This window comes from Emys orbicularis, chromosome 8 (assembly GCF_028017835.1).
Source record: "Emys orbicularis isolate rEmyOrb1 chromosome 8, rEmyOrb1.hap1, whole genome shotgun sequence".
Taxonomy (NCBI): domain Eukaryota; kingdom Metazoa; phylum Chordata; order Testudines; family Emydidae; genus Emys; species Emys orbicularis.
In genome coordinates this window covers 102,796,908-102,868,996 of record NC_088690.1, presented here as the reverse complement: position 1 = coordinate 102,868,996, position 72,089 = coordinate 102,796,908, and the positions used below count along the sequence as shown (strand labels likewise).

Genomic DNA, 72,089 nt, shown 5'->3' with positions numbered 1-72,089 from the left:
CTACTGTACTAAAAATGCACAGACCTCATTGGGTGCATCTACGCAGCGAGTGGCAGCCTGTGGCAACGAGTCTCAGAAGCCAGGTTGACAGACTCAGGCTTGTGCTATGGTACTAAAAATATCTATGTAGACATTTGGGCTCAGGCTGGAGTTTGGGCTCTGAAGCCTGGCCAGGAAAGCTCCACTGAACTGTTTTCAGAGCTCTAGTAATACTGCTCCTGATCATCCAGGAATTGTCAGTTGAGCTATCTAAGTGTAAATCAAAACCACAGCAAGTTTTTTTTTTTCTTTACACATCAATACTTTAAAAAATCAAATTGCCAAATCAGCATTGAAATATATGCCCAAATTCTGGCAGGCAGCAGCTCCAGGGGTATCCCCAGAACCATGAAGATTTGTCCTTTTAGGAGCCTGAAAAATCTATATAAGGGTCCATGCACAGATGTCATTGTTGAGTCAGGAGACACATGCTCTGATATGTGGATCATCTCCTGTCACATATAGGTGTCACTCCAGAACACCTTTCTGCGTCTTCTGTCAATGAAGGACCATGTAAAATCCTCTCTGTGGTTTTGAAAGGGGCCAAAATAGGGGCTGCCAATTTTCACACCTCTTTCCCACAGCTGGACGACACGTCTTAAAGTTGGGCACCTATGCAAAGGGTTTGCTTTTCTCTGGCACAAGAAATTTAATCAAACAATTATAAAATATTTAGGTTCAAAATCTTATGTAAAAGAGAGAAAATAATAAAAGAAATGTTTACATTTTTGCACTTTTTTTTCTGCAGTAGCGAAAGCGATCGATGAACGTGACGAATCTTATCCCTCACGCTGAAGCCAACTTGCAGTGTTTCATTCATTCTTTTAAATCCATCCACAAAGCACGACAATTCACAACCAGTCTGGTAAATGAAGAACATATTATAGAAAACCTAATGTAGGCTGGATTACATTTACTTTAAACTATAGTCATCACAAGAAAGGAGAAGCGCTAATTCATTAACATAGCAGAATGTCACAACTGAAATAATTAAGGTTGAATTATATTGCACACTGACTGAAGAACTTTGGCTAGTTTTTAAAACAGAAAAGCATCCTATCTTTAGTAAGAAACCAGTGCCATATTTCACTTAAGACTTGGATACCTGAAAATTTAAGATATATGCACTCAAACATAATCCAGGCTAAAATTAATGTTTAGCATATCTGTGGATATTTCAAAAATATGGAGGCCTGGTGTTGCAGCTTAACCCTCACATCAGGAGTCTCAATCTCTAATCACTTAGCCTCTCTCCCAAGATTTACAAAGGTATTTGGGCACCCCAACATTCAGATAGGCACCTGGTAGGATTTTTAAAAGCATCTAATAGGGTAGGCACTTAATTCCTATTGAAATTGCAGATAGGTGCCTGTCTACATCTTTAGGTACCTAAATACATTTGTAAATCTGACCCATAAAGAACTTTTAACTGATTATGCACCTGATCCAGCTCCACTAACATTAGAAGAGCTTTTTTGCCATTTATTTCAGTGGAGGCAAGATCGAGCCTTATATGTTTCATTGTTGCTCAGATATTAAGAAACTTCTTCACAAACTTTTAAAAACCAAGAGAAAGCAATTTAAAACATGCAAACTGAACACTTTACACAGTTGCAGTATTTAAAGCGAAATCTGGCATATTTACTTACCCAAGAAATGGGAAGACATAAACATGACTGAAAATGAAAAGAATAATCATTACAATTCAGTATTACCAGCCTAGTAAATATTTTGCATACACATTGCAATTGAATTTTGTAATCGAGTTCAAAGAGAGAGTTCAGCCACTTACATTAGTCAGACTACAGTCGCAGGTTTCAAAGTTTTCTGCCTAAAATGATAATGAGTGAAAGATCCACAATTACTATCATTTTATAATTTGCAAACATCTATTTTTACACAAAATACTAAATAATCACATCACTTACAAGTAGCTCATGTGTATTCCTAATAATCTCATCGACTCTGCAATACACTTGTGCTTGCACACAGAGCAGGCCACAACAGAAGACTATGTATGACAGCATTCTGGTGTTCAAGTGCAATGCAGTCTGATGGTTGACAGAAGAGCAGGCAGACACTCCTTTAAATTGAGTCTTGCACAAAATTCCCTTTCTAATGGGGAAAAACCCTACTACTAAACTGATACCAAGTGCCCACTATTTTTCCCTCTAAGTTTGGACTGCATTTGGAAGAATCAAATACGTAACTGAGTCACCTAGTGAAGTGGCTTTTCCTTCATGGTGGGGAAATTCGTGAAAGCTCCTCTGAAGTGATTAATGTTTATCATTGTTTTGTCAGACCACAGCAGGAAACAAAGGTTGAAAAAAATCCTCCACAAAAGCATTTTTTGTTCAGATGTGGATTTTGCCTCTCATGGTAGTTCAAGTCATGTACCATGAAAGCAAATACACAACAACATTCCCCAGTGCAAAGTGTCTGAGGAGACAGTCCAGAGGGACACAGACTGTGGCTTTCCCCCTCAGTCAAAGAACCTTTCTGTAAGAGGCAAAAAGGCTGCAGGATATTGTTGACAGCAACATGGCAGTAAAAATATCCTGTCTACAAGTCCTGTCTACAGGTTCCACAGATAGAGTTGCATCCACAGTGAACTACAGCTGCAAAGCTTGTGAGTGCCTCCTTCAGGCACTTGAATCTGACCTCAGTTTCATGGGTGCAGAACTTTGACATGACAGTCCCTTTCCCACTCTCTGCCTGAGCAGGTAGGAAAAGTTGGATACAAAAACGTGATCAAACAGGAATTAGTCTGCAAATCCAGAACAATAGCAGAAGTTATGAATCAGGCTGAATCTAACAGGACCACGGCTCTGGGGCATAAAGACCCTTTCTTCAAACTGCACTCATTGGCAGTTCCAGAGTTAGCCCTCATCCCTTTTCCTTCATAGGTTTATATAGGTTTTTGAAGTTTCCCCCCTTCTGTTATGCAACAAGATCTTGAATCCTCCGCTGGTCAGTCTGAGCGTACTCTGAGTGGAAATTTTCTGAAGATTGTCTTGAAAAGAAGTTATCAGCTTCCCATTTCACAGCGACACTTCTTGATTACAATGTAGACTGTCTCTTGAGGGAAGAGCTTTCAGCTTAGGAAGAGCAGTGGGTGTGCCTCTCTCTGTTTCTTTGGACAGTACTGCCCCACAGCAAAATTCAGCGGTGTTGGCCTGAAGTATAAATCCCTTGATAAAATTAGTTCATGTAACATTGGCAGGCTACTCAATGTCTCAGAGAGATAAAAAGGCTATTTCACAGGTTTTCAAGCAGTAAAGTTGTCTGGGGGCTTTATTCTGGGTAAGGTTCACAGCGGAATTGCTGTGGTGACAAACCCTGGCATGAACCTTCAGTAACAACCTGGGGATTCTCCCACTGCTTTTCTGTGTTAAGGGAAGGCCCATCCATCAGATTTTGCTCACTGGCAGCCAGATTTGGCCTTTTCCGAGGGGATACCCTAGGTGATAGGTTTCATGCTTTCTGATGGAGTATTTAGCAGGGTTTGCTAGTAGGTCTACCTCCGTTAGGGATTGCAATATGGTTGCTATCTTCTGTAGATGAGTATTCAAGTCAATGTGTTGATGTCCGTGTCATCAAGGTATGCAACATATATTGGTTATGAGGCTGAAGGATTTGATCCATCATCGGGGGAAATTTGCGTGCTTCATGAAAGCCAAATGGCATTGTCCAGAAGAGGAACTATTCATAGAGTGTGGAAAAAGCATGTTCCTCCCTGACTCCAGGGTAACAGGAGTCTGCCAATACCCTTCTGTGGGATCTAGCATAGTGACATAATGCGTCTTTCCCAAGCTACCTAAAAATTCATCTTCACAGGACAGAGGATATAAACTGAATGTGTACCCAGGACACAGAAGCAGGATGTTTCTGTGCATGGAATGGGATTATGTCCATGCCTGGATGGCACAAAGTGAGAACAAAAGAAAATAGCTGTTAAAAATGCAATATTTTACTCTAGGTCAATGGGACTGTAAATGGGTACCATCTCCAGTCCTGGCTGGTAAGCCCTCCTGGGGATTAAACAGCATGCACACTCAACCAGAGTACCCACCCCAAGTATCTTTATTATTATTTCTTGCCTTAGGCTCCAGAGACAACACAGTGTAGCAGCAGACGGAAAGGGCTTCCTTCCTGCATCTTGTCTCAGTCTCTTATACTGCTTTCTTTCTTCTCTGAGCTATCTAGTTGGTGACCTAATTACTACATTAGCTCATCAGACTCTCTACAGGTGCAAGTGATCTCCATTAACCTTCCAAAACCAATCTGTCTACCTAACTCCCTCCTACTCTAGCTACCCATTGTTGCCTCCTAAAAGGGGCTCTCTTTACAGCTGCTAACAGGACCCTCTCACATACCTCTCCCCTTCATGTGTTTTCTCTAGTTAGCTAGGGCCCGGCCTTTCCACTGGGGCTCAGTTTTTCCCTGCCCATGCTCTGTCTTCCTTGTAGGGGCAGCAAACTCTCACCACCTTAGTATGACTTTTCGTGGACCATCAGTGAGGGTCTTCCATTCTCCATCCACAGAATAAACACTGTTTAGGTGTTTTGGCCCACAGGTCATCACACAATGGACATCATGCAGTCTTTTGCCCTTGATCTATCCCATCCTTTTCAACGCTCACTAGGGCTCTTCCCCAACCAGCACCTCACAGTCTGATGATCTGATGTTCCCACATAGGTATTAGGGATCTCTCATGGATCTCTCACTCCTCTGGGCCTTCTAACTGGGGTATAGTGGGCTTGCCTTCCACTCTTTCTTCGTGTTGTCCTTGTACAAGGTGACCCTTGCGCTTTCACTCACGTCTCCTCCATGCCGGTATTCTCCACCTGGGCTCTGCTCTCTCAGCTTGTTAATATCTGCCTAGGTTGTACTCTCTACAGCTTTTCCTCTGCGCTGGCATTTCCTACTTGGGCCCCACTTTCTTGGCCTGTTAGTATCTATCTAGGATTTACTTGTATCTCAACTTGTGGGCTCTTATCTTTTTGACCCTAGCCCCTGCTTTTTCTGCCATCCATTGAGGTTCCTTCCACATGGCCTCCCTTCACCTACTTAAAGGGAATGGGTTCCAACCCTAAGACCATGGGATAAGGTAAAGTTTTCACAACTCCAACACTTTTTCACCTGAACCTCCCTATACCTCTCATGGGACTAAGTTCTTTTCTCCCCTTGTATGCACTCAATGCCTAGAGTTTCTCCTTCCCGTAACCACTGCTGTTCAACCAGCCTGCTCCACAGGAGCAAACAGGCAGATGCAGAGCATAAACTGTTCTAAGATCATGGCATCCATGACTGCTTCCACATCCTGCCTCCTTAACCTCAGCCACTGGTTGGCTCAATCAGTCAACTTCTGTGTAAAGGTTCTAGGCTGTACCCCATAAGTCCACCTGGTGGCCCTAAATATCTGTCTGTTCCTTCCAGCTGACAAGCCTGCATGGTCCAATATAGCAGCCTTTAACACATTGTAGTTCTTGGCGTTCTCCTTGCTTAACACCATGTAAGCAGCCTGGGCTTCTCCTGCCAGATAAGGGGCTAACCATATGGCCCATAACCCTTTATCCTAGACTGGGCCAGTAGCTGTTCTCTCAAAAGTCAGTAAGACTGCACTGGTGTCATCTCCAGGGCTCATTGTACAGAGCTGCAGCCCTACCTCAACCTTCTGTTCCCCACAGTAGGACTTATAAAATTTTGTAAGTGCTGCTGTACTGCGTCTCTGTCTTCACAAACTCTTGAAATGCTCGCTGGTGCTCTGCCTGGTGCCTGCCATCCCAGCTGTCTGCCGGAATGCCTGCAGCATCCTCTGCATCTCTTTCTGCTGCTAAGCTAGCCCCTGTATCAGCTCCTCCATCTTTTCTTGGGCTCAACCTGTCCTCATATAGGCCACCTCTCAAACCTTCCTGGCTCTAGCTGATAGGTGTATCACAGACAAGCTCCCACTTGCAAACAGGTTTCCCCTCCAGCCTGGAAACCCTGACTGGTAAGCCCTTCTGGTGACTAAACAGCACACACAGTCTACCAGGTACCTTCATCGAGTGTCTTTATTATTATTTCTTCCTTTAGGCTCCAGGTCTAATACAACATAGCTGCAGATGGAAGGGGCTCCTTCCTGCTGCCTGGCTCAGTCTTTTATACTGCTTGCTTTCTTCTCCGAGCTGTCCAGCTGGTGACCTAATCACCTCGTTAGTTCACCAGATACCTTACAGGTGCAAGTGACCCACACTAACCTTCCAAAACCAACTTGCTCCTACTGTGCCTGGTGTGTTCTCAATGGGTGCTGGCTCCCAAAAGGGGCTTTATTTATAGCTGCTAACAGTACCGTGTCACAGGGACCAAGGCTGAATCTCTCGTCGGTGCTGGGTGTATGGGCAAACTTTAGTCCAACCACATTTGGTAAACCATAAAGAAAGGACACATGCTGCACTTTTGTTGTGGATTCAAAAGTAAAACCAGAAAACATCAGTGAGAATGAATGGAAATGACCATCAGCATTGTCCTTCAAAGACACCCAGCAATAAAGGGTTCTGAAATGTTTTGGACAATAAGGGCCCAGTCCTGCTCACAGTGAGGTCAATGGCAAAACTCCCATTCAGTGGCCCTGGGTGCACAGCCTAGGTGAAACCGAAAAAGTTTGATGCTTTCTAAAAAGCTGTGTGGTGGGGAAAATGATCTATTTTGCCCCGTGCTTTTTGAGGAATATCTCCATTCATTTGCATAGAGACAATGTACTCATCGCTTCTGAAACTGCATCACACTGGAGGAATGCGTAGAGGATAAAAGAGACTTTCTCTTTTCATTTGTGTGTTCTCAAGAGAAATGTTATCTACCTAATCTGTAGCATTCAGTCACTCTGACAGCAGGAGGTGGGAGGCTCAGGGTTAATCAGCAGGAAAACCTTAGAAATACACTGTGCACTGAGAAAGATGGTTTCAAAAATGTTCAAAGAGTAATTACTTCAATTAGCTTTGATTCGTTGCATCCAACCCTCTTGTGTCAGGAGGGGCACTGTAATGAGACTAGAGGTGAGTAAAAAGAGGAAGATAGAAGAGGATTCTGGAAGGTCTCCCTCCAAAAGGACTTCAGACAATATTTATGGTTTGCATTTCCTTTGTCCTCCTGTGAGAACGGGAGCGAACCATGGAGGATGAGCATTGAGGGTGAGAGAGAAATTAAAATACACCTCACCTGCCAACTGAGCCACATGGATCCTCCCTTTAAACTGCACTGGTTGGGAGTGCCAGGGCTATCACTACATCTTTTGGCTCCTTCTCCCCTTCTATTACTCCATGAGATCCTTGTCATGTCTGATTTGCAGATAAATCTGGAGCAACTACCATAGGTGCTGGAACTAGGGATGCTGCCGCACCCCTTGGCTTGAAGTAGTAATAACAACCCAAATACATGGTTTCCGCCTTCAGCACCCCCACTCTAAAAATTGTTCCAGCACCACTGGCAACTAATTTACACCTGAATCAGGTTCCTTATATCCATTATCAGTCAAGTTGGCACAGACGAGATATTCTGCTTGTTGTTAAAGTAACTGAACAACAGTGTACTAAACATTTGAGGCAATGGCACTATTAACAACACATGTTATACCAGGGGTTCTCAAACTGGGGATTGGGACCCCTCAGGGGGTCACGAGGTTATTACATGGGGGGGTCGCGAGCTGTCAACCTCCACCCCAAGCCCCACTTGCCTCCAGCATTTATAATGGTGTTAAATATATACAAAAGTGTTTTTACTTTATAAGGGGGGGGGGGGTCACACTCAGAGGCTTGCTACGTGAAAGGGGTCACCAGTAAAAAAGTTTGAGAGCCACTGGGTTATATTTTATCTCTTGAGCCCAGGATTTTAACTTCAGTTCAGCCATTAACTGCCTGAAGTCAATGGGAGCCTTCCGATAGACTTCAGTGAGTCTTTGGATCAGGCCCTAATTATTAGGGTTTGTTTACGCTGTTCTGTAGTCGGCACCAATAGGAGTGTAAATTCTAATGTGTACCAGCATACCCACGAGGACCGTGCTGACACGAACTAAAAGTTCCCCAGTGCGCATTACCGTAGTCCCATTTCAAACAGTACTATGTTAACATGCATTAGGGAACTTTTAGTGCACACCAGCAGGGTCCACGTTGGCTACTTAGTGCACAATGCTCTGGTGAGCACAGGAATTTACACCCCTCTGGTGTAGACTAAGGCACCATCTAGACAAGCCCTTAATCTTTTTTATTCTTCTTCTTGTTATTACTAGTAGTATCGTAGTGCTTAGCCATGGACCAGGCCCCCACTGTGCTAGGGGCTGTACAAATACAGAACAAAAAGACGGTCTCTGCCCCAAAGAGCTTGCAATCAGTTATTAAATATCCGTACCCATTTTTATTAGAAAATCCTTACGCCTCTCTCATTAGAATAATGTTGTGAAAATCAGTTGAGTAAATGATTCACAGAATATATTCTTTTCAATGACCTTCTTGAACTTGGCCTGATTCTGACCTTGCTTACACTGTGTAATGGTAACTTCACTGTACAGGAGAATTGCATTGAAGTTTTATTGTACAAACATTGGGTTTGATTCTTATCCTTTTAAAACCAATGATTCAGATTTTTCTTTCACCCTTGTTAAATGAACTCCACATTTATATTGATGTGAAAAAAAGATCAGAATCAGGCCTAATGTGTTTAAAATAAAACTCCCATGTAATTCTTTTCTGCATTGTTCCATGTTCTTTCTCTCTCAAAGCAAAAGGCTAGACCTTTAAAGTCATGCTTGAAACATCTTCCTGTGATGTTTGAAAATCCTTAGCTTTCGTATTATATATATATTATATATAAATCAAATAGGGTAGAAGCCCTTTGCTTTGGATATCAAGTCTTCATCTATTTCGTTCCCTTGGCCTTTCAATATATTTTGGCATGTTTTATTTAAAGAGGTATTGGAAATTTGTGTATTTCAACACAGAAAAGGAAAGTGAATTCAAAGTTAATTCATCATTCAAGGTGCTGTGCTCATCCTGCCTTCTGTCTCTCACATGGCACCACCATTGTTTCCAGGATATCCGGAAATACAGACATAGCAGCAGCACTATATGTTACTTTTGTTTAGACCAGGGGTCGGCAACATTTGGCACGCGGCTTACCAGGGAAAGCACCCTGGCGGGCCGGGCCAGTTTTATTTACCTGCTGACGCGGCAGGTTCGGCCGATCGCGGCCCCCACTGGCTGTGGTTCGCCGTCCCGGGCCAATGGGGGTGGCGAGAAGCTGCGGCCAGCACATCGCTCGCCCACACCGCTTCTCGCCGCCCCCATTGGCCTGGGACGGCGAACCGCGGCCAGTGGGGGCCGCGATCGGCCGAACCTGCTGCGTCAGCAGGTAAATAAAACTGGCCCGGCCCGCCAGGGTGCTTACCCTGGCGAGCCGCGTGCCAAACGTTGCCGACCCCTGGTTTAGACAATGTCATGTCTGGCAAACGCCATCATTAGCTAGCAGAGTGCAATGACAGGCAGGTTACAGACCCAGGTTCAATTTAGAGAGTAAGACTGGGATTTTTCAAAAGAACCCAAGAGAGTTAGGCATGCAAATCCTATTGAAATTCAGTGGGGACTGGGCACCTAACTCCCTTAGACATCATTGAAAATTCCAGCCCAAAGGTCTTTGATGTTCTGGCTTTATGTATCAACCCTAAGCAATAGATTTTTATGACGATGCACAATAATATATGAATGTGTGCCACCATTAATATAGAGAATTGTATGCCTAACATATCATGGGAAGTGAGCTTTCCAGATCAGTCTTTTAGGCTTTGGCTTGTGGATAATCAGGATAAGCGTATGGACTTTTGAGTGCTTATCATTGAAGATCACCCATCACCAGGCTTCTAAGAATATTCTTATAATTCTTTCCCTATGCAGTAGAAAGATTCCCTACAGATGGAAAACACCAAAATGACATACTGTCTTGTTTTAAGTATCAAGAAAGTTTACGGTATACACTTATCAAGATGTTGCAGAGAGCATGCACTTTGCTAACCACAAATAGGACATGATAGTGTTGAATAGTTTACTTTTTCCGGAGATGAAGCTGCTTTGCCTTTGTGCGTACAGTTGCAGCAAGGTGGTGGCACATGAGTTGGCGTCAGCTAAATGAAAAAAGTTCAAAGAGCTATACAATGTTTTCTCCACCAAAATGTGACTCACACAGAACTAATGCTGAGATTGGCTGTGACTCAAAGTGACAAAAAGCAAGAGGAGCCCAAGTAAAACTTCCACTCTGCCTTTATTTCTAGACAATGAAGTGAGAGCTTACTATGAAGAACATCTCCAGCTCTAATCAGGCATGGTCACTGGAGAGATCCTTAGAATTGAAATAGTCTCTGTGGGTTTGGAGCCCCGGAAGCCAATTACTACTGATCATTAAATCTTTAGATATTATGAATAAATAAAGAAATAAATAGTACTTGAATCGGTCAGAAAAAAGAGGCGTGTTTTTATTCCAGGAGAAAATTTTGCCTTTTCATGGAAAAACTGACCTTCCCCACATTTCTAAGTTCCGACAAAACTCAAAAATTTTCAAGGAAAACATATTTTCTGTGAAGATTTTCATTGAGTCAAAACCCCAATTTTCTATCCATGAACATTTTTAACCAGTCCTACACAGCACAATTCCTCTTTTGTGGCTCCCTGGGCACAGGGGTCAAAACCACAGGGGTTGCCCTGCTAGGAGGCACAGAAAGGAGCAATGCCACTTCCACAGCATCATTCTCCCTTCCTCTGCTGAAGCCTCTTCTCTGGATGAGGGACCCCTGCATGGGGAGAAAGTGGGCTATGGGTGAGCGTGCATCATTCTGCACCAGTTCCACAGAGCATCCTCGTAAAAGTCAATACTCAGTATTAACATCTGTGCAGGACTTCTCTCTACAGCGAAGAACCCCCCAGAATGGTGTCATTCTGGGAGCGACAGCAGGGATGTATCCCTTAGGGAATCCATATATTTTGAGGGGTCCTTAAGCCTGTTCTTTTCACAAGTGGGAGGAGGGAGGAAGAGGGGGCAAATTCTGTTTTCCTTGAGAACAAACTGGTGAGGACACCATCGCATTTCCAGTTCCCTATGCAGGTCATTCCCAAAATACATTCAGATCTAAGTCATCCAGGTCTCACTTAACAGCACAGTAGAGGCCAGTGTAGTGACAGAGACCCTGAGGTCAAGCAACATTGCAGGTGATCCATTCTGCCCGTACAGCAGTCACAGGTCTGGTAACACTTGAGACATTGCAAAGTATGAAGCCCTCGGAGCAATTAGCCTCCTCTGCTGGGTATTTTGTTGCAAGAGTATCTCACTGCCAACCGACTCCAGAAGCAGAGGAAAGCAGGGGTCACCAAACCTCACATCTTTTAAGGTTTTCCATTTATCATTTTCACTGCCAGCATCTGCTGTCACAGGAAGGAGTCCCGTGGTGGTGGAACCTACTGTTCTCATGCCTGAACCTAGAGCCCAGATCACACTAGTGATTAAACAGGATTGTAGTGGGGGAGCTGCCCCACTCTGGCAGAACAGAGGTTAAAAACAGCCCTGGAGAGGGCTGTGGCTGGGATCAAAGGAGTGAGAGCAGCTGAGGGAGTGGCTGACTACAGGTGTGGCCAGCTAAATCAGGGCCCAGCTGGCCCTGATAAGAGGGCTGGGGGCCAGGAGCTGGAAAGTCTCTCTCCAGACTTGGAGGGAGAAGGACCTGGCTGCCTGAGAGAAAAGAGTACCTGAAGCAGAGCAGTTTTGGGGAAGGGCAAGAGGAGCTGGGGAGCTCCATCCTGGCAACCCCCCAGGCTGCAGGCCTTGTTAAAAGTCCAAGGCAGGTACTGGGGCTAAAGAGGTGTGGTCCGAGAATAGGCAGAGGCAGCTGGTCCAGCCTTCTTGCCAGTGATGAGTGGCCATTTCATACTGCAGTTTGCCCCAGTGAACGGGGGCTAGATGATGACTGGCAGTAGCCACTGAGGCAAGGTGGGGGTTCCTCTGGGAGGTGAGACCCAGAGTGGGGGTACTGTGGAAGGCAGAACCCTGAGGTAAAGGGCACCGGGGTCCGGGAGGGACACGGGGCCTGAGGCAGGCGAGACACCGCCCAGCAGAGAGCGCTCCGGAGCTGGAGTTGAGCTAATCCCAAGATGACCAGCAGGAGGTGCCTCGGCAGTGAGCGATCCATCTGTTACACGGATTAAACAGTTTTCATTTAGGAAGCTCACGTTCATCAGCCCCAGTTCTTACACTCAGCTTGGCCCCTGTCATTGGAAATCTCTTGGTCCTCTTCAGAACCAGGACGTTGTGGTCCAGCTAGTTGCCCAGACATGGCCTTTTTCTCTATAACTCAAGAGCCTATGTATGTTATCTCTAGGAACTTGATGATCTATACTGAAGCCTTAATACCCCACCCGTACTGCAGGGTTTTGTTTTATTTTTTGGCTTAAAGAGTAAATTACATATAAAAACCATTGAGTTCCTATTTAAAAAGACATTCCCATTCTGCAGGACATGTGGATCTTACTAAGTCTCTAAGTCTTTTGCTCCTTTAACTTCTGATTACAATTTTCTTTAAGACTTGGATCCAGCATCCACTGAACACAATGGTAAAATCCCCATTGTCTCAAAATGTACATATAACACATTTATTTAATTTGTATTCTGGGGAGATGGGGGGGGGGGCAGTGCATGCATATGTGTGTGCCTGTCCTGTATAATTTTAACAATTACGTTTTTTCCCCCCACTTCTTACTCTGGAGTTCATTATTTTTTCCTAGAATGCACTTTTATTTTTCCTTTATGGTTACAAAAAGTCATTTGACGTTCTTAGCTCAAATCAGTGGTATGTTAGAGATGATAACTCTCTAGCTAAGCAGAGTGCTGTTTACTATGAAACAAACCTGGATATTCAAAGAAATTGGGGAGATGACATTTCACTCAGAGTTGTAGAAAAAAAATTCATATCTTCATTTCTGACAGATTATAATCTGTGGTTTAAAAGCAAAACATAAAGATGTAATGGGAGAGAAGATCAAATATGAGACACATGGTAAATTAAATTCATCACAGGGAATATTGGTTTATGTGGTGGTCTTGAAGATGCTAGAGATAAGAATGTAAAGGGCCTCATACTATAGAATCCGTTGTTGAAACTATTTCATTTTGGTTACATAATTTGAAAACAATGGGCCAGCTTTTGGTCTTTACTGTGGTGTTTTTATACTGCTCTCTTGGAACAAAAGGGCCATCCAGCTGGCTTACGTGAACAGCTGGGGATTCTTTAGATGTGGAAGAAATCCCTGGCTGGTGCAGCGCCATCATAGCTATGATTTTAACAGGATCTATAAAAATCACTAGGAGCCAAATTCAAAGGTGTTGTGTAAGAAGGGAATAAGTAATGGGTAGGAGCCAAAGTGAGTTTCCATAAGTGAATTTCAGTAAGGAAATCTCAGAGTCTAAACTGACCTATGCAGTATGGCTCTAAGAAAATGTAAATTACACTACATTAGATTGTATCTAAACTCCCTTTGGATTTGGCCCGGTGCTTGCGCTGCCCCTACTGGACCTGCAGCAGCAGTTATCCCAGAAATACTGTCCTTAGGTCAGTCTGGAGTACTGCCTTAGTCATGTGGTGCACATGGTAACAGAGAGAGAGATGTAGGCGCAGTGGGCAAGACGTCCTATTGGCTGGCAAACAGGACAGTCCAGGACCCCAACAACTCACCAGGAATGGACTACTTTATGAGACTGTTTCAGAGGACTTTGGTTTAACAAAAGTTTAAGTCCATTCCTTGAAGTAAAAATCACTCTAAGTCCTGAGTGATGACTAGAGGTGAACTTTGGGGGCTAGTCTCCACTGCAGTCAATGGAAGTAGTACCAGTGACTTTGCTGGGAAAGGGATCAAGTCCATAGGTCCTAGATGTATCCAGCTACCGCATGGGAGTGCAAGGAGGGGCTGAGAGTTCATGAACCCCTCGCATGCTGTTGCATCCCTGCTCAACAGCTGGGCCCTGCTCCCCATGCGTACCAGCGAACTCCGTAAGGCACAATTTGTCCCAGCCCCCAGTAACTTTTTAAAAGACAGAGTCTTTAAATTAAATTTCCAGGTCATTAGGGAGCAATTTGGCCTTGCTCCTAGCATCTGTGGGAGATCAGGCCTTTAGTTCAAAAACACACTAAAACAAAGGATTGTTTTTCTCATTTTAAACGGGGGGGGGGGGGGGGGACAGCAGCCTATGAAATAAGCATCCTCAAGCCCCTGCACAAAGACTTCAAAAAGATCTTAGTGTGAATGCTGATCTGCAAGTAGAGTTATAACTACCCTATACTGTACCCACATCATACATTTCAGCCAGAAAAGCCTAAAATGGTCAGGAGAAGATAGAAAAACAAGTATCTGGGAGATGTTATCATCCAGAGAAATTTCCAATCGTAACATCAGACACCATAACTGGACTCAATTAAAAGGTGAGAACATTTCCATCATGCATTTTCTCTACTTCAGTCAACTACAACAACAATAGTAATATCTTAACCATTTAAAACAAAAAAATCAACTCACGACATGTTTTAAGCCCTTCATTCTTTATTACTTTGAAGACAGGTTTTAAACCTTTTCAGAGTCCGTCTCCATAGACTTGAATCCCAGCAGGTACCATTATGATTATCTAGTCTGATCTCCATAACCAAGCCGTAGAACTTCACTCCCTAATTTCGGCATCAAGCCCACCGCAGAACGGATGCTTTGGCTGAGACTCAAAGCCAGACCACCTGCATGGCCGACAAGAATTCTGTCACTGAGCCACCAATGCTGTAAAAAAGTCCGAGCAGCAAATCTGCATGAAAGTGTCATGAAACAACATTGCAGTGTTTTGCTTAGTTTATGGTTTTGTTAAACTCAAGCTAAACTCATCAAAAGATCTGTCCAGTGCCTGCAAATGATTCTGTCAAACTGGGACACGTTTTGTTTCCTGCAAGCCTGGTCAGCATTTTGAATGAAGCCAGGCAGAGTTCTGAGTGGTCTCAATTCTTGCAGCTATTTTGTAATAAGGTGCCTTTTCCCATTTCTTACGACAGGGTATGGCGCCATCATGTGGTCAGTGCTTTCACCTGTTTAATAATTTACTTTTTTCCCCACCTCTTCTCTTTTTTGTTTTATTATTTAACTTTCTCTCCCCCTCCTTCTTTGCCACTAAGGTGATATGCTACTATGTTATGGCCCATTCCTGCAGGCTTCTATTTAATGTGAGTTTGGCTGAGTAAGCACTGCAGGCCCTATCTCAGGCTGGCTTATATTGCTCCAAATGGAAAAACACCAATAAAAATAACTGTGAGAAACCCATGTTGCTCTGAGTGCTGTATATGCAAGGAGGACTGAAAAGAATAAAGCATAAGAACAAAGGATTTAAAATACACATTGATTAGCACTTTTACAAATGTTGTAATACAAGGAAATCCTATAGTGAGAGTCTGTTCCCAAATCCCTCCAGCTCTCCTCCCATAGGCCCCACTCCAGCAAAGCACATAAACATTTGCTTAATTTTGTCTTAAATGTTTTTGCTGGACTAAGTCCTTCCCCTACAATAGCCCCAACATTTTAAAAATGCTTAGCAATCTCAGTGGATCTGTGTCCTAGCCAAAAGTGCCTATTCCACTTGAGTCTGTTTTTTTTTTCTTAATTGAACAATATTATCCATACACTAAAAGGCCTAAAGCCTTAACATCCCATCCGCCCTGTAGGAGATTTCCCATCATGCACTGCTTTCCAGGAGCACGGTTGGCTCCAGGATGTACCTTTCATAAACATGTAGAACCCATTTCTGCTCACTTCCTCATGCGCTTATTCAGACATGTAGTTCCAATGTAGGGTTGCCAACTTTCAAATGGCACAAAACTGAACACCCCTGCCCCTCCCCCAAGGCCCTGCCCCTTCTCTGAGGCCCTACCCCTGCTCATTCCTTCCCCCCCTCTCTGTCGCTTGCTCTCTCCCACCCTCACTCACTTTCACCGGGCTGGGGCAGGGGGCTGGGGTGCAGGAGGGGGTGAGGGCTCCAGCAGGGAGTGCGGGCTCTGGGGTGGGGCCAGGAATGAGGGCTTTGGGATGCGGGAGGGGGCTCAGGGCTGGGGCAGGGGGTTGTGGTGTGTGTGGGAGCACGGGGTGCAGGAGGGGACTCCAGGCTGAGACAGGCGTGTGGGAGGGGTTTCAGGTCCCAGTGGCAGTTACTGCAGCTCCCAGGAAGTGGTTGCCACGTCCCTGCAGCCCCTAGGCACATGGGCGGCCAGAGAGGCTCCAAGCGCTGCCCTCACAGCCTGCAGGTGCCGCCCCCACAGCTCCCACTGGTTGTGGTTCCCTGCCAATGGGAGCTGCAGAGCCGGCACTGGGGCAGGGGCAGTGCACGGCGCCTCCCTGGCCGCCCATGCACCTAGGGGCCGCAGGGACCTGGTGGCCGCTTCCAGGAGCCGCACAGAGCTAGGGCAGGCAGGGAGCCTGCCTTAGCCCTGGGCCCCTGCTGTGCCACTGACCGGATTTTTAATAGCCCAGTTGGCAGTGCTGACCAGAGCCACCACAGTCCCTTTTCGACGGGGCATTCTGATTGAAAACCGGATGCCTGGCAACCCTATTCAAATGGGATTACTCACCTACTCAGCATGAAGAAGGGTGGCAGAATCAGGTCCTTAAGTGATATCATGCATTAAAAGAAACCCTAAGGCACAGTGAACAGATGTAATAACATTGCAGGTGTCAAGCAGTCTTGCTCTGCTTGTATTTCTTAGCCCACAAAATTAAGTTCTATAATGCACTGGACCTGAGGCATGTTCCTACGTCATTTCTAACACAGCTATTCACATTTTTACACAAAAAATAATCAATAGATACACACATCTACTCTACAGGATGAAATGGAATATCTAGATACATTCAGTACATTTTACAAATTGTTTCATGTGATGTAAATTCTCTATATAGCTAGGTGAATAATTGTTTGCTTTTGTTCTGTTTATTTTGATCTATATTTTCATCTTTCCATAAAAAAAAATGTCCCTAGAAATAGAGAGTTAAAGGCAGATCGTCTTCATTGCTCTCTGCAATACCATGTATCAGAGCTAATCACATGTTAATGTGTAAGCTGCGTGAAAGTGCAATTTTTGGTGCCCTCCTGCAGCTTCCAGCTTTGAGTTAATATTTAGGCCAGTGTTTCTCAAACAGGGGCTGGTCTTCTGTGTCCAATCCTGCAGCAGTACTGGGAGAACGTTGGGGATAGGAGCAGGCTGAAATGGCTGAAATGGCACTACAGGGATGGCCAGTTACTGAGCCTTGGAGGGTGAAATAAAGGAGACAATAGGGAAATCTTGCAGGGCAAACAAATGTGAAGGTTTTATTGGGATCCAGCAGTAAGAGTGGCCCCGGCCACATGGATCCGGGACTAGACTGATGGTGGAGACGTTCTTCCTCTGGTAGAGATGGGCATGCTCAGACATGGGGACAGCAGGCAGCACATTCTGCTGGCTCTTCCCCCTTTCCTCTGCTGGGGCTTGAGCCTGTGCTCATTGAAGCCAATAGTAAAGCTCCCATTGACTTAATGGTGCAGGATAATGGGTCTAGTTTCTAAGTCTTCTGTGCTCCTTTGCTCTGTGCTGGGAAGAGAAGGGGAGCATATTGGCCTATTCTTCTCTTTCCAAAATTTTAGCAAATAAAACCAAAGTCTGGCTGTTTAAGGCACAGATGCCATGAAGGGCAGAACAATTCAGATACACAGTTCATAGCAAATTTCCCCATGACTTTCCGTTTTAATTCATTCATGTTCCATTTTATACAGAATAGGCAAATAAATGACATATAATTTAGTTTGCATTGAAAAGGAAATAATATTCCCAACCGTCATCCCAATGGGCTCATGCAATATTGCGTCCTTGGATGAGAATGATGTGTTTAAAAGTCGGTAATGCGGAGAGAATGATGCTTTGAATGTAATCAGTGATGTAAGGACTTTTGCTCAGAGGGTGCAGCACTGGATGTATTTTGTTATTCATTTATGGAAAACTGACTACTCTGGTTAATCTCAGCAGTAGCAAATGCTAGGCCCGAGAGCAGGCAGCACATGAGCATCCTAGCCCAGATAGCCACCTCCCAGCCTGGCTGGTCCTCAAGTGGGGTGAGACTTTGGCCTTGCTTCTACTCCTCCTTAGGCCTTGTGGTAGAGGGACCCTGCAGGAAGTGGCATGGGCCGAGGGACGTGCTGGCCACCCTTCCTGCTGCCCCCATTGGCCTGGAGCAGCGAAGACGGCCAGTGGGAGCCGCGATTGGCCGAAGCTGCGGACGCGGCAGGTAAACAAACCGGCCCGGCCCACCAGGGGCTTTCCCTGAACAAGCGGCGGCCCTAGTTTGAGAACCACTGCACTAGACTGTCACTTAGGCCAAGGCTTTCAATGCTGGATGGCTAAAGTTAGGTACCTAAATCCATATTTAGGCATCTTGGGGTACGTCTAGACCGCAGTTGGGAGGGTCCTTCCCAGCATGGGTAGACAGGCCCTCGCTAGCTCTACTGAAGCTAGCATGCTAAAAATAGCAGTGTAGCCAGGATTAGCATGGGCAGAGGCTCACGGGGTCAGGGCAGGTTTGTACTCAGGCTATCCCAAGCTGCTGCTGTGTGACCCTAGGAATGTCACTTAGCCTCTCTGCACATCAATTCTTCATCTGTTAAATGGGGGAAATAGCCCTTCCCTACGTCACAGGGGTGTCGTGAGGATAAACACATACAAGACTGTGAAAGGCTCAGATACTACGGGGAGGGGGCCACGTAAGTACCTTAGATAGAGGGTTTTCAGAAGTTCTGGGCAACCACAACTTCCTCTGATTTCAGTGATGAGGTCTCTATTTTTAATAGCGTTGGCAGCTGTGAAATCAATAAAGATCTTTGTGAAGCTGACCTGGATGTTAAGGATTGGTCTCAGCTTGGTCTCCTCTTAGTGCTTTGCGTGAAAGTTCATATCCAAGAAACATGGCTGCACTCATCGGGAATCCTCGCACTGCGTTGACTGTGATGCCCCTAACAAAGACCTGTTCAGGAGGGGAAAAGATTACAGCAAAGGAACAGATCAGATATTTTCATGAAGGCAACACCGAGCTAAAACATAGTGGAAATGTGAACAACAAAACGTGGTACATTGTGAGCTGCTCATAGACATTTTGTGAGCTGGAGGAGTTATTACCTAGCTTCCGTGCTCATGCATCTGTGCATTTTCTATCTGAGCACCAGAGAGTCAAAATACAATAGCAAGTTGCTAGTTTGATGGGGCTGCATACATACTCTGCTGTTTTTATAGAATGCCCTCTAAGCAGATATATTAGCAGCAGTGAAAAGCAGGAGGTGGCTCTCAGAAGTTTCTTTTCCTGCAGTGGGTAAAAAGTGGGCTAACTAATACGTGTTTAAATCTTTGTGACCAGAAAACAGGAAATCTAAATCTTCTTCTTAATCTCCCTTCTCTTATCTGTCTCTCCCTTCCTCTCTTGCACGTGCATTGAAAACCATATTGAACGAGCTGAGAAAATGAAAGGCAAGATTGCAGAGCCTCTTGCCTTTGCAAATGAAGTGCTCAAACTTTATGGGCTAGTCTTCAGTTGCACCAGAGTTCTGCGTGAGACATCTGGGGCTTGAGGAGATGTTACAATCCGGGTTCAGTCTCTGCTGCAAACTGGAGAAGCCAAAGGTCTCTTCCAAGGATAGCTGCAGTGCTCCTCACCTCTCCTATTCTCAGGAGACATGAACACACCATCCATCGACACAGCAGGGCAGGAGCAGGTGGCATAGAACCAGCTACACAGGCCCTATAGGGCTCCAGGAACATAGAGTTTCCTAGCCTGGCCCTAAACGCAGTCACTTATGACGGGGCAGTTCCCAGTTTCTCCTTCATGGCAGCTTTAAGGCCCTGACCCAACAAAGTACTTTAGCACATGCTTAAAATTTAAGCACATGAATAGTCCCATTGACTTCTGTGGGGTCACTCGTGGGTGTAAGGTTAAGTTCATGCGTAGATGCTTTGCTGGATCAGGACCTATATCCCCTTGTCTTTGCTAAGTGTTCCATCTCAGTGCAAGTAGAATATTTTGCAGTTTTCTCTTCTGCTTTCACAAAACAGTTTCCAATCTAAGGAAAAAGGTACGATTGTTCTGTGTCTTATTGAGAATTAGTTCACATGACTCCAGAATAGACTTAACGGCAATATTTCATATAGGCCAACACTTCCAAATCTGATTTCCTAAAGTCAGGGGCCTAAGTCCATATTTAAGCATCTCTTTTATTTGGGTGACTAAATATGGATTTAGGTATTCAGGTTTGATACTTTTGGTCATCATATTTTGAATTGATGATGTGTTTCTGAGAGTGGAAAAGGCTGCATTTTTTGATTGCTTGAACAGTAAAGTGGAAAAGGAGTCATTGTATTAATAACATACGTCACTTCTATTGCTAACTTGTATCCTGTTTTAAAATTCTGCCGTCTCACATAGCACTATTGCGTAGTTCTCACTGTACTGAAAACCAATATCAACTTGTTTTTACGAACATTCCATTTAACTAGTTCCAAAATGTTTAGTGGAGTGTTTCAGTTAGCAAGCTACTAACAGAATCATATTATTAAATAAATTCATTGATTAAATTTAGATTACTGAATTTTGGAATAGGAGTGGAGACTAAAATCATAGAATATCAGGGTTGGAAGAGACCTCAGGAGGTCATCTAGTCCAACCCCCTGCTCAAAGCAGGATTTAGTTGGTGTTGATCATCCCAGCCAGGGCTTTGTCAAGCTGGGCCTTAAAAACCTTTAAGGATGGAACTTCCACACCTCCCTAGGTAATCCATTCCAGTGCTTCACCACCCTCCTAGTGAAATAGTTTTTCCTAATAGCCAACCTAGACCTTCCCCACTTCAATATGAGACCATTGCTCCTTGTTCTGTTATATGCCACAACTGAGAACAGACAAACTCCATCCTCTTTGGAGCCCTCCTTCAAGTAGTTGAAGGCTGCTATCAAATCTCCCCTCACTTTTCTCTTCTGCAGACTAAATAAGCCCAGTTCCCTCAGCCTCTCCTCATAAGTCATGTGCTCCAGCCCCCTAATCATTTTCATTGCCCTCCACTGGACTCTCTCCAATTTGTCCACATCCTTTCTGTAGTGGGGGGCCCAAAACTGGACGCAATACTCCAGATGTGGCCTCACCAGTGCCAAATAGAGGGAAATAATCACTTCCCTCGATCTGCTGGCAATGCTCCTATTATGCAGCCCAATATGCCGTTAGCCTCCTTGGCAACAAGGGCACGCTGTTGACTCATATCCAGCTTCTCGTCCACTATAATCTCCAGGTCCTTTTCTGCAGAACTGCCACTTAGCAGTTGGTCCCCAGCCTGTAACAGTGCATGGGATTCTTCCATCCTAAGTGCAGGACTCTGCACTTGTCCTTGTTGAACCAGATTTCTTTTAGCCCAATCCTCCAATTTGTCTAGGTCACTCTGGACCTTATCCCTACCCTCCAGCGTGTCTACCTCTTCCCCCAGCTTAGTGTCATCTGCAAACTTGCTGAGGGTGCAAACCATAACATCATCCAGATCATTAATGAAGATGTTGAACAAAACTGGCCTCAGAACAGACCACTAGGGCACTCCGCCTGATACTGGCTACAAAATAAATGCATTAAAAAAATCCTTCAGTCCTTACAAAGGGAAAAAGGATTTTTGCCTGATTGTAGTCCAGTACTAGGAAGTCTATAATTTAAAATAGCTATCTAGCATTTTCTTTGAAATTCAGAAATTTGCTAATCAAATAATAAGGTAGAACCCAGGAAATAGAACACAGCTTTACAAAGCTCAGAACCACTGATAGTCCTACAGTGCCACCAGGAGGCCAAGCAATGATACACCCAGAGAGCAGTATGTAGAGTAGGCACTGCAGGATGTACTGCCCAAGAGACCCAGAGTGACGGTACCCTGTGGCCCTCTGAGTGGCCAAGCGCCCTGTTTAACTTCAGGGGTTGCCCCAGGAAGTTGTCTGGGCAAGCACATAGACTTTGTCCCGCTGCCACACCAGACTTTGCTTCATCTCCTAATTTCTGGTCTTCGATTTCAGCCTGACCCTGACCCTGACTCCTACCTCTCAATTCTAGCCTGGGACTGCTTCTGATCTCCGGTCTTCAATCCCAGCCTGACTCTCGTTTACAGAACCTGGCTCTTGTGATCCCCCCAGCTCCTGCCTGGCAGCTACCGCCCATGGTGGGCAGACCTGAGCCCAGCTGTAACCGCTAGGCCAGACCACCTATGCCCCAGTCCATTATGCCACTGAAATGTACGATAGAGCATCTAAACAGGGTGGAATTTGTAATATGGGACGGGAGAGTTGTGTGTTTTGTTTTTTAGAGATGATGGGATTTTTATGACAAAGGTGTAACTCTTTGTCCGCATTTTTTAAAAGTCACATTCAAGGACAAAGGTAAACATCAACTGAGATTTACAAAGAAAGGCCTTAGGACTTGATCTTCTTCTATTCAGAATGAACACACACAATACTGAGTGGGAAAAGGGGCCACAATTCTTTTTTGTACACTCTCAGCTTACTTAGGGCTTTAACAACCCTGTTTCTCTCCCTCCTAATACCAGGGCCGCCGACAGTGGGTTCGGGCCCCGGTGAAAAAAAATTTTCGGGCCCCCCAGCAAGGGCGGACCGGCTAAACAGGGCCAACGAGGGCGGGGGGAAGCCGGGCCCCGGACCCCCTTCCGGACTGCTGGGCCCCGATAATTCCCCCCCCGCCTTCTCGTTGGCCCTGCTGAATATAAACATCCAAATCAGGGTTCAACATCTCCCAGCAATGCTCCATTACTTTGGTTTCACCCAATAGGAAACTGACGAAAATAGGTTTTCCTTATGAAACTGTCCTTGTATTCAGCTCTCTGGCGGACCTGCAGATTCCCTTTCCCAGCAGCACAACCATGACTGGCTGCAGACTCTGTACATTGAAATTTGGCCATTGGAGGTAGTTGGGGTAAGATCAGAAAGACAAAATGCTGATCTCCTGCAGCCCTCATTCCTGTGAATATCCAATCATTATTTTATATGGTTACTTGCTGTATATTTGTCCATGCCCCATACTCCCCTGTGTCATATGAGTGAGAATAAAAGATGGGAACAGCCCTCATCTGGGAAAAGGATCAGACTATGAGCTTCTGTGGCTGTTGATCTGACCTACTGGCACGTTGCAAAAAAGATGCCAAATATTTAACAGGTCACAATTGCAAATTTGCCAGTTATTTTTCTTTTTATAATTGGTTATTTTTCCTCTCAGAACTTGGAATTAGCACTCTTTAGCTATGAGCTATATAGTGTTTTGGTGAAGGCTTAAGATGCACCTGGCATTCAAGTGTCAGAGACAACGACGCAATCTTCAGGCATCGTCGGTGTATAATACAATAAACCCATTGGGCTTCATTCTCTGCCCTTCCGATTTAACAGCTTTTTACACCCACTTTGTCCTTGTGTGAAACGACTGTAGGTGCTAAAGGGCACCAGAGAAACAGACCTATCAAATCTTATCCAAGAATAACTAAATACATAATGAATCCTGGTCCTAGTGAAGTCAATGGTAATGTCCCCATTGACTTTAATGGAGCCAGCATTTAACCTCATGGTGAACAGCACTCTAGTCTCAATTAAACTTTTTTATTTCAACGGTGCTTCTCAAAATGGGTAGCAGAACCTGAGCTTATAGCATTTAAAATCTTTGGTTCTTTAGGACATATTATTGTCATCAGTATTATGACTTATAATTAATTGTACTGGTTTTAATTATTTATTGTCTACCCTCAGTTTGGATAATAACAGCCATTACATTTTTCACTACAAATTAATGCCTAGTAGCAATTTTTTTCCTCGCAATACCACTTACTTTTAAGCCCTCACTATGGTAGCTCTGGGAGATACAATCAACGACTCCTTTGTATTTGTTTAAATAAACCCCATCAGCTTGAAGTCGACTTTTCACAACATCCATCGGAGTAGCAGTCCCCCAGGAAATTGCTCCTAGAAATAAGGAAAAGATAATTCCTTCCGTATACTGATGTGGTACAACTGTGCTGCGGTGATTATGACTGGAGATACATGGGTAATAATATACTCACTGCTAGTGCATGCCTATACACACCCTTCCTTAACCCCAGCCTGCTACCCCCAATAATTCACCACTCACCTAGTGCATCCAGTTGGTGGCACTTCCAGAAAGGATGAATATACTGGAATGATAGTGTAAAGTAGCATTTCTGGCATCAACATGGCATTTCTGGGGGTAATGTACCACATTTCCGGACAAACTGTTTGAGGAACTGGTTGTCAGTGTAACACAGGTAAGGAACAAGGTAGGTAACCAATTACAGGCAGATCAGAAGTACCCCTGTGTGTGTAGATACTGCTGCAGTGCCCAGGACTAAGACTTGAGAAAGTATCACTTAATTCAAGTTTGTGAAGAAAGGCTCTTCTCCCCCCTTCCCTCAACCCCAAAACTTCCCAGGCTCCACAAGCTACAAAACTACAATTTCCAGTATGTTGCTAACAGAAGCAATTTAAAAATAACTGGAATCCTGGGGGTATATTGAAAAAGAGGGCATTGGGTTAAGAAGTTGTGTGTGGATGAGGTACTGTTTTAATCACATGGGGATGGACTGAATCTGAATCCTGTTGATTACTCCGCAATCGGATGGGATGTTTTTCCTGGTTGCAAAGGTCAATGGGGCTTACGTCGCTTATGACTGAGGTCTTCCAGTTACTCAGGATCTTGCTCACATATAGAAAACCCAGTCCTCTATTTGCTCCCTTTTTGCCTCTGGAATGTGATGTTTCCATGCTGAGAGATTTAATGGTTTAAGAAAGTCTCATGCATATTGATTCGGTATTATAATGAAACCTGTGGTCTTTTATGCCAGACAGTGACTGTGTGATTGGGTTGTATGGGGGAGATGGACGGAAGGAACGTGCCTAGAGCTGTGCCAATGTCCTGACATACTAGAGAATTTGTTCAAATCAACCAGTGCTCTGTTTGTCTGCAAGTGAAACAGAGCCAGTGTGTTGTAATCATTACCCAGGCTAATAAGTAACTGTCTTCATTTGGGATCCAGAGATTTAGGAATTGTAAATAAATCATTAGCTAGTTTAAGGGCAATTTTGTAGATCTAAATGCATATATAAAAGTGGTAAGGGCCAGTATAAACAGAGAAAGCAGGCTTCAGCCTCCAGCACTGAGACAAGATTAATGATGACTCTCTTGGTTTTGCGGCTTCTCCTGCTGTGGATGCATGTTTATCCTTACGAGGTACATACAGGGTAACATAGTGCCTTCCAGGCTTATGGGCCATTCAGAAAGCTGAAAGGCAAGAGTGAACTGCAGTCCACTGACGCTGATACTAATTACACAGGCTTAGGGCTGATGCAAAGCCCACTGGCATCCCTGGGAGTCTTTCCAGTTATTTCACTGGGCTTTGGATCAGGCCCTTAGTGAGAAGAAAATAAAAACCTGAGGCCCCAATCTTGCAAGTAGTTATACAGGTGCTTAACTTTGCTCACATGAGCAGTCCCACTGTACACAGAAATCTTGTGAAATCCTGGCCCCATTGAAGTCAAAGGCAATATTCCAGTTGACTAGAAAGGGGCCACGATTTCATCCTTAGTTCATAAGTCACTGCATCAAAAGTAAAACATTAAAGGGTAATTCCACTGACTTCAACAACACTAGGCCTGATTTACAGCCATGTAAATGAGAGGAAAATGAGGCCTTAAAACACGGACATTTTATGATTCAGATTGATTGTTGCAGAAGATTATCCAGTGTATAGGTACATATATTGTGCCTCATGCACAAAGACTAAACACAATAAAGAAATATTACCGGGCCAATAAAATTAGTGCTTTGGCTGTTCTGCTTTTCACTGGTTTTGGGTACGGCTAGGATCCAACTAATACGACTGCTATAAAGTGTCTGAAGTTTAGACTAAGCTTCATATTCATTTGTTTCCCAACCTTGTGAAACAAAAATGACCATACCTGCTATACCTCCTGCCATCCACACAGAAGAGGGACTAGGAGATATGCATCCCTCGGGAGTAATCCAGCCACAGAGAACTGTATAAGGGATGAAGTATAGGCAATACCCAGGAACATCCCTCAGAAGCATTGCTCCGGCACCTCGGTACATTCCAGCTAAGCCCTCCTGCCGAAGGATTGAACTAACACAGTGAATTGGGCCTCTGTATGCGGGAAACCCAATTGCCCTGTGCTTTAAGTTTATGTTTGCTGCAAAAACAGATACAAATCATTTTAACTATACATACTTTGGGCATTCTCACATTTTAGTTTGTTTAACTTCCCTTATGTAGTTGCTCCTTTTAAAATTAATCCCTAGACGTCTTTTCCTCTTTATTATTTAAGTTGAAATGTGAAAACAATCAGTGGGTAAAATTTTCAAAAGTGCCTAAGTGACTTAGGAACCTAAGTCCTGTGTTCAAAAGAGACTTAGGTATTCAGGGCCAGATTTCAAATGTATTTAGACACCTAAAGATGCAGACAGGCATCTAGTAGGATTTTTTAAAATGCCTAAGCATGTTAGGTACCTAGGTACCATTGACTTCAACCCCACTTGGCACCTACTGACATCTTTAGGCACCTAAATCTGGCTATGAGACATAGGTAATTTTGACACCAAAGTGACTTTGGCACTTTTGAAAATGTTACCCATTTTTTAAATTAAAGCAAATATGTAAACTTCTTGTAGTTTATATAGGATTGCTAATTAAATACCAAAAGCCCCCTTAATATTTTAATAACAGGATAGTTATTAAAGAAGCTGACAAAAGCCAGGAAATCCTAAGATGCAGAGTGCTTTGCCCTCATTTGTGTGTGTGTTTTTTATTAAGTATTTTTTCCCCCAAATCAGAAATCTGTTCTGTATTGGAGATCAGCAATATAAATCTCATTGAATCTCTACCCAAAGAAATGGGCTCATTATGATGCTGGCCTAGGCTAACTTGTGCCTGCCTGTGGATGTCCTGCCTTGGGTGTCATTTCCACCTGGTAGAAAATGTATTCACTTTGAAGTTTATTGCTACCGCTACCTGGGCAACTATTTTTCAAATATATTTTTAATGTCACCATTCATTCCACTTGTGTATAATGAACAGAGATTGCCAGGATACCAGATCTCTCTTATGTGCAAACCTTTTGTGGATAAACACTAGAAATCAATTCTATAGGCAGTGATATAAAGTTATATATGCATCTGTCATCTATCAGGTACATATATGTCAAATATTGGTATTCTATTAGAATGTTTATCATTCCCCCTAAGGTCTTCACAGTATCTCTTCGGTATGTATATGTATTTCAGTGAGATTCAGTAGCACCTCAGAGTTACGAACACCTCGGGAATGGAGGTTGTTCCTAACTCTGAACAAAATGTTATTGCTGCTTTTTCAAAAGTTTACAATGGAACGTTGACTTATTACGGCTTTGAAACTTTACAATGCAGAAGAAACATGCTGCTTTTAACCATCTTAATTTAAATGAAGCAAGCACAGAAACAGTTTACTTACCTTGTCAAATCTTTTTTTTTTCCCTTATTTTTTTTAGTAGTTTACATTTAACACAGTACAGTACTGTGCTTTTTATTTTTATTTTTTTGGTCTCTGCTGCTGCCTGTTTGCGTACTTCCGGTTCCAAATGAAGTGTGTGCTTGACTAGTCAGTTTATAACTGGTGTTCATAATTCTGAAGTTCTACTGTATAGATACAGATATACTCTCTCTCTCTCTCTGTCACACATCCTAATGAAATATATATATACACATATCAAAGAGAGAGACTGAAAAACTTATATTAAAGGAGTACTAGCGGCTAATGATAAGAATTTTAGTAGGACACTAATATTTGGCCTTTGAGTTCAGAACTCACTACTTACAATCAAAATCATTGTCAGACACGACAGCTTTCCAGGAGCTCAAACTACACTTTTATTTTCTGTCTCAGCTGTCAGCATTAATGATGATTCCAAATAGCTCTTCATTACAATAAATATATTAGGCCAAATTCTGATCTCTGATACACTGGTGTAATTAAGCAACAGAGTCACTGATGTTATTGTAGATACTCCAGATATACACTTGGATCAGAGAGATCAGACTTTGGACATTCACTATGAGCGATTAGCTGAATCAGTCTTCTAGTACATCTGAACCTGAATGTTTGCAAAGAAAAGTTGTGTCCACGTAATTAGAGTCAGGAGACAATACATTGCTGGCTGTGGGCTTTTTTTTCAAGTATTCCTATAGGCTCAGCAAGAAGGCAAAACTATTGCCTATTCTTCACATGTCTATTTGGGACCTTTTTCTTTGCATTTTATACAGAAGGTCAGTCGTGGTCTATCTCTCAGCCCTGGCCTCTGGTCTGGAGCAAAATTCAACAAGTTGAAAAAGAGAGAGAGAGAGAGAGATCACAACAGAGTGAATTAAAAGCCAATATTTTGGGTGCTGTTCCTATAAGAGCCGAAGGTTCTAGAAAATCAATTACAATTTTTAGAGTGCCATGTTACTGCTGATTAACTCAGCCACACTGGGGAACTACACAGAAGAAGCCCACCTTCTAAAGAGCATCGTTTGTTAGTGCTGACTCAATCAGGCAGCTGACTGAAGTGATACAGCTGAACACCTGCCTTGAGTTAAAAAATAGACAATCACAGGAATACAAGACAGAAAAGACCTGTAGTCTCACCCAGCCCACCTCCTGCTTGTCAGCAATATGCCATAAAGCATGTTTTCTATTAGTATTTTGTCCAGGCTAGTATTAAATGTCCCAAATGAATGGCCTTTAACCGTCTGTTGAAGTGATTGAAATGATGGCAGCACTATGTTCCAGAAAAAGTGATTTAAGTCTCATGCCACCATTGTATGGGAGACAATTCCACCACCTAGTGCATCTTCTTGTCAGGATGCTTTGCCTGATACCAGCTCAACTTTTCCCCTTCTGAATTTCATCTCATGAAGACTAGGAATGGTCTCAAGTGCCCAGTGTTTATACTCTTAGACAGTTATAGGGTATACAATTCCCTACTTATTTAAGTAGCTCTTCTCTGAACTGCTTCTTGCTTGTCAAAATCACCCTGTGACGCCGAGAAAGTAATGCAATGAAGCTATACTGATTTACACCAGCAAGGGAGCTGGCTCAAGAGTCTAGGTGCAATTGTTCCAGATCCAGAGGAAGGAGGGCTCCTTTTGGCTGACACTTGGACTTTCAGAGTCTGAATTCAGTGCTAACCAAATTTAACTTCAGGAAGCTGCTTAAAGAGAGTTCTGGTCTTAGAATTAAAACAGTGTTTCAGCGATTCCATATACTCAAAGGCATAAAGCCATTTTGACCAACAGTTACCTTCATACGAGAACCTGAAGCCTGAAATCAGATTCCTGATGTAAATTCAAACTTGCCCTTTAGAACACCTAGTTCACTAAGATAGCCCATTGGTCATTTGCCTCAGCTGCTTGCCTCAGCAAACATATCCCAATACTATACAGTTCCACCATATCTTTGAGAGATGACTAACCTAATCTCTAAAACAACCGTGGGCCTGAAACCCAAAATTTCCACATTGTTGACCTTACCAGGAAAAACATCAGGCTGTGTTTCTAAGTTTTCCATGCCTCAACAATATAGATAATATCACCTAGGTTACCATGGGCATTTGCCATTATACTGTCATTCATAGCAACACATAATATGATTAACATCAAAGCCACGGTCGTGGATTATATTAATTAATAGTTAGACTGTAAATATTTTAAGTACCACAGATAGCCAGAGTCACTGCTGGACTCACGAAAAGAATATTCAGTTTTCAACAGCACCTTGCTCTTTTCTCCATTTTGTTTTTATCATTTGTATTTTGGTAATGCCGAGGCGCCCCAGTCATGGAGCAGGACCCCATTGTGCCATATGCTGTACAAATATAGAACAAAACAGTCTCTGACCCATACAGCTTATTTTTGGTGCTCAAAAAGTCGCAGGACTTTCAGTAGCTGAACCCTGTATCTTTGAGGTTTGCCCACCCTGCTGACAAAACGTCACCTCCCTAACACAGCAACCTCCTGGCCATAGCAATAGGTTTCCTTTTATATATAACACTTGTGTCGGATGCAAAGTACCTACGTGATATCTTGCCCTAGTTATTCCCAGGTTAAAGGGCACGGCATTTTCTCTACTCCTCAGTCACAGCCTCCTCTCTGGCCCATTCCTCTGCGATTTGCTAGAGCGGGGGTAGTTACAGAAAAACACCACTGTTTTTTGTTTTGTTTTTTTTAAACACCACTACAAGGATGGAGTACTTATTTATTTGTCCTAACTCATCCGTCCAGAACTCTCATCCCCCTCCCTACAGCCCTTAGTCGTGGACTTTGAAACCTTTATTTACTTGCACTGGGAAAAACAAGAAAAGAAAAGAAAAAAAAGGAACAAACTGTTTCTGTGTTTTTTATGTATTTCTCTCCTCCTCTGCTCTCCCTCCTCCTCCTCTGTCACTCACACAATTTGGGGTCAAGGTGTAGGGCTCTCTCTTCGGGTGTTTAGACCATGCTCATTTTTATGAGAAACAGTTGACTCTTCCCTAACCAGGAGCATCTTTTAAACCTCTTTAGCCCCAGTGAAACATGTATCTTGTTAGGAAACACTTAGCTCCTTTATCTGGGGACACACAGTACAGCAAATGTTTTGCTCCTGGGTGCCTGCTCTATACACTGCTGGAACACGCTCAAAACTATGATCTAACAAAAACCACAATTCTGCTCCCCTTCCAACACCAGCTACCCTCTAAATATGGAAGTAAGTCTTCAAAGAGACCTAGTCACTGCTTCTCTCTGTGTGTCGACAACCCTTATAATTAAGCTCCCCAAGTTTCTATCACAGTTTTGCCTGCTCTCCCCAGCATAAATAGAAACAATTCAAGAAAATAACCCAGTGTCCTTTGTATTTGCCTTCCCAAATCTCAGCAATCGTGTATTTGCAATGCCTCACATGCCAACTGAACCATCCTGGAAACAGACAGAATCTGGTCCAAGATTTTTAGAAATGAGTCAAGTTGTCATGGCTTTAATACCCAGTTATCTGTTGTTTCATCATTTCTGATATCTTTGTAATTTCGCAGCAATGACAGGTCTCAGCACCTCTGTGCTCGAAGGTATTAACTGGATTAGACATATGGTCTCACCATTCTTAAAGCATGCCTTCCCTCTCTGTGATGCATAAGGGTTTGGAATATAGCTTTTTCAGAACAGTAATGTAAAAATAATACAATGAGAGAGTCAAACACCACCCACACAATGGGACTTGCACAGTCATTGGCACTATGATTCCTAAGGACCAAAGGCCGAATTAATAGCGCTATTACAATTCCTACGGTGAGAATGGAACACCAACAGTAGCAATTGTATTATCCTGGTATAGAACAATTAATTATGGGAAGTAGGAAAAGTTAAATAATTCAAAATTTTGGCAGTATTGAAGTCAATGGAAAGCCTCCAATGGACTTCAGATCAGGCCCTTAAGCAGTGTATTTCTATAATGATTTTATTTCTCATAAAAAACATCATCAGGACATTCCCTATTAACCTAAAAAAATCTTGCAACTGTCTGCAGTGATGGAAAGCTTCTGACTGCTGAAGGAATGAAAAGAGGTGGGAATCATATTTATGAATCATGTATAACCAGAAATGCTTAGGCCTGTGGCAGGTTGCACATGGCAGCTTTTCAGGACCAGACACATCATTATCACCGCTTTTGGTTTTGAGAACCAAAAAAGTTTCTATATATAAAGAGCTGAGAGGAGGGACTGGGACTTTGTTCCATATTGGGGAGGGATGGCAGGCAAAAATGTGCCATGTGGCTGTACTCCACTGATGGGCAAGTGGGAGAATTTGCTTTTCCCCCCCAGATAGAGAAGTCTGTTTACAGATAAGCTCAGCATCAATATTTTATGTTCATGATGATCGATTGGCACAAGGTTTTGCTTGTGAAAACTTTGTGTAATGTTATATTTTGTAGAATGCCATGGGACTGAGTAAATAGTCTATGGGCAGAGGGATCAAATAGGTCCAAGGTTTCAAAGAGTGTCCTGCCTTGAAATAAAAAAGGGTGAACCCAAAGGAGTGGGAATAGTGCTAGAATTACTAACAACTACAATCTGAAGAAAAAAGAGTCTAGGTTGATCAGTCCCTTAGGGCAGCAAGGAAATTTAGTCTCGCCACCTCCCTCACACAGGAAAAATTGTGTTACTGATATTCTTGGCAAGCGGCAGGATTCAGCAAATATGAGTTCATTTGGTTTTGATTCCCCATTGGACTTCTGTAAGAGAAGTTCTCTGACATGCACAGAAAAGTGGAGCATCATTAAATTCAGCAGTGGTTAAAAATACTCCACTGGATCACAGCCATACCCACTTAAAAAAAAAAAAAAGTATGTAAAACCGAGGGACTGCAAAAAATCTTGTTGTAGCGGAGTTGGTCCCAGGATATTAGCGAGACAAGGTGGGTGAGGTAATATCGGTTATATCTCCTACCAACAGAAGTCGGTCTAATCAAAGATACTCCCTCACCCTCCTTGTTTCTCATAGATCTTTGTTGGTGTTTGTGAGGGATTGTACTTAACTGCTGCAGGAATCTGACTTAAGAAAACAGCTCCTGACTGATTTGATTGGAAGTGTGTTGTACTGGTTTTAAAATGCTCAGTGGCAGGACAATAGCATCATTTGCTGCAGATGCGGGATGTTCTGAGGCGCAGTCCTTCCACTGCAGGGTGGGGGTAACACCCATTGGGTCCAACAGACAGGAAATTCAGGCCCCTAGCATTGAACTGAGATGTCAAACCCTAAACCATGCATCTAGTTTGTCTCCAGGAAAGCTGCTTTCCAACAGTCCCAGGCAGTAGTAAGCTTTCCTGAGAGAGGTGGAGTGGTGAAAATGGACAAAGGACAAACTAAATTTGTTAAAAATGCAGGTAGTTCCTGTCCAAACTTTTAATGTAAAAGGGGTTTCTGTGGAGATAATTCACTAGGACTTTATTTTTAACAGTCAGATGCAATGCCTCCCCATTTCATATATTTGTCTCCTTTGCAGACTGTGTGTGTCATCTTTATGAGTGCTCAGCTTTGGGCCAACTCTACTCCTATTGACGTCAATTTATCAGTGACTTCAATGGGAGCAGACTTAGGCCAACAAGGAGCACTTCCAAAAATCCCACCTTGAACTGCACTAAATGTGAACTAAATAACTGAGTGGGTGGCATGCTCTGGAGATACTTTGTATTGACCTAGCATACAGCACTGACCTAGTGACAGAACTGAATTAGAGAATTATTTTACCCTGAGTGTTCTGTTTTCCTGTAGCCTAGATTCTAAATAATGTGCTTGAAAATGGAGAGTTTTTTTAACCCACTTGATAAGCATAGTTGCTCTTCTTAACATTAATGGGAGTTATATGAACACAAAGGGTTTGAATATTCTCTTGCTTTCTGTCCCTAGAACTCCTATGGACATCAAAGGCAGTTTTTGCCTATGGAACAAAGGATGAAAATGCCCATAAACTAGACTCCATCTTGCAGTCTCAGTTGCATTATACAATGCGTGCTTGTGTAGCAAATCTATAGGGAAAAAATATAATCACTCTCAACATTTATCTTAATGATAAATGGTAGGAGGATACTACCATCATGAGTCAAATACTGTAGTCCATCATCAGTGCTTATTCAGGCAAAATTGCAATTGAAGCTTGAGTAAAGACTGCTACATAAGATTGTCACTTGCTCCACAAACAACAACAAAAAATCAGACTACACCTCTACCCCGATATAACGCAACCTGATATAACACGAATTCGGATTTAACACGGTAAAGCAGCACTCCGGGGGGGCGGGGCTGCGCGCTCCGGTGGATCAAAGCAAGTTCGATATAACACGGTAAGATTTTTTGGCTCCCGAGGACAGCGTTATATCGGGGTAGAGGTATATTACTGAAAACAAAGGTTACCCTGTGTCTTGGATGACTTTAGTGCACTATCTAATCCGTGGCCGATCACCTCTCTTTCAAGGCCTGGCTGGTGCAACTGCTGCAAATTAAAATCTTTCTGGATTCATTGCAGTTTATGAGAATCTTATGGCATACAATTTAATTGAGGGACCATGGCCCGGATTCTCTGTTGCCTTGCATCTGGCATAGTCAGTTATGCTGGTGCAAAGTGGTTGTAGAACACATCCATTGGTGTAAGGGCCTGATCCAGAGCGCACTGAAGTCAATGGGAGTCTTTTATTGGTTCCAATGGCCTTTTGATCAGGCTCTGGGGGATTGGAGAATTCTAATTGATAGTGTGTTTGCATAAGTGTCAATAAGCACAATGGATGCAAGACGGTGGAGAATCCAGCCTTGAATCACAGATTCAATTAATCTGAGTATGCAGAAAAGGCTGAAAAACAACCCTTGCCTTCTTACCTTTAAAAAATGTCTGTGTCTGCATCTGTAGTCTTATCTTTATCAGGTCCACAGGCCCACCAATTCCTACCGAGACAACCCCTGCTACCATGCTGGCAACGATCAAGTCCGAGAGTGCCGGGGCATGGTTAGAATCTCCATAGCGCTGCTGGCTAATAAACCTTTGAGTATTGCTGAAGACACCAAATGTCACCGAGCTGTAGACAGCAATGCTGGCCAATGGGAAAGACATTCCTTTAAAGAATCCAACAACCTAACCGTGAAATAAAGCAAGAGTTAAAGGAGATGTAGCAATTTGATTATTTTTCTTAGTTGGTCACACTTCACAGTAAACCTTAGAATTCCATAGCCCCTGTGTGACACATGACCAGAAATGGTTAAGCATCCTGCAGGCTAAATAACCCAAATTCAACCCTTAAAAACATATGGGTAGATAATGTTTGTGTTTTTGTGTGTTTACATATATATTGGTAGAGGTCAACAATGTAATCAAACAGTCCCTGTCTATGCTGTATTCTGTTAATTCAGAGATTAAAAGGACATCTTAACATTTAAATGAACTGTAAACATAGGTGTCAAGTATCAGGGGTGGCCGTGTTAGTCTGGATCTGTAAAAAGCAACAAAGAGTCCTGTGGCCCCTTAAAGACTAACAGATGTATTGGAGGATAAGCTTTCGTGGGTGAATACCCACTTCATCAGACGCATGCATGATCTCTTTGAAATGTATAGCAAATTGTCTGCAAATGGTGGAAAAACAGGCAATTGCTTTATGTGGATCTGTATGAATAATTACCAGCGATACTTAGGAAACGAGTGTCTAGTGTTCCCTGAGGGACTCCGAGCTATCACAAGAGGGCCTGAAACTGAATAAAAAATGGCTTGGGTCCTGATCCTATCATCTCAGATCTGCTTGAGGCTTCATGCAGGGGAAGCCTAAGCCACAAGGACTGAGATCCCAGTGCTGACTGGACCACCCTGAATACAAACATTGGACTATAACCTATGAACGATTTATGAAAGAACTCTTTGCATCTACAAAGCTCACCATCTCTGCTGTGAATCTGAAGCTCAAGATTGTACTCATGTCTGTATGTATACTGATCTTTTAACCTATACTCCCCTTCTTTTCTTTCTAAATACATTTTAGTTTAGTTAATAAGAATTGGCTGTAAGCATGTACTTGGGTAAGATCTGGAATATTCATTAACCTGGAAGGTAATGTGTCCGCTCCTTTGGGATTGGTAGAACTTTTTTTATATGATGAATATGATTTTCAGTAATCTTCATCATTTTTGACTTGGGTGTCTGGGTGGAGGCCTGAAGCTGGGTTACTTTAAGGGAACTGTGTTGTTGACTTCTGAGTAACCAGTGAGGTATATTAGAAGCTGTTTTGTGCTGGCTTGGTAAATCTAAGTATTGGAATATCCACTAGCTTTGGGGATTGCCTGCCCCATTCTTTGCAGTTCACCCTAATTGAGTGACCTCAGCTGGCTCCCCTGGGATTCCGGACACACCTTGCTATACTTGACTTTGCATATCTCCACTTCAATTCAGTTCCCCAGGAATTATAAGTCTGCTTTTGTATGGTGTGGGAAATTGATCACTGAATACTTCTCTTGTCATTTTTAACCTATGTTTTCTTTGATCCTTTCATAGAGCTAATTGGATGTGAAATGTAATGCCCTAAGTAAGTTCTCAACAATTCTTTAACTAATGTCATGTCAGGCTAGCTAGCTAAAACCCAAGATGGATGTCAGACCAAAAATGCAAAAACTGAATAACAGATGTTTCTTGGAGCAAAGCAGTTGCACATTGTAGTTGAAACAATACACTTAGAAAATGGAAGCAAATTTAGGACGCTGAGAAATTACTTTCAGTGCTTTTCACAGATTATGCAGCATAAGGGAATATTCTTAATACAGCAAAACTGGAGACATAGGAAAGTACTATAACTATGTAGGGCCAAATTCTTTCCTGGCATCACTCCATTGGAGTCAATGGACTGACACCAGCAGAGAATTGTGCCTGTAAAACTTCAAGGAAGAGGTACTGCAGCTTGCAAAATGGTGAACATGGGAAGCTGAACCACGCACAGAAGAAAAGAGAGAGTCATGAATAATGATATGTTAACTATGCTGTACACAGAAAGCAGATGGTGGTACACTGTTAGTTCAGCATTATTAACCTTTCATTAGGTTGCCCCCCCCCATGCATTTATTATCATAAATTATACAAGTGGAAAACTTGCCCATATCCTAGGCCATATCCTGCCACACTATTCATCCTCACTAAGGCAAAACTCCCATTAAAGTGGATTAGACAGCACACTGAAGATACAGCAGTGTAACACCCAAGGTAACCTTGTTTCTAATAATCATTTGGCTTAATGTTTAATGGGAGTTTTGCCCAAGTAAGGAATGCAGGATCGGACCATAAGTGTCATAAGACCTAAATCTGTGTCATGCTTATGAGCCAGTTTCTGTACTGATTTACAGCCAGGCCATTCAGTTCACTTCCATGTTGTCACATGGGGACTAAGTCAACACAGAACTTGGCCCCAAATTACCTTCAACAGGCCTGGCTGGCTGTTCTAACAATGCAGAATCTGAACAAGAGGGTGACACACCTTAGCGCTTGTCTACAGGGTGCAGTACGGCACACCAGGGTGGCGTGAATTCGAATGCACACCAATGTGTTGCATACTCACTGGCCCACGTAGACCTGACTGGCGCAAACTAAAAGTTCCCTATTGTGCATTTAACTTAGTATTGTTTGAAAAGTGCACTAGGGAACTTTTAGTGCACGTCAGGGCCAGTGACTGTGCAACATGTTGGTGCGCATTAGAATTCACGCCTCCCAGGTGCGCATTAGCTCCCCATGTAGACAAGAGTTCGACTTAGGAACAATTTTGGGTTTCTCAGTAAGAGTAACAAGAAAGGATCTTAGTCTGCTCCCAATGAAGTCCAGGGAAGTTCTGTGAGTGAGGTCAGTAGGAGCAAGATTGGGCATAAAGTCACAGTCTACTTCTGCACTTCCAAAGTTTAGGCTCTAGGTCGGAGCTGTGTCAGAAGAGGTTGTTTGCCCTTCCACTCACAAGCAGGTTTATTCTGGGGAAACCAGTGTTCCAGAAATAAAAAGGAAATTAAAAGTCATACACACCTGTTTCCTGCCTACTCAAAGGGGCCCAAAATCCTTAGGCACTTCCTTGAGGAGGAGGAGTCTCTCTCATAGGTCAGGGTTGGCTGGGGCAGAGGAGAAGGACAGATGCTTGCAGTTCTTCACATAAGGGCTTTGAATGCTATTGCGCTGAATGCATGCTGTTTTGTAATCACTTTTAATATCTTTTTCATTTTCTATTCTGGCATGTTATAGACAAACCAAGGTACTTACACTTTCATTTCTGTACACGGTAAGGATACAATTAAGTGTATTTCCATATCCTTGTCCAGCTTGTAAACGAGTCTGCAAAATGTATTGATGAAATGTAATTGAAACAATGCGTTTTCAGTTCAGTGGAAGCTCATGCTATGCAAACAATGCACATTTTGATTTGACAGTAAATTATGGCTTTGCTCCTAGGACAAATGGGACAATAAAGAAAAATAAACATGCAGTAGCCCGCAGATCCAAACAGAACCTCAGAAGTTCGGGGCTCTTTGCTTCATCCAGAATCCATGATTGTCGCACTGGTTTGAAATATGGAAAGGCAAGGCCTCCCAGAATCATTAGTACGTGTTATGCAGAATAATATCATTTGCAAACGAGACTATTAGCTACCCAGGAATGCAGTGGATTCTCTGTTACTTGAAGTCTTTAAATCAACATCAGGTAGCTTTCTGAAAGATTACTGTACGTCAACCAGAAGTTATAGCTTTTAATGCAGGAATCACTGGCTAAAATTCTATGGTCTGTGTTATTCAGAACTACAGACGAGACCATAATCGTCCCTTCTGGCCTTACGTTCTATTAATCTGTCAGTGGAAGCTTGACTATGATTTTAAGCCTTTTGTTATTAGACTTCAGGGAGTGTAGCAGGTAGTTCATTCATTTACCTTGTGTTCTTCGTTAAGTTAGTTGATATGCCTGAAAGAAACCTTGAATAGTGGGGAGATTTACCCTCTCTTCCAAAGCCCAAGTAAATGGCAGGAGAAAAAAATGAGGGCTTGGTTTCGGGAATTCAAACTCTCAACATGTGTTAGGTCATGGTTCAAGCAGGAGTGAGGGACCGTCCGCCGAATTGCCGCCGAACAGCTGGACGTGCCGCCCCTCTCCGAAGTGGCCGCCCCAAGCACCTGCTTGGTAAGCTGGTGCCTGGAGCCGGCCCTGGTTCCATGGCTTCCACATCAGCATATGTGTTTGAATCGGTGCCACAAACCTTAAACTCCCTCCACCTGGGATTGTGGCCATTAGATCATTGATCCAATGGCCTTGCCCCATCTGCAACTTAACTCTCATTGCTGGTGGAGCTGGTGCAGAGCCCAGCTGCACTTTATGCAGGGTACCTCACCTACCTGCTCTTTCGCTACCCAGACCTGCAGCAGTTCTCCTGCATTGGGTGCCTTCCGTGGCCCTGACAATGCTAGGTGCATTTCACGCTAAATGTCTAAATATTAAACGGAGCCAAGGCAATCATTCCAAGCCCCAGAAATATCTAACTTCTAATGAAAAAAAGGTGTTTTATACATTGCTCCAAACCAAGAGGATTTTTGTTTCTGGAAAGAGATATTTAAATGTTTTCTAAAAGGACCAACAGCAGTAATAAAACCCAGCACATTAACCATGACAAACCCTGTATTGTTTAACAGATATTTCACCTCTCACATATATAGCTCATCCATCAAGCTGCTTTCATGTTTTTAATAGAAAAAAGTCATTGCAAATTTTCTTAGCTTGCGGGTTTATTTTAGGGGAAATTCAGTCCCGTTTTTTTATCCTAATATCAAGAGCACTCCCTCTCTTCCCCCTCCGTAAGTGGCTGCACAGAATGATGGCCTAAATGACCCTGTAGTGTTTGCATCCATCCCTTAAATCTACGATGACATTTTCCCCCTTGTCCTGACCCCTCTGCACAGCATGCCCTATCTCTAGCTATCTGCATCACCATATCCTGCCCCCAACGTATAGTCACAGTGCAATAATCTTTAGAATGGACACATCAGTAGGCGGTTTGGTAGGATCTCTCTGAATAACAGAACCAGGACAGTTTCCAAACTGTATTTCAGAAAAGAACAGTCAGCTACATAGAACTGGCTTTAGTGGAGCTACACCATTTTATGCCAGCTAAAGATCTGGCCCAATTGTTATTTACAACATATAGAAAATTGGAATGTGTGACCCTGGCAAGTTCTTCAGTTGGAAAGAGGTTTGAAAAAACAAACAAAAGCTTACATGAGTAATGTATCTCCTATCCCGGAGCCTTAAAATTCCACTTGCTGTTACTTACAGAAACTCAGTGTCATTCAATAGCAGTCACTCTGCAGTGCAGGAAATCTGCAGGAGAGCTAGAATTTGAAACCTCCTGCAGTGTAATGAGATTTGCTTCTGGAAATAAGGAGGGATAAAAGTATTCAGCAAAGCATCTTGTTACACTGAGGCTGCTCTGACCGACCCCAAGATCCGGGAGCACATAGCTGATGTAAAGATCCCATTGTCCCACACCACTATAACACTTGCACTTGAGTGCAGGTCAGACAGACTTGAGGATCAGGGACATCATCATCGTAGGCTTAAAAGGCAGAAGTGTTTTTATACACGCTAAAGGTTCGTCATGGTGCATGAATGCAAAGAATCATATTTTCACTTGGAGGACTCATACCTGCATGGCCAGTGTGTGAAACTGGCTTGTGATATATAAGAGAGAAGAAAGCAAACTACTGTCTGTGAATAAACAAATTCATTAATTAAAGCATTCCTCAAAAGCTGGCAGTTAGTCTGACTTGGGTAACTGCACTGGAACGTGAATACAACATTCAATGTGCTTCTCTCCACGGGAGTGAGCCGTGAAAGCACTGCAGGCGTAGCCGTTAACGCTTATTCTGAGTTGAAACGGACTCCAGTTCAAAATGACATTGATGTCGTGCCCTTGAAGAAGCTGGATAAGTGTGTTCTACTGCTGCGATGCATATAGTGGCTTATTAGAAATGAAAGCCACCTAAAAAAGACAAAAGTAATGGTCACTAAAAATAAGCAGAGGCAAGGAAAAGCAACCAGTGGCCTAACAGAGATAACACAAGTGAAAGGGAATGTCCCAGCAAATGACTAGAGAAGGCTCTCTCTTTAACAGAGACTTAGAATGGTCCTTTCTTTGGGTTCTAGTTTAGAACCCTGACTTTGGACAACCATAAGGAGATAGCTTATGCAAGCTGCTCCTGCCAGCATGGAGAAAGATGTGAAGCCATTGGTTAGAATAAACAAAGTGAACAGACCAAAAGGGGATAATTGTGAATTTGAAGGTGCATGTGGAGTCCTCCCCTGACATGAGCATAGAAGCAGCTTTCTAGTTTATTCTCTGGTTTCATTAGTGAAATTGGCTTTTGTCTTGGAGAAGCCCCAGAATCTCGACTCACATGCAAAAGCTGAGAACAGCAACAGCGCGTAAATACTACTCAAGAAGGTTCTGGCGTATAAAGGGTAAAATGAAAGATGTGGAGTGAAAGGTGAATGAAGCTAACCATTTATAGACATGACCTCATAATACAAAGGGAAAAACTTGCCTGGATTTTAGGGGATGGGGAAGGGAAAGGAACTGCTGAACCAAGTGTTTGGTTTGTTTGTTGAGAATTGCCATGCTGGTAACTTAATATACATGAAATAACGCACGTATTTACCCATGTTTCTCATCTCCCAGAAAGAGGAAACCTTCATTCCTTATTCCACTGGACACTATGTTCATAGGTAAACACTGTTCAGATGCTCACTTTGTAGTTCAATATTGGTTAGATTCCTTCCCCCTCTAATTTGGAAAAGTAACAAAACTGCCTACTTGGTATTCCCAAACGACATCCAGAACCAAATGTAACAGAGGTGTCAGCTTGACAGTTGTCATTATAAGCACTGAAAAATGCACTACTTGTTACTTGGCAGTTCCTGAACAAACAGAACTCAAACACTCCCAACAACATACATCGTCAACTTCTATCACCCACACACTAGGATGACATCAAAGCCATATAGTGCCAGACTTAAAGAAAGACACTTCTCTGGGATGTAAGCAAACAGTATTTCCAGAGGAATTCATAGACAACATGGCCAATACACAATTCCTGCTCTACATACTCGGCTCTGAATATTGGCTTCCCAGTGTCATTTGTTAATGCACTGGCACTGCTTCTGCAGTCAGTGACACATTTCAGTAGTCAGCACCATGCTTCCCTGAAGAAACCCAAGTACCTCAAGCAACAATGATCCTCAGTCTGATGGTCTCTAACTTCTTAATAAACACAAGATCAGCTATCCTGGAGCAAGAGCACAAGGACTATACGCTGAACTTCTCAAAGCCCTATTCCTGTCCATTTTCATTGCAGTTTGGCAACCAAATCTCTTAGCTGGCTTTGAAAAATAGCAGGAAAGTAGAACAAAATGTGCCATCATGTAGCCACATGTTGCACAGGTCCCTGCACAGGTTTGCAGGAGCTGGGAAGAGGATGCAAGAAGCCCTCCTACCCACCCCACTTCCCTTCCCCGCTCCCCACCCATGCCCATGCATAGGGGCTAGATTCTTATTACACACCACTGTGATTGCTCCAGGGTACTAGTGATATCAGCATTAGCTTCCCTGCAAAAGAGGAAACCTGGCCCAAATTCCCATAGCAGCATGTGTGAGAGGGAAAATCTGCTTCAACCTGTAGAAAGGGTATTGCATAGGCCACTTTGGTCTACACTTCCCTCAGAGTTCTCAGAGCCACTGTTCTTGCCCAACAAGGTATGTAATCCTCTCTCAGCCAGTGGTGCACCTCAGTGACTACTCTGCAGCTCGTTGGGCTGTAGCAGTGACTACGGTCCTCCATGAGTGCCTGATCCATGCAGTTCATTTTGGATTCTTGACACACCCCTCCCCTGCCCAGCCACAACTCCTCCACGCAGTTGTGGAGATAGCCACCATGGAACATTTGATGAAAGTGCTTCAGAAGCTTTGTGGCCTGACCATCCCCGCTGCAGAGCCATGGTATTTCTACTGGCTACTGGGCCTTGCACTCAGATACAAGTATAATGACCTCCACTGGTGGTCATCAGCCGGGTTGGAATCCTGGCCTAAAGCACAGGCTTCTTCCACTTGAGTTGAAGGAGTAAATCCACTAGCTAGCAGCAGTAGCAGATGACTATCCCCTGTAGGCCAGTCACAGAGGGGGATGTAGAACACACTTTGCCAGTGGAGCAGGAGAGGGAGTGGTATGTTCTTCTAAAGCTTCAGTGACTAGAATAAAATACTAACCTGCCCCAATAGTTGTGTGTTCAACTCAACCAGCTTTATCTGTGTTAAAGACTATGCTGCCTTGTCTGCACTGCAGTATAAGAACCTGTTAACAAACATCTTCTAACACCACACCTGTAAATCCATCTAGAAAAAAAAACCTGATTTCCCTTGTAGGAAAGAGGATGATAGGAATGGCTATTGAATAACTGCAGCTCCTAGCAGCAGGATAGCTATATTTAGGGTGACCAGATGTCCTGTTTTTATAGGGACAGTCCTGATATTTGGGGCCTTGTCTTATATAGGTGCCAATTACCCCCCACCCTCTGTCCCGATTTTTCACCCTTGCTATCTGGTCACCCTAGCTATATTTATACTTTGTCCTTACAGTATTGCCAACTTTAGGAAAACCTTAAAAAAATACCTCTTCAGCAAAGACAAATACAGCTTGCCTTTTGCCCTTTGTAAACTCAACCCTTGCATGGGTTGATAAAGTATGTGCTGACCTTTTCAGTCTGCAGAACATTATATAATGGGTAGTTTTCACTTTCAGTTTTGATCCCATCCAGGGAATTTATCTGATAATCACATTTTCATATCTTCCTTTTGAAAGGTCTTTCAATAATTTGTCTGTGTTAAAATCAGAGGTGAGACAAAGAAAGAAAAACACAGAGAAATATCACTAAATGTGGGTGTATTTTTCTCAGGGGTTAAATTTAACCATGGGCAGGAAGCTAGTGTGGGGGTTGTTTGCTGGCCCCCTGCAAAGGGATGAATCTCACAATCTGTGTAAGTGAAAGTGCGGCTTAAAATATTTTACCTTTACTGTGTCCAGAGGATGCCCCACAATTACACTTGCAGCTCCTGGGGATTAAAATAAGGTCATTAGACAAAACACAATTGGGTGAGTCAACTAAAAGGAGAGACTTTTGTAACATTTACCCAGTGAAACTCAAATCTGTGCCCTGTTGCATATGTGCTCCCCTCGGCCAATCAGAGCACTCGCCATCATTCTGCTCATTACCTAGTTGGTGAAAATTCACTCATCAGTAGAACCATGCAAATTGAGGGTAAATCTTGAAGCAATGATGTCAGTTGCAGAGCAGATGCACAGGGAGAATCGGCATTCCCTTTGCGAGATGGAGCTAATCTCTGAGCCAGATCCACAAAAGCCAACCCAGAGAGGTGGTGGTGGTGAGACCACTTGACATGAAGAGACCACTGTGCATGATCTACAGAGGATACTGCAGGCCACGGGCTGGAATAGCATATGTGGAGGGGCTGTGGAGCTGTCCCATGCACCGTCTGCAACATGGAGGACAGATTTTTATACTCAACCTCTGCACTGTTCCCCATTCAAAACCTATTTTCTCGTAACCAGGTTTTGTGCGTGTGTGTTGGAGGCTGCGTGTGAAAATCTCGGTCATTCAATGGTGTCAGCTGACCGGGACAAGGGCGGTCTAGCCTAGTGATCAGAGCGGGCGTCAGACTTCATGGCTGGAGCAGATGTCAGGAACTAACAATTAGGGTCAGAACTGGAGTCAGGAGTTGGAAGGTGGGGCCAAGAGTCAAGCACTAGATGCTGGAGCTGAGGGGCAAGTCAGAGTCGGTAATCAGAAGGCAGAGCCATGGATCAAACCAGAGGGCAGGTGCTGGAAACCAGAGCCGAGGATCAAGCCGTAGTCAGAAACCAGAGGCATGGGTCAAACCGGACGCTAGGAATTGGATAGCCAGAGTCAGTAGTCAGAAGCCAAAGCCATGGGTGAAGCTGAGGGTCAGGAACTGGCGCAAGCAGGGGAGCAAGCAGTCCAAAGGGGGGGGCAGAACAAAGGCCAGGCTGGGTGGAAGGCAGGAGTAGCAAGAACAAGGAAACCCAGCAGCAGGCACAGTGGTGGCCGTGAGCACTGAGCAGCCAGCGAGCTGCTGCTGGCGTAAGAGCGGGCTTGCTCGCTCCAGCAGCCAATCAGTTAGCATGGCCAATGGTGGCTGGCCAATCAGGCAGCCTGCTGCAGGCCAGCTGTATTGATGAGGCTGCCTAGAGACTAGCTCTGCTGCAAGCCCTGGCTCCTGACAAATGGCTTCATCGTTAGCTGACAGCTCGGTTGATAATTGGAATATTGCCACGTTACTGAGTTGTGGGAAGTCAGCCGGGGCCCTGCAATGCCCATGAGAAACATTTCCATTATGGCCCATCAAAGGGCGAACAATAAGAAGTGGGAGGAGAGAAGCAAAATGGGGGCAGAGAATAAGAATCATTTAAAAACTGCTCCAGAAGCTTAGCTCAGGATCACATGCATTCATGTACTTGATTTATGGGAGTATTTAGTACAATTGTGCATGAAAACTGTACATGCAACTGGCAAATTTTATCCCTAACTGGCTATTTGCTCACCCAGTTTTCCTGCCCCATTTATGCATGCATTTGCAGTAATAGACATGGGCAAATTAGCCAAAATACATCACAACAGACACTCCAGTCTCCTCAGGTTTTGGAAATCAAGCCTCACCCTTTCTCGTGGTAAAGATTCCAGTTTTTCCTGAATAAATGAGGACATTGACCTGAACTATTTAGTGGTCTGATACCCTTGTGTGGTGCCAATACAAAAGCCTCATGTGCCCTGTGTGGACATTAAAAATCCACGACAGTAGCACTTTTTGTAACAGTAGCCACCTGCTCGTAGCCAAAATTTCCTTCTCTACCCTGTTGCGTTGTCCACCTGCCAGCTGTCTTCCAACCCAGTGAGAGCTGCATTGTAGTGGTGCACTTTGGGATCTTTCTAGATAAAAGGAGCTCTCTAGAAGTGCAAGATACATCTGCAGGACCTTCTTCCTACACTTTCTAATTGAGATGGCACCTATTTTACAGAAGGCCAGAATCAATTCTTTCAGAAAACTGCCTGATCAATAATTCTAGTCTGATAGTGACAGTCAGTCCTGATAAGGCTATAAGATTATCAGGACTATCCACTCAGAACCAGATCTGAGCCTTTCATAAAAGGGTGTGGATTAATGGAGCCATCTGATTGGCTGGTATGGATTCCCAGCTGTTTAAATCTGAGGCTGTATGCACAGGGATCTGAACTCAATAGGCAAACACTAGAATGCCTTTAGAAAACCATAATCTTATGTGTTGGGTTACAATATCATTTTACATATTTCTCAGCTAGAGACACTCAGCCTTGCAGGTCATGCACTTACCTCAGGAATGTGTAATGTAAAGATGACACCATAATGTCACATCCCACATCTCATTGCATATTGGTAGTCTTAGAACAGACAGATAAAACTGTGCAATGTTCTATTACTGCTTAATTGAAACTATCCTCTTTGCACAAATGTGGCAAACGACACATACAAACACAAACATGAATGAATGCGGACAACTTGATAAATGCATCCATCAATAGACTTCTTTTTTAAAAATGGACATACACTTACCTATTTTTATATAACTCTGCTGTTACTGTCCCAAAATATCCCACCAGTGTTACTTACCTCCTATCCAACCAGCTACAAAATCCTCTAACTGAAGACTGCCCATGTTTTAAAACTGCGGGACAACTCTATTCAAATAGTTTCTTGCAAGTTTGCAATTCTCATTCAATTTCTTCGGCATGTGCTGTTGAGGACTGCTTGAATGTGTCTCTTTGACTCTGTGATGTAGAAAAGTGACTCCAACACCCCCGGGTGTCCCAAAGGGATTGTAGTAAGAGTTTGTGTCTTTCACATGTTTCAGCAGTATTAAAACTGCAACAACTCTGACTCTAACCTCTCACACAGCCTGTCTCAAAGTGCCTCCAAAGCCCACTGTGACATCATTCCCCCAAACCTTAAAGGCACAGTACAACTAGAGCATAGGAATTTCCCCACTGTTTTTTTTTTTCTTTTAGCGATAAATGGGGAGGGTTACTGACTAAGTACAAATCATGCATTTATTTCAGGTGAAATTACTTTGTGTTCTAATTGTTCCTTTTGAAAGAAGCATCTGTAAAAGGGATTTTATGTTACTGGCAATAATGATAGTTGATGATAATTGCATTTGAAAAGGTGGGGGTTTTCCAAAGATGTAATATTTTAAAAAACATGAATTAATATGAAATTCTGGGTATGGCATGGAGTTAGGGCCATAGTATGAACTACTTACTTATGTCGGTGGGCAGATACTCACACATGTCACAATATAATAACAACAATACCTAGTTCTTATATAGTGTTTTAGTCAGTAGATCTCAAAGGAAAGTCAGTATCACTATTCCCATTTTACAGATAGGGAAACTGAGGCCGAGAGATCTGCCCAGGTCACCTGCTGGAAACAGAACTTAAGTCTCCTCAGTCTCAACCCTATGTGCTATCCACTAGGCAACACTGCCTCTTGTATGATACATAGCAGCATATGCTATCACAATATGAGTAAAGGGTTCATACTGTGGTCCTTGAACGCTAGGGAAAGTGACTGTGATCCAGAATGCCAACTGATGTAAATAAGAGTAGCTCTATTGAGTTCAACACAGCTATGCTGAGAATCTGGCCCTCTAAGTACGGACTAAGACACATAGTATATCTATCCCGAGGGAAGTTGTACCTCTAGCAGTGGCGTAGCTGGGGGGGAGCAGGGGGAGCGGCTGCTCCCCCGAGCACATTCCCCAAAAGTGGCGCCTTTTTAACTCACTCACAAAAAAACACACCACCCAGTGTGGCGCGGTCTTCGGCGGCGGGACCTTCGCTTGCTCCGTGGGGCTTCGGCAGCATTTCGGCAGCGGGTCCTTTAGTGCCGCCGAAGACACGCGGAGCGAGTGAAGGGCCTGCTGCCGAAGACCCGGAGCGCCGCCCTGTCAGTAAAAGCACTGCCGGGTGAGTAAAAGCGCCGCAGCGGGTGCTGCCTTTTTTTGTGAGTGAGTTAAAAAGGAGCCACCCGCTGCGGCGCTTTTACTCACCGGGTGGCGCTTTTACTGACGGGGCGGCGCTCCGGGTCTTCGGCGGCAGGCCCTTCACTCGCTCCGGGTGTCTTTGGCGGCACTGAAGGACCCACTGCCGAAATGCCCCCGAAGCCCCGCGGAGCAAGTGAAGGTCCCGCCGCCGAGGTGCCGCTGAAGACCCGGGTGAGTACAAGCGCCGCAACAGGTGGCACCTTTTTTTCTGATCGCTCCCCCTGTTCCCTCCACCTGGCTACGCCACTGACCTCCAGGGCCTAATCTTGCCAACTTTTACGCGTATGAATGGACCGTACCCACCCAAGTAGCCCTGTTGACTTCGGTATTCCATACATGAAGCCAATGGGACCGTTCACACTTTAGGATTTGTCTACATAGGGACATCCAGGAAAATTAATTAGTTAAACTTCATTATATCCCTGTGTGGACACTGTTAATCAGAATTAAAGTGGCCTTAATTCTCAATGACAATGTTCACACAGGTGTTTAATGTCGTTTAACTAATCCACTTCAAATTCACACCTTTAGTTCATTTGGATTTAGTTCAATTTTCCTGGCTGCCCCTTAGAGACCAGCCCTTAATGCCCTTGCATAAGGAATACCTATGTGAGTAAGGGGTTGTAGGCTAGGGCCCCTACTTAAACCTAAACTTGTTGGTATTGAGGAACAGGGAAAATGGAACTTACTTATATTCAGTCAACTAATAGCCAGGAAACTTTACTTAAGTACATTAAAAGCCAGGAACGACTGGATTAGGATTTAGGTGCAATAGATCTGATTAAAACAGTTGAATCTATAAACTCCAAAGTTAAAACATTGGGCATCCTGACTTAAAGTGTTTTCTTGACTCTGAACAAGTGAGATCTAAAGAGAGCACAAAAATGACAAGAACAAAATGATCCTTCATGTACCGCTATTAAGTCTGTGGGATGCTTTCTCAAGAAAGCACACCATGAGCCAGCCAGAAGGTCTAGTGCAGTGGTCCCCAACCTTTTCCGTGGGGCGGGCGCCAGAAGACTAACTGCCGAGGACCGCATTTCGGCGGCATTTCGGCGGTAGCGCTTCTTGACGTTGCCGCTTCTCGGCGGCTGCTTGTCCGGCAGCCAGTAAGCGGGCACACATGGATGCCCCGGCAGGCGCCATGGCGCCCGTGGGCACCACGTTGGGGACCCCTGGTCTAGTGGGGGTGCCATGCCCTTGGCGGGGAGGGGGAAGAAAGTGAGAAAAGGGAATTTCCCAAAGGATTATCCCTCCCCCACCTTCAAAAGCGTTCTACACAATGAGATACTTTACACCATAATAGGCTAAATTTCCACTGGGACTAGGGCTGACTGGAAAATTTATCAAAACTCTTTTGACAGAAAGTTCTTTTTTTGGAATAAATTAATTAAAACAGAACACCTGAAAACCAAAATAATGTGGCTTTCAGACAAAAATTTTCAATATTTAAATTTTCGCTGGAAAAAAAAAAGTTTTTCAACCAGCTCTAATCAATAAAATAATAATAATAATAATATATAAATGTATACACATGGACTTTGTGTGTATTATTTTCATGAAGACCATTGAAAAATCTGGCCAAATGGGATAACCATTAAGAAGGATGTATGTATGATGAATTAGCCATGTCTTCTATTTAACTTAATGGAGTCACACAGTTAAATTTCCCCACCACATTTTGAATATTAAGTGTGAAATAGTTCATGTTCCTGTAAAATAGAATTGCAAATCAGCTGTTATTCAGACTTTCCTGTAAATAACTTGGATAGAGTTCAGAAAGAGTTGGGAAGCTAGCACTGAAATGGAAGAGGAGCTCAATTTCTGGAAATGTATCTCTGAACACAGTGGGTGCCAATCTATTTGCAGTGAGCTGGGCAGTTGACAGCACTTGGAATAACTAGCCCGCAACCATGAATCAGATACTTCCCATTACTATTTCAAACCAGCCCTGGAAAAGGGCTGAGATACCTGACAAAGAGCTAATTATAAAGACTTGTAAAGTGGCTATCAGCAAAAAGTTAGGAGGGGATTCACTGGGAAGAGTCATGAGTACTTGGAAGAGCCTTCATTTATATGACTAGGAGATTTGTGGGATTTTGTGGGATGTGAAGAAGTCTCCTTCCAGCCCTGGAAGGATCCGTATATTTTTCTTTGGAGGTCATCTCTGCACTGTATGTGCCCAAACCGACTGGATACTTCAGTCCTGGCCCATGCTTTAATCATGATGGGGGCACATCAGCAAGTGCAACATGGGTTCCCAGGCTTACAAAACAGGTTAAACATTGATTGGGCAAGTGTAAAATATTTCTTTATTATGATGCATTCCATTTCAGATACGCTGGTCCAGGATTAACTCCTCTTTGTACATTAACCTCTTTATAAAAGTGTAACTGCAGCCCCAGTACTGCAAACAGATACACGGGTGCAAAGCCTTCAGCCTTCCCAGGGTCTACAGCATTACAACTCTTAGCATGACTGGGACCTAAAAAAATTGATCAAGGCCAGTAGATTAAAAAAAAAATGATAGGAAGCCCCAAAATGACAAAAAATGATTTAATCAATGTGTAAATGAAGTAAAGCAGACAGCATCATATGGAAAGACTACCAGCTAAATCCAGACTGTCTGAAGACACACCAGTGACCATGGAACTGAGGTACAGAAGTGTGCCACAGTTGTTAGCCTCTCTTGTAGTTAACAAATCATTACACTCCAGCAGAGAGAGGGTTACCACTGCTTGGCTTTGTTACAGGAGTGCTCTGTCTATGTAATTAGTTAATAGAAATGTAGCGCCCAGCTTTTAGATAGCATTTTCAGTCTTTAGATCTCAAAGCACTTTACAAAGGAGGTCAGTCTCATTATCCCCATTTCACAGATGGGAAAACTGAGACAGCAGGAAGGAAATTCCTTGCCCAAGGCGACAAGTGGGAACTGAACCCACATCTTCTAAGGGCCAGTGCAGGGCCCTATCCAGTAGGCCATACTGCACACAGCACTCTTTGTGGGTTTAGTACGACAAATAGAGTTTGCTGTGGTGAACTGCAAAAGGCTTCCTTTGTGCACCTCTTCACAGGCTTTGTGGGCAAAATACATTCTGGAGGAGAGTTTGAAAATCAGAAGGGTCAGAGCTTGTCACCAGAGAAGCATTGGGAGAGCATGTTGAGCATGGGGGCTTAGTGCAAAGAGGCACAGAGACAAGAATGGGAGGAGACAAGAGTACTGGTCATATGGGAGGTGTTGGTGGAGTGAAGAAAGTGATCTGTGGTAAGCGATAAGGCTGGGGACGTAGGCCAGAGCCTTGATGGTGGGAATGGGAAGGAGCTGAAACCTGATGCAGAAGTGGATAGGAATTCAGTGCAGGGAATCACAGAGAAGACATGATTAAGGACAGTGACTGTGGGAGAAAGGGCAGTGGAGAAGGGAAGGGATGAGGTGGTAGTGCGAGAACGTATATATAACATAGTCAAGAGAGGACCAAGGCCTGATAAGGAGTGGAGAGGAAAGGACAGTGGTTAGAGACGCTATATGTCAAGAAGTGGAAGAATATTGCTTTTTTTAAAGTTAGATTTCCTCCCCATGAACAGTATCCCTTCCTTAATTAGTCTGCTTATTATCAGCTTACCAAAAATTATATCTATCTATATATACACATATATAGATAGATAGATATAGATATATATAGATATACACACACACATACAGTAAATATAATGCAGAGAGAGAGAGAGAGAGAGAGTGAGTTAATGACACCTAATGTGGGGAGCGGGGGGCAGATTATCCCACATCTGCTATTGAGGAGTTCTGATGCCTTCCTCTGAAGCATCTGGTATTGGCCCCTGCCAGAGACAGGATACTGGACTAGAGGGACCATGGGTCTGATCCAGTCTGGCAATTCCTACGTTGCTGTCTCAGTCCATTCCATACAGGACAGGTGTCTATATCGGAAAACATAGGTTTCCTTGAATTCCAAGGCCAGAAGGGACTACTGTGATCATCTAGTCTGACCTGCTGTGTGACAGAAGCCAGAGAACTCCTGCCCAAAAATTCCCAGAGCAGATCTTTTAGAAAAACATCCAGTCTTGATTTAAAAATTGCCAGTGATGGAGAATCCACCACAACCCTTGGTAAATAGGTCTAATGATTAAATATCTTCACTGTTAAAAATTCACACCTTATTGCCTGTCTGAATTTGTCTAGTGTCAATTTCCAGCCCTTGGATCATTTTACACTTTCCTCTGCTAGACTGAAGCACCCATTATCAAAGTTTTATTCCCCATGTAGTTACATATAAACTGTGATCAAGTCACCCTTTAATCTTTTCTTTGTTAATCTAAATAGATTGAGCTCCTTGAGGCTCTCATCATAAGGCATGCTTTCTAATCCTTTCACCATGCTCAGAGCTCTTATCTGAACCATCGCCAATTAATCAACATCCTTCTTGAATTGTGGACACCAGAACTGGACACAGTATTTCAGCAGTAGTCACACCAGTGCTGTAAAATAATCGCTCTATTTCTAGCTGATACTCCCCTGTTTATGTACCAAGGATTGCATTTAGCCCTTTTGGCCATGGTGTTGTACAGGGAGCTCATAGTCAGCTGATTATCCACCACACCTCCCAAATCTTTTTCAGTCACTGCTTCCCAGGATAGAGTCCCCCCATCCTGTACGTGTGGCCTATATTCTTTGTTCCCCGATGTCTACATTTAGCCACATTAAAAGAGATATTGTTTGCTTGCATCCAGTGTATCAAAGGATCCAGATCACTCTGTATCAGTAACCTGTATCAGTTCTCCTCCTTATTTACCACTCCCCCAACTGCTTTGTCATCAGCACCGTTTATCAGTGATGATTTTACGGTTTCTTCCAGATCTGTATTAAAAATGCTAACTAGCATAGGGCCCAGAACTGATCCCCGTAGGACACCACTAGACACATACCTGCTCCATGATCATTCTTCATTTACATTCTAGGCACCACCATGCCATGTAGGAAAAGTCTTGAGACATTGTAAAAATCCTGGACTTGATCCTTTTCCACAGCCAAAGGCGTTCCCGGTGCTACGATTCTCATCAGAGAACAAGAGAAGCGATGCCACCTCGAAAGGAACCCAGCAAGTTAGAATGCTCTTGCAAACTCCAAACAAACTGAAGTCGATGCCTCCCAGTGACCTGTGAAGACTTGTTCACCTTGAAGAAATTTCCCAGTGGACGTGTGCCTGAGCAATGCTTTAACAAGCAAAGCCACTACTTTCCAAAACATTGCAATATAAAGGCCAGGCCACCCTCAGTGAGTGATGCCTGTTTCTCTCTACCTCTCTTCCCCACATTTGAGACATAACAGCGATTTATAAGATCCTCAATGAGCAGGAAGTTTCTTTGGCAGTGTAGCGGGGTGACAACTCACCGGCGCGGTGCCTTCTGCTGGTAGTCCTGGGAAGTAGCTCTTCCAGCCCAAAGTGCCCTCTGCAGGCCAGTGTCTCACCTGCTGCTGGCCCCCCATGTCCCTCCTGGACCCCGGTTCCCTTTACATCAGGGTTCTGCCCCCAGCAGTAACCCACAGTCTGGGTCTCCCCACCCTGGGCAACCCCCACCCCTCTATCCCCACCTCGCCTCAGTGGTTACTGCCAGTCCCCATCTAGCCCCTGTTCACTGGGGCAGACTGCAGTCTGTAAACCACTCATCATCAGCCAGGGGGGTTAGGACCTGCTGCTTTTGCCTGTCTCTGGACTACCCCTCTGCAGCCCTACTACCTTTTTGGCCCTTTTAGCAAGGCTGCAGCCTGGGGTTTGACTAGGCTGGAGCTCCCCAGCTCCCTCTGCCCTTCCCCAGCACTGCTCCACTTCAGGTGCCCTTCTCAGCTCCCAGGCAGCCAGGTCCTTCTCTCTCAGACAGCTAGAGAGAGACTGCCCTGAGCTCCTGGCTCACAGCCCTTTTATAGGGTCAGCGGTGGCTTGATTGGGACGTGGCCCCAGCTGTGGCTGCTTCCCCAATCAGCCTAGCCTTTCACAGCCGCAGCCCTCTCCAAGGCTGCTTTTAACCCCTCCTTACTGGAGTGGGGCAGTCACCCCACTACAGGCAGGGAAAGCTAGAAGGGCACGGAATGAATTCCTTGGCTATATTACTAATGAGTCTAAGTGGAACAGTTTGTTCAAAGGTATTAACGAGGCTCCAAGTTGTGATTGCAATCCCAGTCAAACATTTCTACAGCAAATAATGCACAGTGCACGGCTCAGCGTACACCAGGCCGTTTTCCCATTCAGAAGCAAATGTCAATCCAGTGTTAGCACTATATTACTATGTTATTAGAGAAGACTGGGAGCTTCTTCAAAGAGGCGAAGGTTTCACTCACAAAGCTCGCCACAGAAATATAACAGTGTGGACAAGGCAAAGTTGGATGCATAGGGAAAATTATTTCCCCAGATCAGCATCACTCCTCTAATCTCCTCTCCAGAAGTCCCACTGACAACCACAGGAGTCCAGCCATGTCAGAAGAGAACCAGAGTAGAGCTGAGATCTACTTTATGGATCCGAGAGCAGAATTTCACCTTATGATTGCAGCTGTTTAAATGATCACATCCGGTGAATTCCAAAAAACATCATTCAGACCTCTCAGAGTGAAGCACCATGTGTTGCAGGATTGGGGCCAAAGCACTCAGCATCTTGCAGGATCAGTCCCATAATTAGTAACTGAACATCAGGTTTACATAGCATGCTAAAGCCTACATTATGCGGCTAACGAAACTGAAGACACAGCTGTTGCTGATCTCTGCAGAGACAGTAGCAAAGATGATTGCTGAGACTGCAGAAAGCTTATACTGCATAAGCAGATATTTATACTACAGAGACAACATGACATGAAGTGTGACTGTATTTGCTGGGCGTTTTTTTTTTATCTTAGTGTCCACTGTTTTATGCAAGCATGGTTTTAATCTGATTTACACTAGGCCAAGTCATAAGTAACTCAAATGAAGTCAACTGAGTTACACCAGTGTGAGTGAGAGAAGAATCAGACCTATAGGTAGGAGTCAGTAGGTAAATGAAAAGGAATGATCGTTTTATAGTTTGACAGAAGCAAACAATGAAGTCGACGAGCATTTTGCATTTTCTGTACAGCGCTACGCTCCACTTCAGTCTTAAGTGAAAGAACTAGAAACAAAAGCTAGTACCTCCGGCTAATCATTGATCTTTGTAACAGGGTTATGCTGTCTGTCTCCAGGACCAAGGAAAGTAGCTGCAGCCCTTTGACAGGCTGATGAACCATCTGTTCTTAAAGGTAAAATGCAAAGGTGTTTTTTAGACAAAGATGTTAAAGGTTTAAGAATTCTTTATATTCCCTCCAGATTAGGCACAGGAGGGAACACAACACACACAGATACACGCTCTGTCATGCCTGAACAATTTTTATAGTGGGGGGTGCTGAAAGCCATTGAACAAAGCTGTAAACCCTGGATATGATGGAAACCACTTCATGCCAGGGGGGTGCAGCAGCACCCCTAGTTCCAGGACTATGCACGTGCTTCAAGATTTTGGTTTGAATAAGCTAATACCCTCAGACTTTTACTCTGACTATGGGCATTGTATAGAGAAATTCATTGTAGGGCAGCTTTCTAATATTTAGATGTAAAAAGCACCCTTGTGGAAAGGGCCAATGCAAAGTCTATGCATTGCTTAAGACCCAGTTACACCCTTAAGGAGTTTTAATGGGTACATAGGCCCTCTGCCTAGGATAATAAGGACCAATGATAGAAGAAAATCTGAAGCTAAGAGATAAGTGGTATGTATCAGCACTGGAGGCTACAATACATACTTTCTGTGTATATCTTATGACTTCTTATAACTTGGGTGTTTTCTTTTTTCTTTGCCCCCCATAGCCCTTCATGCTTGAGCATCTTTTCCATTAGACTGTTTATTTTTAGTACCAAAATGTATTTGACAGATACTAATCACAGTAGAAGAATCAGTATTTGAAACAGTGTCTAAAATAGTTTGATAAAGTCTGGGCAGACACTGCCATCTAGCAGAAATATGATAAATAACTCATTTAAAAAGCCTGGTGAGTGGCTTCTTAATATGTAATTTGCAACGGTTTAGCTTATTCTCACATTATTTGTGAAACAACACTGCTGTCAGATATACAACTATATCCAATATACACAATAATAAGGAAAAATGCACCTGTGGAGTGAAATCAATCTTTTTAATCCTTCCACCAAAGAAAGCAAATCATTTATCCTTTTATTTTAGCATACAGTGGTTTATCTGGATCTACCCAAGGCTCTGTCTTTAGCCATTTTAATAATAAATAGCACTCCTATTTCTTTTAGTATTTTCAATTAATATTTTTCCTTATCTGTAGGAGTACAGAATATCACTTTATTCCTTGTACTCCTTCATTCTGTGTATTCCTTTTATTCCCTGCTCGAATTTTTCCCTCATTTTTCTTCTAGACAAACAGGAGATTGAAAAAAAATGGTGTGTTCCCTGGTCCATAAAATAATTATTGTCACTGTTTGAATTTTTTCTTGGATCCAATTTAATATATTGGGCCCAATTCTGGTCTCACTTATAGTGGTATATCTCAGTAGTAACCCTACTGAAGTAATTAGAATTGCAGTGGTGTACGTGAGACCAGAATCAGTCCTATTGGTATAGATTTGTGGTGATGCTTTAAAAAAGGTGATATCAAAACTCCAAGTTATCTTTAAATAATATGCAGCCAGTAAAAACAATTATTGTAATGTATACAAAGAATAGGGCATACAGTGGTTCTCAGACACAGAGAGAATTTGACTATTGTTTTCTGCTGCAGATGCTCTATTAAACAGTGCAAATGGTCATAAAGCAAAAAGAAATTCACCTAGTGTAGACATCCAAAGATTTGTTTTTACAGCTGGAATGTAAATTCCAACAGGGAACAGGAAAGGATGTCACTGTTAGGAAACTAATATAGAATCCACAGACATTAGACCCTTCTTGTATGCAGTACAATTGCATCACTTTAGGATCAAATCTGAATACTTTAATACAGTATAACTATGAAGGGCCAGATTCTACCCTCATGGCCTGCCCCGCCCCCATAGGTTTGCACAGTGTGTGTGACAGCAGAAGTTATCCCTTAGCATTTATGTCAAATACAATAGGACCTGGGGTGGATTTGTCATGGTGTTTTTTCATATTCTGAGTGTCTAGAAAAGTGATTATTACATTGGGTGCGTAGGCAAACGCAATACCCATTATGTGCTTAGCTACAATTCACACACGGCTTTGAACTTTAGAATCTGTTTATTGGAAGAGCAGTCGTCTCCCATGACACCAGAGCTATCCCTTGCTCTTACCATCTAATAATCCCATGGGATCTTTAAATTCTATCAGGATAGCCACTGGATATTGACAGAAGGGATTTCACTTTAACATCTCATCAAAAGAAGAGACTCAAGTGGAACTATGGTTATTTTCAAACTGTGCTTTGTTTGACATGTATGCAAAAGAGCATGTACTACTCCTGAGGGAATTCTGCGCCACTGTGTATGCACAGAATTTATGTCCACCGCAGATTCTTTTTGCTTCCCCGCAGAAAAATGACTTTCTGATGGGGAAACAAAAGGAAGTCACAAGAGTGGTCATGTGACCCTCCCCAAAAGTATGTTTCAGGTGCCCAGGGAAGCTGGCAGAGAGGTAAATCACTGTAGGGTGGGGCCGGGACTGGGGAAGATCTGGCTGGTGGCTCCTACCCTGCACCGGGCTCAGTTGCTAGTCCCGGCAGAAGTTGGTTATGGATTGCAGATATGATTCATCCATAATATGACTATATCTATAACTCTAGATCTGTCATTAATCTATAATGGGGGTAATAAGCATGTAGATCAGCAACATCATCTCCTTTTTCTCATTGTGTGGATTACATCTATAGAATTGATATGTGTCCTCACTGATGAACACCTGAAAATACCGACTGATACTAGGAATCACATGGAGAGTCTGTAAAGCAGCAGCAGTGTAACAGAATTGACAGCTAATATGCCAAGTCCTAGACCCTCTAAACACAGATACCTGTCAGTCAGTCATGTGGGCATCACCCGGGGCTCCTGTCACAGATCATGGCATTTAGCATTTACCAATAATCAGCCAAATTGCACAGTAGGTGCAAGTATCAGAACAGGCTTTGCTGTTCTCTATGCCAAGGGGTAATATGGCAGGTGTAAGAAGAAAGGATATCTTTGTTTTAGAATAGGTGTCATCTATATTGCATATAGTTTAAACTTATGGAAAGTAATGGATTGATCAAAGAGACTAGATCTGCTGAAAGAATGTAAGAGCCATGACCCAGCTTCCTAACCTTAGGGTATGTCTACACTATGGGATTATTCCAATTTTACAGAAACCGGTTTTTGGCAACAGATTGTATAAAGTCGAATGTATGCGGCCACACTAAGCACATTAATTCGGCGGTGTGCATCCATGTACCGGGGCTAGTGTCGATTTCCAGAGCGTTGCACTGTGGGTAGCTATCCCATAGCTATTCCATAGTTCCCGCAGTCTCCTCCGCCCATTGGAATTCTGGGTTGAGATCCCAGTGCCTGATGGGGCCAAAAACATTGTCGCGGGTGGTTCTGGGTACATCCTCCCCCTCCCTCCGGGAAAGCAACGGCAGACAACCGTTTCGCGCCTTTTTCCTGGGTGAACAGTGCAGACGCCATACCGCGGCAAGCTTGGAGCCCGCTCAGCTCAAGACAGCAGTCATGAACATTGTAAACACCTCATGCATTATCGTGCAGTTTATGCTGAACCAGAACCTGCAAAACCAGGCAACGAGGAGTAGGCTACGGCAGCGCGGCAACGAGAGTGATGAGGACATGGACATGGAATTCTATCAAACTGCGGGTCCCGGCACTTTGGAGATCATGCTGTTAATGGGGCAGGTTCATGCCGTGGAATGCCGATTCTGGGACTGGGAAACAAGCACAGACTGGTGGGATCGCATAGTGTTGTGGGTGTGGGACGATTCCCAGTGGCTGCGAAACTTTCGCATGCATAAAGGCACTTTCATGGAACTTTGTGACTTGCTTTCCCCTGCCCTGAAGCACCAGAATACCAAGATGAGAGCAGCCCTCACAGTTGAGAAGCGAGTGGCAATAGCCCTGTGGAAGCTTGCAACGCCAGACAGCTACCGGTCAGTCGGGAATCAATTTGGAGTGGGCAAATCTACTGTGGGGGCTGCTGTGATGCAAGTAGCGAAAGCAATCACTGAGCTGCTGCTACCAAAGGTAGTGACTCTGGGAAACGTGCAGGTCATAGTGGATGGCTTTGCTGCAATGGGATTCCCTAACTGTGGTGGGGAGATAGATGGAACCCATATCCCTATCTTGGCACCGGAGCACCAGGGCAGCCAGTACATAAACCGCAAGGGGTACTTTTCAATGGTGCTGCAAGCACTGGTGGATCACAAGGGACGTTTCACCAACATCAACGTGGGATGGCCGGGAAGGGTTCATGACGCTCGCGTCTTCAGGAACACTACTCTGTTTAAACGGCTGCAGCAAGGGACTTACTTCCCAGACCAGAAAATAACAGTTGGGGATGTTGAAATGCCTATAGTTATCCTTGGGGACCCAGCCTACCCCTTAATGCCATGGCTCATGAAGCCATACACAGGCAGCCTGGACAGTAGTCAGGACCTGTTCAACTACAGGCTGAGCAAGTGCAGAATGGTGGTAGAATGTGCATTTGGACGTTTAAAAGGTCGCTGGCGCACTTTACTGACTCGCTCAGACCTCAGCCAAACCAATATTCCCATTGTTATTGCTGCTTGCTGTGTGCTCCACAATCTCTGTGAGAGTAAGGGGGAGACCTTTATGGTGGGGTGGGAGGCTGAGGCAAATCGCCTGGCCGCTGATTACGCGCAGCCAGACACCAGGGCAATTAGAAGAGCACACCAGGAAGCGTGGCGCATCAGAGAAGCTTTGAAAACCAGTTTCATGACTGGCCAGGCTACGGTGTGAACATTCTGTTTGTTTCTCCTTGATGAAAACCCACCCCCTTGATTGACTCGTTCTCTGTAAGCAACCCACCCTCCCCCTTCGATCCCAGCTTGCTTTCAAAGGAAATAAAGTCACTATCATTTAAAAATCATGCATTCTTTATTAATTGATTATAAAAAGAGGGAGAGAACTGACAAGGTAGCCCGGGTGGGGTTTGGGAGGAGGATAGAAGGGAAGGAAAAGGCCACTAAAAAAGTTCAATGTAATGACAGCCTTTTGGTTGGGCTGGGGTGAAGTGGGAGGGTGCACGGAGCCTCCCCCCCACCCCCCCGCATTCTTACATGTCTGGGTGAGGAGGCTATGGAACATGGTGAGGTGGGAGGGAGGTTATACAGCGGCTGCAGCGGCACTCTGTGCTCCTGCTGCCATTCCTGAAGCTCCACCAGACGCCAGAGCATGTCCGTTTGATCACGCAGCAGCCCCAGCGGTGCAGCCTGCCACCTCTCATCTCATCTGTCTACCTGGCCAGTGCATCCAAGTTCAGATTGCTGTCCAGAGAGGTCACAATGGTGCACTGTGGGATAGCACCCAGAGGCCAATACCGTCGAATTGTGGCCACACTAACCCTAATCTGAAATGGCAATACCGATTTCAGTTCTACTCCCCTCGTCGGGGAGGAGTACAGATATCGATATTAAGAGCCCTTTATATCGAAGTAAAGGGCTTCGTTGTGTGGACAGGTGCACGGTTAATTCAGTTTAACGCTGCTAAATTCGAGATAAACTCCTAGTGTGGACCAGGCCTTAGTATCACTAATCTGTCAGCAAACTGCCTTGATTGTGGCCATTTCTGTTCCTCCAGTTCCTTCATTTCAAGTTTCCCCTGCACCCCAAACCCTCCAGCCCCAGCCCAGAGCCTGCACCACAACCCAGAGCCATCACCCCCTCCTGCACCCCAAACCCCTGCCCCAGCCCAGAGCCCCCTCTCACACCCTGAACCCCTCATCCCTGGCCCCATCCCAGAGCCAGCACTCCCAGCCCACAGCCCTCACCCCCTCCCGCACCCCAACCCCCTGCCTCAACCCACAACACTCTCCCGCACTCTGAATCCCTTGGCCCCACCCCCCAGCCTGGAGCCCCCTCCTGCACCCCAAGCTCCTCATCCCCAGCCCTCACCCCCTACCACACCCCAACTCCCTGCCCCAGTTGGAGCCCCCTCCCATACCCTGAACACTTAATTTTTGGCCCCACCCTGAAGCCCACACTCCCAGTTAGAGCCCTCTCCCCCTCCCGCACCCCAATCTCCTGCCCCAGCCCAGTGAAAGTGAGTGAGAGTGGGGGAGAATGAGCCACTGAGGGAGTGGGAATGTAGTGAGTGGGGGCGGGGCCTTGGGGAAGGGGTGGGGCCTCGTGGAAAGGGGCGGGGCTAGGATGTTTGATTAGAAAGTTGGCAACCCTACTCAGCTCCTTAAGGGATCAGGCCCTGGATGTGTGCTGTGTGTTCATATCGCTTCCCTGGGGACTTGATCCCACCACACTGAAGTGAATGCGAGACCTGGCATTGATTTCAGTGTGAGTCCAGCAGGGTTGGGCCCTCAGTGATCAGGAGCTCTGGCTGGAAATGCCGTTTGTCTCTCCAGGGCAATAATTTATTTGAAGCACAGCTGTAAAACTTTCATTTTGTTTAAAAGACCACATTAAAATGTCTCTCCTCCCTGATCCTGCAGAGGGCACTGCAGTTCAGTCTCTCTTGTGGGTGTAGTGTGAGTGTGAAACCATGTGCAAGGGCTCTAGGACTGGAGGAGACGGGGGAGTTATTTGGCCTAGGAAGCACGGAGGGGATATGGGTCACAGAATGGATGAAAAGGTGGGCACTGAAATGTGCAGAAGCAGGGGGGAGAACTGAACACTTGTATTCCTCAGCTCATAAAAGAAATAGAGTTGATAAGATTCTCTCCCTCTTCTCCCACACAGAGACCTTTCCCTGCTTCTCCCTCAGCAGTGTTTCAAAGATTTGTTTTACTCTGTCTCTTTGTGAATCTAGCCCTTAGTGACTAGGGTCCTGAATGATATATTGAATTTTTAAATGTAAGCACCCTGGACCCTTATTAAAAATCCACAATGACATAGGATAATCACATGGTTCCTACTCAGCTGAGTTTCATGCAAGCTCTAGCAATTCATCCAGACTTCATAACATTCCATAAAGAATAAGTGGCCTTTCTCTGGTCTAACCAAGTAGCCCTCAATATGTGGCAAAGCTGCTGAAACCAGTCAGTATTTTACTCAGACCCATCCCGGACAATCTCTTCTTCAGCTGTTAGATTTGTGAAGGTCTTTTGGTTCGACATGGCCAAACGTAGCTGTTGGAATAGCCGTCTGGTAGGTTATTTGTCTGACACCGACACAGGTGGTCAGTCAGAATTGTACTGTAATGACCGTTTGGCTGTATCCTTAGTTGTTATCTTAGTGTTGGATTGACTCATGGACACCCTGATAAGGCTCATTCAGGGTGGAACACAACCACGCTCTGCTTCGCCAGGAAGCAGAGGAGCCATGTAAACCTTGCTACTTATCTGACCTTTACAAAAGCAACTTATTGTTGGGGCTCATTACAGGATAAAATTAGGCTTTGGCCTACTCATATCGTACCAGACCCTCTCAGAGCCAGATCCTCTCTAGGATTTAATGTTTTACGGGCTGTTAAGAGTCGTTTTACTTCTTTAATAGAAGTTTTAATAGAATTCTGGCCTTTGATATTCATCCCTTTTCCATTGTAAAAGGCGTTTTCTTCCTCTAATGAAAAATAAAACCAAGAGTTTTTTCCTTCCATGTGATGCTGTGTCATCTCTTCTTTCTATGGTCTTTTCCCTCTTTCAGTGCAGATAATAATGACTGACTGAGGGGTTTTGCCTATTATGGGAGGTTATTTTTAAGCTAGTACTCACAGCTGAGGATGTTTGGGACCACTAGTTAGACGCATCTCACCCACTGCTAAGGCAATTAATTCTTTTTTAAATGTCACCTTCCTGAGAATTCCATTCCCTGCCATGTACAGGAACATGTAGCCAAGAATATGGTCCTATGTGAACACTGTCTTCTGAGAACAACAAGTGCAAGTGAGTATTTTTCTCTTTTCTTCTCTCTGATCTCTGCTCCGATTTCCTATACTGATGGTAGCTTTTATAGAACTCAGCTGCTAAGATCATTTCTGTGGTAGCTTTTAAATCCATTTCATTTCAGTATTAAACGCCCCTCCCTGTCTCCTCATAAACTCTTCAATGATTTTAAAATATGTTTTGCTTCCTTATAAATCCCTCCATGGTTTTGCTCCTGGTTGCTATTGGATTTGCTTTAATCCTACATCCATATTGAACAGGGCTTCAGATATCTCTTGTCTGTGTCTCTGGCATGGGCTACCTCTAGGACTAACAGGGAGGTCTGTGCTTCTTAGCATTTGGCTTGATATGTATGCAATTATTTGATGTCCAATTTGTGTGCATTTTGGTGACAGCTAGCAGACACAATTGGTGCACTGGTATTAAATGGCCACAAGGGGCTGTAAACCTTCACTATTTTTGACAGTGAAAATATTACAGAAGGAAATGCGATTACCTTTTCAGGATAAAAAAACAACAATGTTGTATTTCAATCATCACTTCTCTGGCTTTCTGCTTATGCCCGTCAGGAAGACTTAGTCAGGTGCGTAAATCCAAAGCTGAATGAATTTCAGTTTATTGCTGCTATATGAGGGGTTGGGTTAATGTAAAGACTTTACAATTAGAAGCTTCCCAGGGGAGTATCTGGGCTGTGTGTATGTGGTTGGGGGCAGAAGAGAAGGGGAAATAGGAGAAAGGTTAAGAGTTCCAACCTAAAATGTTCTGTGCATATAGTACATTCATACGAGGTGTGGAGGATCCAGTCAATAAAACTACACTCAAAGTTCTTGTTTCCACAATCAAGGCATTTCACTTGGAAAGAGGCAGAGAAGAAGGGTCAGAGGGAGGAGTGTTCTCTCTCAGGGGCTCTGCTAGTGAAAACAACAAAGGAGACCTGGTTTTGGTTTTGAAAAACCTCCTCAGGTTTTGGGTTTTGGAGAACCAAAGACAGGGGGGGATTTGGAGGAATTCCAATTTATCCAAAGCTCTGGGTGGGTGAGATAAAAGTCTGCAGTTTTGTTCCATCTCTGCTCTGCAACAGAACCACATTCTGCTAGATGGGATCCCCAGGTATGGGAGTATCCTTTTGTGACCCTACGAGCCAGAGGGCAAGGGGCTCCCTGGTATGTAGCACTGAGACTCAGCTGCCTAGGGTGACCAGATGTCCCGATTTTATAGGGACAGTCCCGATTTTTGGGTCTTTTTCTTATATAGGCTCCTATTACCCCCCCAGCCCCATCCCAATTTTTCACACTTGCTGTCTGGTCACCCTACAGCTGCCTGACCAGCTCAGTGCAGTCCCCTCCCCCAACACATACACACTGTTGTCATGATAATTATTTAGAAGGTGTCTTGTAATATCTCATTGGAAAACTAGTAACTCACTGACCATTCGTAGTCTGGCATGACGTATGAACAGTTAACATACAAAGAGCTATGCAGATGTGCTAGAAATATGTGACTAAAATGTGTTTAAACTAAGCAGGTCAGGAAAAGTTGATAACCAGATTTTTCTTAGACAAAGGGTTGGGAATGCCCTGTCTACCTTGCGAGCCATGGCCAATGGGGATACACCAGCAGTAAACAAAGCAATCAGCTCCCAGGCAGAGGGGAAGACTGCATTTGCATTGTAAACGTCATATGGGAACTCACCAGGAGGGGGCACGTTGATCCAGGTGATGTCACCTCCTCCCACCCCCAGAAGAGATAGACTGAATCCCTCAGGACATCTTCCTGGCTCTTGACACCTGGACGATGACCTTTGGGGGAATATATGGACCTGGAAAAAAGACTTTGGGTTATCCTTCACTTGAGGAGACAAGGGAACAGAGCGCTTTGTGCTCTGTGTTGGATCCTGGCTGAAGACTGGCCAGCTGTGCTGGAAGAATGACTATGGTGAGAATGAAAACTACTTTGAACAAAAGATTCTAGTTTGTTAAGTTGGATTTTAGATTTAGAAGCATATTTGTACTTGTATCTATTTGAAACCATTTCTATCCCTGTTCCTTCTGCTTGGCATCATTTAAATCTGGGTTCTATTGTTAATAAACTTGTTATCCTTTTACAAGACCATCTCAGTGCTGTCTATTAAATAAAAGGGTAAAATTTGCAGCTAATCTAGCAGGCTGGGGTGCATTCTATCTCGTTGGAGGCAGCAAAGGCAATAGCTTCTGTGAGGGTCCAGTGAGAGGGACTGAACACAGCAGGGAGATGGTTTGGGGGAGATTTGGGACAGGAAGGGCTGTTGGTGTCACCCGGCAAGGAGAAGCCAGGCTGGTGGAAGCCAGGGTCAGGCTACAGTGCTGTGAACATACTGCTGGTATCAGGGTTCTGATCCAAAGCTGCCCAGCACAGAAACACCCAGGGTTATAGGGCAGGCAGTGACACTACCCCTGACTGGTCTGCATGAACTACCATAGCATCACACCTTTTTGAATGATCACACTGTGGGCTGCTGGTGCTCAGAGGTGTAATGGAGATGACGCTTTACATTGGTTCTGAGGTGGAGTGGGGCTGAGGGAAGATTGTTGATAGCCAGTTTCTCTAACAGGGCAATCTGAGAGGTGATCTTTGAGAGTTACACTGGAAGAGGTCTCGGAGAAGACAGAGGAAATGCACTGCAACAGCTGTCACCAAACAGAGGAAATCAGGTCATGAAATATCCTAGAATAAAGTGATTGGGGAAAAAGCCAAAGCTCCCCTCTTTCTAGACCATCTTATATGATGGTTCTCGGTTAGTGGTCATTTGAGAACCTTCCAAAATCTTAATGTTGATGCTATAGTCCTCATCCTCCTTTTGAGCTACATATCTTCTACATGAAACCATTTGTGCTTTTAAAAAAAATCAATGCCCAAATCCTCCCCAGGCATAGTTGAATATACTCCGTACATTGCTGGTCACTGAACACGTTGGGACACAACGTACAAAATTCACATCAAGGAATTAAGTCATACTAGTGTATTACACGTAATGACAAATAGAAATGCTAGCTTCTTGTTTTATTAGGGATACTCATGAGCTGTTTGCTAATATTTGGTCTACTTAAGCAGACAGTATTTTTTCTACTTTAGGCAGACCCTGGACAACACATTTAAAATTGTTTGCCTGAAGACTGAATGGGTGATAACTGCAAGTCACTTTTCCAGGCAATAAAGATTCTATACTTTGATCTGGCCCCTTAGTGGCACAAACGGACTGGAAAAACTATTAGATCTCCCCAGCCTCTGTGTAGGAACCGTGTTGGGTTGTTGGGCAAGGGTTGTGTATTGGATCAGGAGGGGAAATGGCTGCAGTGCTACTGTACTTGGCTATTTGCCACTGGCATAAAAGTTGCTTGGGGTCATAGCCAGCTAGGCGGCTCTAATCTACACCGGGGCCAGGGCTGGCATAGAACCAACCCCGGAATCAAGGAGCTGTAACCCGTTCTTTTGTTGCCCATCCCAGGGCTGCAGCCACCTAACATAACATACAGCCAGACTCTACGCTTTAGATTTTGTTATTGTTTGTGGTACACCTAAATAATGTTTTCTATGCCTTTATAGTCTATTGAAGCTCCTTAAGGAATATTGATCCTGTTTTCTATCCCTTCGTATCCCACCACATTACTACAGTGATTGTTCAAGAAGAGCTGTTCAGATTTTCTGTTTTGTTATTTTCTTCCTAACTCAGTTCCTTTTGACACCAGCTCATTGTCGTGGGGTTTGTTGCTTTTTTCTATTTTTATTTTTTTAACTCCTTTGGAATTTCCAGCATTTTCCTTTCCTGTCTATTCTTCATGATAACAGAATTTCAAAAACATCTGCACCCTATCAGGATTATCACAGGGCATGTAAAACCGAACACAAAGAGTACAAAAATGCTTGATGGCAGAGCCTCACTGTCCTCCAGGAAGTGACCTGGCAACCATCTGGGCTCCCTGGAGTTTCAGAGTTTAAAAACAGGTTTGAATCTTCATTTCTAACGCATCAGTGACCCTGTTTGTTCTAGTTCAAAAAACCAAAGCTGTTTTGAATCATCACTATAGGATGATGGAAGCCAGCATGTCTCTCTCACCTAATCTGGTAGTCTCCTTTGTAACATCAGATGCTATTATATCATTGCTTTACCACCCAGATAGAGGGTTTTCATTGGTGTAGGTCAGGAGACAGTTGGGGCAGTGTGAGGCTAACAGCTCCTGTCCTCCCCCACAGAGGACTCTAACACCTGTCATTTATTATATCAGCCACCACCCTTTCCAGTCCCATGCAGTAATTATATTTACGGTGACATACAATCATCCCCTTTTGCCAGAGAGAAGAGACCACGCCATGCAGAGAGTTCCTTTTTTCTGTGGCCGTGCTAGCCTCTCCCAGCGGCTCTCTCTTTCTCTCCTTCTCTCCCTCCTGGGCTCCTTTTCTACTCTTGCAGTTAATGGGCTAATTAGCGACTTAGCTTTTCCCAGCCCAGGCTGTTCTAGTAATTAGCCACTCCTTTCCTCAGTCAGGCCCTTTCCAGGGGCGCTCATTGGATAAATTGATAAGGATGAGTACAAGAGAATATCCCAAGCACATAGGGACAACATGAGAAAAGCTATGATATAAAAGCTACTCTGAAACCTGGTATAAAATCAGTTACACCCAGCAAGGGACATGAAAGACAATAAGAAGGTCTATAAATATATTAGGAGAAAGAGACCAGCAAAGGCAAGTGTAGGCCCACTACTTAGTAGGGATGGAGAGCTAATAACGGATGGTGCTGAGTACACTGAGGTGTTCAATGCCTATTTTGCTTCCGTCTTCACTAAAAAAAGGTTAATTGTGACCAGGTGGCGATCCATAAAGGGATTCAAGCCCTGCAATGCTCAGCATCACAGTGCCTAACTTTTAGATACCTAGAAAACCACAGGAATACACTGTGATCCACAAAGTCTGAACTGGGCATCGAGGCTCCCAATACAATGAATGGGGAGACATAGATGCCTTAAATAGTGATTCACAAAAGCCAGCAGGCTAGGTGGGGAACTGCCTATGCTAGCCAGTAGGAGATGCTGATGGGGGATGGGGTGCTAAGCCCCACCCCTCTCTTGGAGATAGGTGCCTAAATCCAGATTGCAGGGAGGCTCCTCGCTCTGTTTAGCAATCCACAAACAGGAACCTGCTGCCTGGAGTCAGATGGCTTAGGTGATTCAGGAGTGTCTTGTGGAAATGAGTTAGGTGTCTGTCTTGCTCCACACAATATGGCCAAAGGCGGAGTGGTGGTCTTCTTATAACCTGTAGCCCAGTGGGTAGAGCACTCCCATGGGATGTGGGAGACTCAGATTCAATTCCCCCCTCTCAGGCAGAGGGGGAGAAAGGATTTGAATGGGGGGGGGGTGTCTTCCCACCGCTCAGAAGCAGTGCTCTAATCACTGAGCTATGGGATATTCTGATGGGGGATGGTACATCAACCTGTCCTGTTGAAGCTGTTCCACTCTGGACAAACAATGAAAGAGTGATTGGAAGAGGGGGACTGGTCCCAGGGTCTCCTATCTCCCAGGTTGAAGCCCTATCCACTGGACTACAGAGTCATTCTCTCTGGCCCAAAAACTTTGGGAGAGAGGGAGGCAGAAGGAGCCTAGAGGGAGACAGCAGTGTGCAGCCCACAGGCTGAAACATGGGTGCCAAGGGAACTTTTCACTCTGAAAACTTAGGGACAAAGTGAGTTTAGGTGCCTACAGGGTTTGATGGGAGTTTTGTGGATTGCAATGGAGCCAAAACTGATATCTAGATGTCTACTCTAAACTCCAGACTGAGGGCATGTCTTCACTACCCGCCGAATCGGCGGGTAGCAATCGATCTATTGGGGATCGACTTATCGCGTCTAGTGAAGACGCGATAAAATCGATCCCCGATGGCTCTTCCGTCGACTCCGGAAATCCACCGCGGCAAGAGGCGGAAGCGGAGTCGACAGCGGCGCGGCAGTGGTCGACTCGCCACCGTCCTCACAGCCAGGTAAGTCGACCTAAAATACGCAACTTCAGCTACGCTATTCACGTAGCTGAAGTTGCGTATCTTAGGTCGACACCCCCCTGTAGTGTAGACCTAGCCTTAGACACCTAAGAACTTTTGGGGATCGCACCCCAGAAACTTATCCCAATTAATATTAACAAGGGGAAAGGAACAGATGCCAGAACAGGGAAAGAATAGGTTAACAAATCTAGAGATAAATTAGACGCATTCAAGTCAGCACAGCCTGAGAAAATTCACGCTAGGGTACTTAAGGAACTGGCAGAAATTATCTCAAAACCATTAGCAATTATCTTCAAGAACTCGTGATGATGGATGAGGCCCCACAGGTCTGGAGAAGGGCAAACATAGTATCTATCTTTAAAAAGGAGAACAAAGAGGACCCAGGGAATTATAAACCAATCAGCCTAACTTAGATACCTAGAAAGAGACTGGACCAAATTATTTTATTAACAATCAATTTCTAAGCACGTAGAGGATAATAGGGTGATAATTAATAGCCAACATGGATTTATCAAGACCAAATCATGACAGACCAATCTAATTTCCTTCTTTGACAGGGTTACTGGCTTAGTGGATAGAAGGAAGCAGTAGACATGATATACCTTGAATTTAGTAAGGCTTTTGACAGTCCCACTCTAATTTCTCACAAGTAAACTAGTGGAATATGGTCAAGATGAAACTAGCATATGGTGGGTGCACAATTGGTTGAAAAATCATCCTCAGAGTAATTATCAGAGGTTCACTGTCAAACTAGGAGGACATATCCAGTGGGGTCCTGCAGCAGTCTCTTCTGGGTCGGATATTATTCTACATTTTCATTAATGACTTAGATAATGGAGTGGAGAGTGTGCTTATAAAATTTGCAGATGACACCAGGAGGAGGGATTGCAAGCACTTTAGAAGTCAGGATTAGAATTCAAAATGACTTTGACAAATCGGATGATTGGTCTGAAATCAAGATGATAGTCAATAAAGTGCAAAGTATTACCCTTAGGGAGGAAAATCAAATGCACAAATACAAAATGGACAATAACAGGCAGTATTGATGAAAAGGATCTGGGGGTTATAGTGGAAATGGAATATGAGCAAACAATGTGATGCAGTTGTGAAAAAGGCTAATATCATTTTGGGGTGTATTAACAGGAGTGTTGTATGTAAGACACGGGAGATCATTGTCCCACTCTACTCGGCACTAGTGAGGCCTCAGCTAGAGTACTGAGTCCAGTTTTGGGTGCCACCCTTTAAGAAAGATGTGGACAAATTGGAGAGATTTCAGAGGAGAGCAACAAACATGATAAAAGGTTTAGAAAACCTGACTTATGAGGAAAAGTTTAAAAAAATGAGGCATGTTTAGTCTTAAGAAAAGACTACTGCACTTCTCTCCCTGCAGGTTGCCCTTTGCACTCCTTATTTCTCCTTCCTCCCCACTGTTAACAGTGAAGGTTTTCTTCTGCTCCCTGCCACTAATGGATTACTGCCTGTATGCTGTCTGAATTGCCAGCACAGTTGCTGACAGTATTATCAGCCAGCCAGCAGCTCCCCTCTGGGGTCTCCTTGCCTGCCCTCCAACAGCTCTTGCTACTCAGTTCCCCTTGTACTCCACTTCCTTTGTCCCCTCCCTCACTGGATTCCATTTTTCCTCCCTTTTCCCAGGTTTACAAAACTGGGCATGTGTAATATCGAGAAAAGAAGACTGAGGGAGACCTGAGATCGGTCTTCAAATATGTTAAGCGCTGTTATAAAGAGGACAGTGATCAATCACTCGGCATGTCCACCGAAGGTAGGACAAGAGGTAATAGGCTTAATCAGTAGCCAGAGAGATGTAGGTTAGATATAAGAAAAAAATTATCTAACTGTAAGGATAGTTATGCATTGGAATAAGCTTCCAAGGGAGGTTATGGAATCTCTGTCATTAGAGATTTTTAAGGACAGGTTAGACAAATACCTATCAGGCATAGTCTAGGTATATTTGGTCCTGCCTTAGCACCGGGGGCTAGACCAGATGACCTCTCAAAGTTCCGTCCAGCCCTACACTTGTATAGTTCCTAGAACAATCAGAAATGAAGGAAATAATGCTAGTTTGGATTTAATATTATTTTTTTTTTTTTAGTAAGCAGCTTGAGTCTGATCCGGTGCCCACTGTAGTCAATGCAGTCTTTCCGTTCACTACAACAATCTTTGAATTAGGCTCTATTTGCAGATAAAATGCTTATCACACATTCCCATATGAGATCATGCTCACCTGAGCTGGACATTATTTGCCCGATTTTCAGAAATAGTTCCACCACGTCACATTCACAAATATTTAATTGCAGTAGCAAGAACACATTTACACAGCTAGTTATCCTTTGCCCAGGCACCCACACATGCACAGACTTTGCAGGGGCAATTTAGTGACCTATTTTTGAAAATCTGAGCATACAACTCCAGTGTTTACAAATTAGTAGTTCACAGGCAAATAATAGAATGTATATTCCAGGATCACCTACTGACTTTACTACAGTCACCGCACATACAGGATAACATCCGTGTAATTGCAACATTCTAATTCATTTGGGTGGCTTTGAGAGCACAATTCTAAATGGCAGCATAGCCAAAGGAACAAAATAGAGCCATGTCAAATAAGGAGAATATGCTTGTCAGTTTTCCTATTGCAGAAGCTCATAAAATGATATAGGAGGTGATCTCCCCAAATAAATAAATGGAACTCAACTTCTTAAGTGGAGATAAATTAAGAAAATCAGAGACCAGAGCCAACTGGTTTGCTTCACTGTGTAGCGAGAGGATCATGGTTTTCAAAACACAACGATTAATTTGTTTTCTTAGAGTAATTACCAATTAATCATTTGTCTAAAGAAGCAGTTTTATGAATTAGTCATAAACAGACTTCAGCCCAATTTTAAGGGCTCAATTAGATCATTTAAATGAATGTTTATTCTCCTAACAGCTCAGTGGAAGATTTTTTTCTTTATCAAGTGAAAAGCATACATCTCACTGGAAAATGGCACACATTTAAAATCCATA

General features: G+C 43.9%; 1 protein-coding gene across 1 annotated transcript; it reads right to left on the bottom strand.

Annotated features, from left to right (window-relative positions):
* Positions 1 to 18,992: 18,992 nt before the first annotated feature.
* On the bottom strand, positions 18,993 to 46,552 carry SLC25A48 (solute carrier family 25 member 48). Its single transcript, XM_065409897.1, has 7 exons — positions 46,507 to 46,552; positions 43,832 to 43,875; positions 37,992 to 38,063; positions 34,601 to 34,853; positions 26,132 to 26,380; positions 23,988 to 24,121; positions 18,993 to 19,115 (listed from the first exon to the last, which is right to left on the bottom strand). Exons 1-7 carry the CDS (start codon positions 46,550 to 46,552, stop codon positions 18,993 to 18,995), a joined length of 921 nt encoding a protein of 306 aa, XP_065265969.1.
* Between the last annotated feature and the right edge of the window lie 25,537 nt (positions 46,553 to 72,089).

Excerpts from the sequence above, each read along its gene's own strand:
- SLC25A48 (XM_065409897.1), bottom strand. The coding sequence starts at position 46,552 with ATGGGCAGTCTTCAGTTAGAGGATTTTGTAGCTGGTTGGATAGGAG. Across the intron at positions 43,876-46,506 it reads TGTAGCTGGTTGGATAGGAG|GAGCTGCAAGTGTAATTGTG; the intron begins GTAAGTAACACT and ends TTTAATCCCCAG. Across the intron at positions 26,381-34,600 it reads GACACAGACATTTTTTAAAG|CAAACATAAACTTAAAGCAC; the intron begins GTAAGAAGGCAA and ends CTGTTTTTGCAG.